Here is a 72,089-nt window from a genome sequence, read left to right as displayed (position 1 = left end):
CGATAATCATGTTTATGTTACTGTTATTTGTATAGGAGTAGTTGATTCTTTGAGATTTTGAAATACAATCTCTTGAATGCTTAGTTGAAACTGGTATAAGATGGCTTTTGTGGGTGTTAAAAGCCCCCATTTACCGAGTTTAACTGCAGGCATTGTAGCCCCCAAGTATGGGTGGCATTCGATTTTCGTGTTTTGCCCTATCGGCAGCCGTTATGCTGCCAAAATGGGTCTAGAATACGTATATTAATTTAGTTTAGGAAATAAAGTGAACTAATAAAGAAACTTTATCCATCATAGCATGGATTCGCCTCCATTTGTCGATGTTGAGGAGATTCTAGGTGGTCCTGACGAGGCGGTTCGCCCTCGGAAGAGGGTGACCCATCCTCGAGAGGAGGTTCGAGAGCAACGGGTACGCGTCGCAGCCGATCAACGTCGCCAGGAGGATGTGGTTTGGGAGGCTCCTCCCAACTGGGACCCTAGGGTTCTTAAGTGGGACCCATACCATCATGTCTCTATTAGAGGGTGGCGCGGCTTCGTGAGTTCTTTGCGCCTTCGTCTCTTTCTTTTTTCCTTTGTTTCTTCTCCTTTTTAAACCATAACCATTTTTTTTTTATTTTTTATTTTCCTTAGAGTGAGCCTAGCATGCATTTATACGGCTCTGGTGACCTGCGAGCCCGTTTTTAGAGTTTGCCCAAAGTGGCAAAGGAGATTGTGGCACTTTCTGGGATTGACTCCCAGCTGGCGGCTCTTCGGTATTCATTGAGTCAGCCTGCGTCGTCAGCTTTCCTCCGTGGATTGCTGGAGTTTTGGTGGGATTCCACCAACATTTTCAGCTTTCCATGGGGAGAGATGATAGTTAACCCTTTTGATTTCTCTATGATTACTGGTTTTCCTTTTGGAGGCGAGCCCGTAGCCATAGAGTTCATTAAGGGGTCAGACAAGAGACTGCGCGACCTTCTGGGGGACCGTCTTGCGTTGGCCCTTCACGTGTACGCGCAGTCTTGTCCGTACTCGATTCTTGCAGTATTGTTTGATCACTTTAAAACAAACTTTTAATTAATTAATTGTCATAGTATTCTTTTGTTAATCAAGAATAGAATTTGATAATTAATTGTTGTTTTAGAACTTAAGACAAGCTGAATTTTGTTTATTTTGTTCTTTTCACGAATATTAATTAAACAAATAATAACGACTTTTGCAATGTAATTCCTACGTGATTAATGCTTGTAAATAAATTGCTTGTAAATAAAATCAACTAACTTAGTCTTTAGGTATCACGTTGCATAAATTGTTTGGTAATGAAATTGTGAAAAAGGAAGAGCTAGTAGAGGCCGTACTAGCGCTAGAATAGTGATTCCTCCCTAAAAGGAACTTTATTTTAGTACCCTCGCTCCCGAACTCATTTCTGGTTTATGTATACCAATTGGGCATGGGTAAACTTAAGGTTCGTGCTAATTATCCCTTGAACTCTACTTGGGAGAAAGGCATGAACGAGGTTTATGAGTTTTCCTAAAACTCATTCGTGATTCCTACTTGTTTCTTACAAAAAAGCGTGATGAGAGTATCATTTCTAATTCAAGGTCTCCCAAATAGTCAGGAATTCCTAATACACCCTAACAAGTGTAAAGTCCTAGACTTTTAAATGGTCATGGGCATCTAAGGAAGGACCCCCTTACGATGGGATCACCCTCCTTACAGTGGCGACTCCACTAGGAACTTAGAGGTTACAAGATTAGTTCGTAGTTATGGTTCAAGGTTTCCAACACTAGGTTGCCTATGGATTGTAACGAGAACTAACTTGGATAATCTCTAGTTAGAGAGCGAGACTCGAACGCATACTATCTTCCTTTTTCACAAAAGTAAAAATCAAACAAGTAACATTGCATCATGCATAATCATAGCACAGTTTAACCATTGGGGATTGGCTCAATTGACTAGGGGTTTCCAACACTAGGCTTCTATCCCAAAATCAATAACAATCATCTCACCCATATCGCCAACAAAATGTTGGGAGAGCTATGTCGTGGGTCAACACGTTGAGTGATTGATTCGTATATCGTCCCTTAAGATATGATACCTTTGGACACCCAAGCCTTGACCTTAGAATGACATTGTATTCTTTGACGGTTACTTTTATGTGCTTATGTGACTACATGAATATGTGCTTCGTGTTTAATCTAACTAATTCCAACTTGTTACCTAGAGATATAATAAAAAAAAATTCGCAAAAAGTATGGTTTGATATATATATATATATATAAAATAAATTTTTTTTATCCTTCGTTTTGCGTTTTTGCAAAAAAAAAAAAAAAAAAAAAAAAATATAAAAAAAAAAATTTGTCGAACCTACCAGGTGGCACGCACAACTGTCAAAGTTGCGAGCGCCCTCCTAGCGCAAGTTCAGAAGTTGCACGCGGCACCTCCGCGCAACACTGTGTCTTGTGCGCGTCCACTGTTCAACGTTAACTTTGACTCGTTACGAGCGATATCATATGGAGAAAACGATAGTTCCGCTTCAAGGTTAATCGTTAATAGGTGCTAAAAATATCTCTTTAGCTAACAACGTTGTTGAACTTGTACTATGATTGTTTTTTTTTTTGTTTTTTTTTCGAAAAATCCAAAAACATGTTTTTTATCGTTCTTTTTGCGTTTCCAAAAAAAAAAAACGAAAAAAAACAAATATTTTTTATCGTTCTTAATGGTAGATGCTACTCTTGAAGATGCACTTTCCACCTTAGCGCAAGACGGAAAATTGCGTGCGATACTATTTGATTATGATGATTCGTTTACGTACTTCATGATCAAACTAATGACATTACTTCTTATGAGGTTCGTCATTAGAAGTTCGCATCCCTTAATTGGACGTCATCAATATATTTATTCTTAAACGTGCCTATTTTTGTGTTCATCATTTTTTTTAGTTGTAATTTGTCAACTTTGATTTAAGAGTATAATTTATTTACCTCTTCTATGGTTTAAAAAGAAAATCCCGGAAACTTTACTTGGGATGATTGCCTCACACAAAAAAAAGAGAGAAATAGAACGGAGAAAAAAGAACAAATGTCGTTCTTAAAAAAAAAAGAGTATGATACAAAAAAAAAAATTAATGAATGATAAAACCGAGAAAATGATTTAATTATTTCTTGGATTTTACATTCGGAGGCCATCATTCTTTTTAAGCAAATAGTAAAATATTATCCTTTAAAGATGAGCAATATGAGAATCATAATTGAAAAAAAAAAGTATATAGATCTCTATTGCAATCTAAGTGATCAACAAATACCATAGTGTATTTGATCATTTTAAGGAGTATGTTCGGGTTGGTTAATATTTCGAAAATTTGATGAGCATTTTCAATCCAACTTTTTTGTCTTTCTCTTCTACCTTTTTCGAAAACAACCCATTTAAAGTAAAATCCTTAGATGATTACCTTGTTGAAGTAAAAAAAAATCATGACATTCCATTGACATTCTTCATCAACAAACTTGCTTAAAGTGAATTCGTATTACAAGGAATAAAAAAAAAAGAAATAAAACAATCATTTTGACTTTGGTTCATTGTTTAAATGCTTGGAAGAAAGGTTTAAGTGAACGCGCTTAATTTCTCATGATACACATTACTAGATAATCTTCCATATTCGCATACTAGTCCAATCATGGGTGACAAAGCAGCATTGGAGAAACTTAGAGAGGAATTCCAAAAACTAAAGGCCCCGCGAGAAGAAGAAGCCCAAATGAAGGCTCATAAAAAAGCAGAAAAAGCAAAAATAAAAGCAGAAAAAGAAAAACAAAACATTTTACATGAAAAAGCAAGAGCCGAAAAGAGTAGAGGCCTTGGAGAAACTTGTCCTTCGAGCTAACTTAGGGAATAAGTACTTCAATTATGAGCTTGCACCACAACCTAGTGGAAAAACTCTCCCAGAAAAGTTCTTGACTACGGATTTGCCATCCTTTAAGGTTACAGACAATCCTAAAACTCACTTCATGAGCTTTATTGGAATTACGGCATTAAAAGGGGTTGAGCCAAGCCTATATGCATGTACTTTTCCTCTTTCATTGGACCCAACTGCTAGATCATGGTTTTCTAACCTCGATGCAAAACAAACTTCCACTTGGAGTGACGTTGTAAAAGCGTTTTTAACCCAATATGGACATAACATCGAGCTCACAACTACCTTGCGCGATCTCGAATTACTTAAGCAAGGGGAAGAAGAAGGCTTCATTGACTTCTTTTCCAGGTGGCGATCAAAGGTTGCTCTTATTCCACAAAGACCTCCGGATCATGAACTTGTCCCAAAGTTCATAGACAATATGTCTCCACCATACAAGTGCCATATACAATACCTTGGTTTAGATACATTTCAAAAGGTCTATACTGTGGGAACATTAATTGAAAGGGACTTCATAAATGAAACCATGAATCATATAGATGGACTTGATTTTAAGAGAGGATTTCACCTACGTCAGAAATGGACAAAGATCGAAGACGTAATCTCAAGAAGTTGTCAACAATTCAAGATGTAGCACCCTAGGTCTTGTTTTGTTTCTTTCCTTTGATAGACTAAGAGATTCATGCTGTCGAATCTACTTATTTTGTACTCTCATTAATTAATAAATAAAAAATATATTTTCAAGTACGTCTATCTTGTTCTCTTTTCAATCTATTTATTGTTATTGACTTGAATTAAATAAAACGTATACATACAAACAGGCAATATCAAAAGGCATACATACTCAACACCTTAAGAATCTTGATAAGCTTTGGCTTACTAGATTTATCGAACGAAAAGAGGCCCATCTTTGGCCTACAAAGAAAGGATATGATGATTTCACCAACACAGGAGACAACTTGAAACTCCATAAATATAATCCCATGTTCTTAACCTTAGAGAAAATCCATCTTTTTGGCATCCCTTTTGAGCCTCGTCAATTGAGCCTTAGTTATTCAACCTACATTATTCCATACCTTGGGATGACAATGGTGCAAAGATATAAATGGGAAATTGGGAGAACGAAACATAAGAGGGGGACACAAAGTTAGTCTAAACCCAAAAGGAAATATCAAATGCAAAATAAAAAAGAAAAATCGTTCTAAACCCAAAACAAAACTTGTCAAAAAAAAAAAAAGAAAGAAAGAAAGGAGAGATGACAAGGAAAAGGCACCTAATGTAGGAGTTGTCACACAAAGCAGAAAGGTTCTAATTTGATAAGCACCAAAAGTAAAGGATTTTGGGAGTATACTTTAGCCTGTCCATTCTTCATAACCCCAAGCCTAGCCACGTTACGATGTTGGAAAGGCCCTCCTTGAGGCAGACCATAACCATATACCAAAATCATCATTCCATGAAAATATGGCCAATCTTAGGCTTTTGCACATATGGACCTACTATTAAGTAGTCATGCCCATATATAAAATGCATGAAGTCACTAATAGAAAATACGTTATGGGAAGCGGTTCAAACCCCCTAATGGGAAGCGGTTCTGAACCGCATGGGTTTAGGGGGCTTGCCAATTGCCATGTAAATGGCAAGCTGTTCAGAACCGCTTTCCATTAGGGGGGAAAGGGAAGCGGTTTGGCGCCAAAACCGCTTGCCATTTTATATATATATATATATATATATATATATATATATATATATATATATATATATATATATATATATATATATATATATATTAATAATAATAATAATATTATTAGTGACCTATTTTGATATGCACATTAATCTGTAATTTTAAAAATTATTATTATTATTAATATTATTATTAATTAATATTAATAATTAATTTAAAATATTACAAATTTAAGAATAATAATTCAATAACAATAAAATCCATAATAATAATAACATATATAAAACTCATAAATAATATATAGTACTAATTACAAATAAGTAATATAATGTACATATATATTTAAAAAAAAAATAAAAAAAAAAATAGTAACTAAATATTAGTTGTTCATAATAAAAAAAACTTAATCTCATTCATTATTTAACTAATACATATATATTATATATTCTACCTAGATGCCATCAAATGTCACAAAAAAAAGCCCACATGTCGCGAATTTCATCAACTTCTTCCCTTGTCAAAGGGCCTTCCTTTTGAATCTTACAAACCTTTGGAAAGAAAAAAATAACAAACATTTAAACATCATTCATATATTACATAAAATTCAAACTAATAATTAAATAATAATGTATATGTTAAATATTTCAAACATCATTCATATTAGTGACCTGTTATCCAAAATCTCCCAAATAAGCCCTATTTGACTTCTACGTTGCCCGATTTCTACATTTCTTATATAATGAACTATTTCTTTATCATAACATGTCAATTATAACTAGTCTTAGGTGTCTAATGTTTGATATCATGGCAAATTAGCATTCTACTATGTTTTAGGACGACTTTTACTAAAAATCGCCTATTTGACTTCTAACTTGCCCGATTTCTACATTTATTATCTAATGAACTATTTCTTTATTATAACATGTCAATTATAACTATTATTAGGTGTCTAATGTTTGAAATCATAGCAAATTAGCATTCTACTAAGTTTTAGGACGGTTTTTACCAAAAATCGCCTATTTGACTTCTAACTTGCCCGATTTCTACATTATTATCTAATGAACTATTTCTTTATCATAACATGTAAATTATAACTAGTCTTAGGTTTCTAATGTTTGAAATCATATCAAATTAGCATTCTACTAAGTTTTAGGACGACTTTTACCCAAAATCGCCTATTTGACTTCTAACTTGCCCGATTTCTACATTTCTTATCCAAAGAACTATTTATTTATCATAAAATTTCAATTATAACTAGTCTTAGGTGTCTAATGTTTAATATCATAGCAAATTAGCATTCTTCTAATTTTTAGGACGACTTTTACCCAAAATCGCCTATTTGACTTCTACTTTGCCCGATTTCTACATTTCTTATCTAATGGACTATTTCTTTATCATAACATGTTAATTATAACTAGTCTTAGGTGTCTAATGTTTGAAAAAATAGCAAATTAGCATTCTTCTAAGTTTTAGGACGGCTTTTATCCAAACTCGCCTGTTTGACTTCTACTTTGCCCGATTTCTACATTTCTTATCTAATGAACTATTTCTTTATCATAACATGTCAATACTAACTAGTATTAGGTGTATAATGTTTGAAACCATAGCAAATTACCATTCTACTTAGTGTTAGGACGGCTTTTACCCAAAATTGCCTATTCCACTTCTACTTGCCCATTATTTACATTTCTTATCTAATGAACTATTTATTTATCATAACTTATCATTATTAAATAGTCTTAGGTGTCTATTTTTTGAAATCATAGCAAAAGATCATTTTACTCAATTTTAGGATGACTTTTACCCGAAATCGCCTATTCCACTTTTACTTGCCCATTTTTTACATTTTATTTCGTTTGAACTTTTTTTTCTCAAACCATGCCCATAATACCTATTCTTAGGCTTGTAATTTATGATATCACATCAAATGAGCACCCAACTAAGTTTTAGTACGATTTTTAACAAAAATCGGGTTAAGTGACTTATTTTTCTTATTCACTAACAAGTACGCAAAAATTACACAAAATTGCATGAGGTGCCATGAATAGGCAAAAAAATTAATCCCTGGGCTGCTTCCCATGGCTGATGCAGCGGCTCGGTTGCTTGCACGGCTGCAGCAGCTGCCTTGGCTGATGCCTGGGCAGCTGCAGCAGCGGCCTTGGCAACAGCCTGGTGGCTGGTGCAGCTGCCTGTGCATCTGCCTGGTGGCTGCTGCAGCTGCCTGTCCAGCTGTCTAGGGTGCTGCTGCAGCTGCCTAGGGTGCTGCTGCAGCGGCCTGTGCAGCTCCCTGGTGGCTGCTGCAGCTGCTTGTGCAGTTGCCTAGGAAGTTGCTGCAGCGGCCTGTGCAGCGGCTTGGTTGCTGTTGCGGCTGCCTGCGCAGCTGCCTAGGCTACTGCTGCGGCTGCCTGGGCTGTTGCCTGGCAGCTGCTGCAGTTGCCTTGGCAGTTTGCCTGGTGGCTGCTTGCAGCTGCCTGGCATAACCCGAGGCTGTTTCCTCGGGTGCTATAGTTGCCTCGGGTGCTCACTTTCCTATTTTCTGCATTTTGTTTCAAATGACCTAATTTTCCCTCACAGCAGACCCATATTAACTAGTCTTGTGTGTCTAAGGTCTGTAATCGCATCAGAAGAAGGTTTTACTAAGTATTTGGACGGCTTTTACCCAAAATCGCCTATTTCACTACCACTTTGCCCGATTTCTACATTTATTATCTAATGAGCTATTTCTTTATCATAACGTGTCAATTACAACTAGTCTTAGGTGTCTAATGTTTGAAATCATAGCAAATTAGCATTCTAATAAGTTTTAGGACAACTTTTACCCAAAATCGCCTGTTTGACTTTTACTTTGCCCGATTTATACATTTCTTACCTAATGACCTATTTCTTTATCATAACATGTAAATTATAACTAGTCTTAGGTGTCTAATGTTTGAAATCATTGCAAATTAGCATTCTACTAAGTTTTAGGACGGCTTTTACCCAAATTCGCCTATTTGACTTCTACTTTGCCCGATTTATACATTTCTTACCTAATGAACTATTTCTTTGTCATGACATGTCATTATTATCTAGTCTTAGGTGTCTAATGTTTGAAATCATATCAAAAGATCATTTTACCAAGTATTTGGACGACTTTTACCCAAAATCACCTATTTCACTACTACTTTGCCCGATTTCTACATTTCTTATCTAATGAGCTATTTCTTTATCATAACATGTCAATTACAACTAGTCTTAGGTGTCTAATGTTTGGAATCATAGAAAATTAGCATTCTACTTAGTTTTAGGACGGCCTTTATCCAAAATCGAACCGAAAAAAAGTAAAAACAAGTACCTCCTTAATGTGTTGGACTTCAGTGCACCTATTGACTATGTCATGCATAAACCTCATCACTTACAGGGCACAATCAACGTCGTTGTCTTGTTGCGCACACTAACATGACACAAATTTAAACTAGTCATGCATAGCCATAACTCAAGGCAATTTTATTAAATAAATCAATATATCAAGGCTTTACCTTCGAATATTTCCACGTGGGACTCGCAACCGAACGACAATTCAACTTCTTCATAACACTTCAAAAAAAAGCATAAATTTAGGAACATAACCACTCAATCACTTAGGTGATGATACAAAACTATATATAGGAAGCGGTATGTACCTATTCAATAGGTTATTCACTAGCAACTTCCTTGGTGGCCTTATACAAGCCGAGTCAAAGTAGTAGATTGTGTTATTGGAAACACAAATCACCATAAGGCTCCAATGTAGACTACATTTATATTAAAGCAAATATCAATCCATCAATTGTTATACGTCAACATCTATACTTAACAAACAAATTAAGAGTGGCATATTTAAACTTACTCCTCAAAGCAAGGGGCTAATATGAACTTGTTTCCCACACGCATTGATTCTCTAATACCCTGCTCAAGGTAATCTATCACATCACAAGGGTTATACAAGAATTTGGTTACGGAGGTCTGCTCGGGGCATAACCACCCAACTGATGCTTCACCATCGGGTTTACTACTTAGGAGCTCCTGTAGTGACCTTTAAGAAAGTAATGTGTGCAAGTAATTACTAAATGCATTGTTTTGGTACAAAAATATCAAAAATACAATATGTTTAGAAATAGTCTCATTAATTTACCTCATGAAAGTTTGAATGATGGAAATGTTAAGCATGGAACCGGTTAGAAATTCCGTCACATCCTCTCTAGAAATGTATGCGATCGCATCGTCATCATAGTGGAACAATGCCTTAAGCAAGTTCACTTGAATATCTGTACCCGTAGGCAACTGACTAACACGATTGTGAAGAAAAGTACATGCTTTCGAAAGCGACTTAAGGACATTGGCTTCTACCAGTGGAGTACATGAAGCTCTCGAACTCTTCTTCGACACTTTTCCTTGTTCCATGTTCGGAGGACCTTCTTCCTTGGATTTTGGCTTCTCCACCTTCTTCCTTTTAGCGGACTGATTTTCCATAGTAATCTAGTAACATAAAAGAACATGGTCATTGCACAAAGCACATGTTAATCTAGTTACATACAAGTAGTTTCATACAAGTAGTGTTTACTTACCTCTCCTACCAACCTCAACCGATCACGTGGCCATTGCACAAAGCTACCGGTCGTGTCACACAGCTTAAAAAAAATCATATTCCTCTCTAGGCACCGATAGTGGTAAGTCCTCAAACCCAGCAACTATAAAATCGATCTTGGCCGAGATGTAATGGGTGCTAGTATTAGACTTAAAATGGACCTTGTCAAAAGGTTGTGCACTACCATACCCCACCAACTGTAACTGTCCACCAGTGTTTTCCCCGGGGTGAAGAAGCTCACAAGGCGTCTCTTCCTACATATTTGATTAGGAGTTAGGACATATGTTATGAAATAACAAACGAAAGCCTAACATAAGAAAAGCTGATTACGTAGTGAAGTTTACCTTAACATCTAGGAAAGGTTCAGGCATCGGATTTGCTCTCTTCAATGACTCTGCATCCATAAGACTAGGATCCTGCAAAAGTAAAATAATTAAACATGCAAACGACCTCATTTGACGAACTTCATATGACGTAATTCGTCCTTGTACTAAAATTACCTCTCTCTCAACTACTGGATCGTCCTCGGGGCCTCCTTGGTGACTACATGAGTCTACTGGGGTACTCAAGGGAAATGGCAAAAGCGGCAAGTTCGTGTGCTTCAGAATGGCATTGAATTGACTTTGCATTTGTTCTTGCAGCTCTGCGCGTATCTCCGCCTTTATTGATTCCTTTTCCTTCTCATCAATACGATGTGGCGAATTAACACTTGATCTGATTTTTCCTGATTTGGTGTATTCTGAACCCATCACCTTCTCCCACCCTAGTTGTTTCCCGCCAAAACCAATTACTCGCCCAGGGTGGTATGGTTTTCCCAAAGCTAAGGTGAAAGGATCATTTTCGATGCTTGGAGTCAGCTTGCCTTCAATCACTTCCGAAGTATGCTCGAGCTGTAACAACACAAAAAGTTATCGGTTCTAAGTACAATGTACTTGACAATCAAATATAATTAATAAGTAGAAAAGTTTGCTTACAAATGCATCTGCTACTACTTTCTTATCCGGTTGCATGACATACTTGCCGGTTTTCTTGTCCATCCCATGCATAGCACACCACCAGTCAATTTCACGATTAACCAAAGTTGTGACCGTGGAATAAAGTGGATTATCAGATGATGACATTATGGATTTGGGGTATAGACCCACTTTGACCCACTTTGGTCTAGACTCCGCAAATGTCTTACAAACCATATGATGGCTATACAATTTCTTTCCGGCATTGATTCTAGCTTGTTCGCTTTTATCCTACACATTCAGAAATATATGTTAGCATCAGTCATTGTAAGAAACTAAATATCAGTAGCCGACTCTATTGATAAATAAAAACATACAAGTGCGGTCCTAGTGGAAGATTTTTCCACAAACTTCTCCCAGTCCTTGACCGTTATTTGTGGATATAAATCCCACGGTTTCTTATCAGGTTTCTCCTCTTCTCCATCAGCAGGTACATTTTTCTTTGGTCTTCTCCTTCTTTTCTTATGGATCCATCTCGTCCTCAAGTAACTCTTGAAGTTTTTGAATCTCTCTTGTACAAAAGCTTTAAAGGCTTTTCTCTTGGCTGGCTCATCAGGAATATGGAACATACTCTGTAATTGGCGCAAACATCCACGTTAGGCAAGAGAAAAAAAAAATAAAAAAAAAGGAAAAAAAAAATCGGGAATCGGGGCAGCACCCGAGGCAGCTGCAGCAGCAGCACCCAGGCTGTTGCCTAGGCAGCTGCAGCACCCAGGTAGCAGCCCAGGCAGCTACAGTAGCCTAGGCAGCAGCGTAGGCAGCTGAACAAGCCCAGGCTGCTGCCCGGGCAGCTGTCGGCTGCAGCCCTCGGGTTAGGCCCGGGGGTTGTTTTTGCAATTTTTTTTAATTTTTTTTCCCAACATATATATTAATTAAAAATAATAGTGTGATTGGTATTAATTAATAATATATTAATCATACTTACCATTGTATCGTCCCAAAATGTTTGAAGCAACCCGTGAGGTATATCGGCAAACTCAAGTGTGATTGGTATTTTACAAGTTAGAATGCCAACTTGACTAGAAAATTTGTCGCACCATTGGCCAGTAGGTTGACCTAACTCTTCAAAATCAAGCACCATAGGAACGCTGGGTTTCTTGAAAGCTTTTGTTGCACCCCTACTCCTTCTGTTCACCAGTGGCTTTACCCATCTTCCACCACCGGTCGTTTTCACTTGGATTTGCATTTGAGTTTTACAATGTGAATCACCTACAACATCGGAAACCACATTATCCTCAATAGGTGGGGCAGTTTCAGCTATACGCTCATATTCATCAAGCTTATGTTGGAACTCGTCATAAGCTTGGTCTTCCGGTTCCCCCATATCCGTCTCCTTATTAACATCATACAACTCGTCATCATCATCCATATCCTCATCAGAATGAAGGTTCTCATCAGGATCCATGATATGTGCACACCTACAGTAAACAAGCAAAGCATGTTGTTAGTCATCAGTAATGGCAATCAAATCTGAGGCACAAAGAAAGACAAACACTTACCCAACTTCTTTGGTTTCATAACAAATTCACATATAATCCTCTTAACAATTCATATATATAGTTTTTATTACATGATTATACGTTGAAAATGCAAAAAAATAAAACACTTCCTGAAATAAATCTGAGGCACGAAGAAAGACAAACACTTACCCAACTTCTTTGGTTTCATAACAAATTCACATATAATCCTCTTAACAATTCATATATTTAGTGCATATTACATGCTTATACGTTGAAAATGCAAAAAAATAAAACACTTCCTAAAATAAATCTGAGGCACGAAGAAAGACAAACACTTACCCAACTTCTTTTGTTTCATAACAAATTCACATATAATCCTCTTAACAATTCATATATTTAGTTCATATTACATGCTTATACGTTGAAAATGCAAAACAAATAAAACACTTCCTGAAATAAACAAGGTTGTTGGAGCATAAGATATTTAGTAAATAAAACATGCATCAATAAAAGTACCTCATTCGTGTATTCCCTCATTGTGGTCAAATCGAATATAAGTAGCATCATCATCTACATTAGTTGCTACATCAAGTGTAGGAGCAGTGAAAGGGGGAGAATCATCAAATGAATCATATTCTTCCTCGTCCTCAACCTTTCCAACCCTTAAAATTCTCCTTTTGCCAGCCAGGACGATGGACAATTTTGGATCGGACGGGTCAGTTACATAGAACACTTGCTTAGCTTGAGATGCAAGGATGAATGGTTCAATACTATCCCGCAAGTGGCCAAGATCTACAAGAGTGAAGTCATCATTTCTCACGTTGTGCCTATTATTATCAACCCATTTACACTTGAATAGACCAACCTTGAAGTCACGGTAATCTAATTCCCATATTTCCTGAATTCGTCCATAGTATGATAATAGTGCGTCAACTGGTGATGTATCCTTCGCACTTGCAATCTCTCTTGATGAAGCCACAAGAGTGACACCACTATTTTGAGTCGATGAGGATTTCTGATCCCAACTTTCAGTCCAAAATGTGTACCCATTTATGTCATATCCCTCAAATGAATGAATATCTTCCTTTGGACCATAATCTAGCCACTTTATTGTATCAGACACAGGGTCTCATCCAATTGACGCATCACACGATCATGGAACTACTTCACAAACATCTTATTATGCAACTGCATCAGTGCTCTTTCCTCTTTTGATGGATATTCAACACGCAAAGTATCCATGTGCTCTTCTAAATATGGGTGAACCTCCGCAATATGATGAAGCACAAATAGGTGAGCTTGCATGATTTGATCTCGAGCAGCCCAGATCCTTTTTGACCCGATTGTGCCATGACCATCAAGTCTCCCTTCATGTCGGGAAGTGGGAAGCCCAATAGGTTCGGCAACGGCAACGTACTCTACCACGAAATTCCCAATCTCCTTGGCACAATTCCTTGTATCATACTGCCTTCCGGATGGGCTGGATTTCTTACTTTATCTTGAAGTGTACCCATGTGTTGTTCAAAAGGTTAGTACCACCTCATAAATACTGGACCGTACAACTTAATCTCATGAACCAAATGCAGAATCAAATGCACCATTATGTCAAAATGTGAAGGTGGGAAAAACATCTCAAATTTGCACAAAGTTACCACAACATTTGCCTAGAGAGCATCAAGTGTAAAGGGATCAAGAACTTTGCTGCAAATAGTATTGAAAAACCCACAGAGGCTTGTTATAACTTCTCTCGTGCTTTGGTAAAATACCACGAATTGCAATCGGTAGGAATACTTTCATCATCATGTGAAAATCATGGGATTTCATACTTGTCAACTTCAATTCTCCATTTAAGGAAACAAACCTTTTCATGTTTAACGAGAACCCAGATGGAAGCTTAATGTCATACAAACAAGCACAAAACCTCCGTTTTTCTTCCTTTGATAATGTGTAGCAAGCTGGAGGTAAATACACCTTTTGGTTCTTTCCTTTTCCATCACCTTTCTTCTTTGCGATACCCGTGGCCTTTTCCTTGCGCTTCCCCTTACGGTTTTGACCACCATCTTCATTTCCCTTTTCCTTAACCTTCGCCATCCCTACCTTAGCTTGAACCCACAACTCCGGACGAACACCCCACGCTTGCAAATCTAACCGCGCACTCTTTCCATCCTTCGTTTTTCCAGGAATGTTCATAATTGTCCCCATAATTGCATCACAAACATTCTTCTCTATATGCATCACATCGAGACAATGTCTAACATCATGTTCTTTCCAGTACTCAAGCTTCCAAAAGATTGATTCCTTTTTAAAGAGAGCGTGTGGGTCAATTGGTTTCGTTGTTTTACCAAAAACACATGGAATACCCTTCACTCTTGCATAAACCTCCTTTCCACTCAATGGCCTAGGCGCAACCCCCTCCTCAACTTTCCCATCGAAGGCCTATTTCTGCTTACGATACGGGTGATCGCGCCGAAGAAATCTTCGGGTCCTCACGTACACATCTTTGCCATAGTGCTCAAGGTACACGTTCGGTGTGTCATCAATACAAATGGGACATGATTTATGCCCTTTGTTCTTGTACCCGGACAGATTGCCATATGCGGGAAAGTCATTGATGGTCCACATAAGGGCAGCACGCAAAAGAAACATCTCGTTCTTATGGGCATCATAAACGGTAACACCTTCGTCCCACATCTTTCTCAAATCATCAATAAGGGGCTCAAGGTAAACATCAATGTCATTTCCAGGTTGCCTTGGCCCCGTTATCAAAAGTGAAAGCATTATATATTTCCGTTTCATACACAACCACAGAGGCAAGTTGTAAATCACTAAAAGTACCGGCCATGTGCTATGTTTAGTATTAAGAGTGCCAAATGGATTCATATCGTCCGTGCACAACCCAAGCCTTAAATTTCTGACTTCACCACCAAATGCCCTAAACTTCATATCGATGTTCTTCCATTGTGGAGAGTCAGCAGGATGTTTCAAAAAACCATTTTTCTTTCTTCCCTCAGCATGCCATCTCAGGTTCTTGGCGTCTTTTGGTATTGAAAATAGACGCTTTAACCTTGGAATGATAGGAAGATACCACAACACCTTGGCAGGAGGTCCTTTAATACCATCATTGCAGCTTACTCGCTTATAACACAACTTACCGCAACGTGGACACTCCTCCAACTCTTCATATTCATTTCGATACAGGACACAATCATTCGGACATGCATGTATCTTCTTATACTCCAAACCAAATGAACACATTAGTTTCTTTGCATAATAATAGGAATTAGGAAGTTCATTCCCATCTGGCAACATATCACATAACGCAGTCAACAAAGAAGTGAAACTAGTGTCACTCCAGTTATGCTTAGACTTAATGTTAAATAGTGCAAGCACGGCTGAGAGTTTTGTGTATTTTTTGGACCCGGGATACAAAGACTTTTTGGCAGCCTCTGATAATGACTCAAATACATCAGGTCGGTCACCAAATTCACCTTCAACATCACGCATCATCTCATCCAAGTGATCATCACCACCACCATCCTCAGTGTCATCCCCTTCACCACCATCATCACTCCCATTTTCTTCTTCAACATGAATCTCGACACTTTCAACATGTGTCTCATTGCCAACAACATTCTCCCTACATGATCCCTTCTCACCATGCCAAACCCAAACATGATATTGAGGCCTAAACCCATGACATTGTACATGAGCCATGATGGTATCAACACTATTGACCCTAGTGACATTATTACAATTGACACAAGGACAATAAAGGTAATTGACACCCGTTCTAAGCTGATACTGTGAAGCACTCTTGCAAAACTCTTGAACCCCATTAAAAAATTCCAATGTATCACGTCTACCATACATCCAACCGCGATCCATTAACGCTTTAAATTGCCTTTAAACATACCAACACATTTCAAACAATGATAAATGTAACATATATTATGTCAATCAAAGTACATAGCATATATATCATCCATATATCGTAAAAATGAATGCTCCCAAAAGGTCCTTATCACTCCAACCCAACCCATCCTTGAACGTCTAATCTCACTAGTGAATGTATGTCAACTTTTCAATTTTAAGGAAAATCCGGCAGCATTTCCCCCCAGTTCTCCACGTACACGATGTAGGTAATAACTTACCCACATATGTACCCAGACTAGAGAACATGGTGAGAAAATGAGAAGCCCGGATATTCCTTAAAATCGAAAAAGAGACATACATTCACTACCTAAGTGAGATTAAACGTCCAAGAACAATCCCAACAAGGGTCTATTCAAGACTTTCTCCTATTGAGAAAGACTCGAACGGGTATCTAGGCAAATGATGATGCAAACATTCAATTATTTGCATTTATTTGACATTCAACAATAAACAAGTTCATTCATTTAAATAGTGCTAATAATTAAATTAACGTACATACAATCAATATAGCAATTCATTATATTCATACATTGCAATTTACTAACCACATTTAATTTAACAAACTAAAATGTTAACTAATATATATTCTATTAAAAATTTTCACTTTAAAACTACTCAAATTCAAACAATATATATATACATATATATAACATTTAAACAATTAAAGTAACAACAAACATTATCTAATATACAAAAAAATGATAAAACAATTAAAATAAAATGGAGTTAACTACTTGAAACCCTAACTTGAAATTTTGGAATAAACAAACAATTAATACAAATTAATACATATGAAACTTAAATTTAGCAAAACTTACCCTAATTTGAGAGTGAGAAAGAGAAAGATTGAGGGATGAGGAAGAGTAGTGGTGTGTATTGGGCTCGGTTCACCACCACCCACGAAGACCACCACCCAATGCAACCAATCCAAGAACACCATCAGCAACTAGGAGCAGCAACCACCACATGCAACTAACCCATCCAAGAGCAGCCTTGAGCAACACCCACAACCCGGTCGAGCAGCCTCGAGCAGCACCCACACTCGAGCAGCACCCCAAACACCCTCAAAACAGCCCCCACGCGCGAGCCTGTAGCAACCACAATCACCCTCAAAAGCAAGTGAATAGAGTGGTGGTGGTGGTGGCCGGAAAAGCTAGATGAAGTGAGAAGAGAGGGTAAGGAGAGACAGAGAGGAGGAGTGTACAGTGAGGGCGGGAGTTGAAAATTTTGGGAAAAATGATTAAGAGAAGAAGTCAGATGAAAGGGTAAGGAGAGATGAGAGCCCACTTTTTTTTTTTGAATTGGGAAGCGGTTTGGGGTTGAACCGCTTTCCAATTTAACTAATGGTAAGCGGTTCAACCCTAAACCGCTTGCCATTAGTTAAATAGCAAGTGGTTCGCGCCAAAACCGCTTGCCATTTCATTGGTGTTTTTTTTTTTTTTTTTTTTTTAATTTTTTTATTCAGTAATGGGAAGCGAATTATTAAAACCGCTTGCCAATTATAGCTTCCCATCACATTTATTCTACTAGTGAGTGTTGAGTTGTGATTACAAGATCATATGAAAAAAAATTTAAATGATTTGGATGATTTGATAGCCATTGGCTTGATTACATCATGTTAGTAAAGAAATCGAATCAAACTAAATTCGATGTTTTCCATATCCTTTGCCAAAGAAAAATGAGACGACTATCAGTTTTTTTTTAAAAAAAACACAATCATCTTATTTTCTTTTAATAATAGGGCTATTTATTACCAAGGTAATTTAGGCTCTATATACATTGCCTAAAAGAAAAAGAGTTAATACAATAAATTGATTTGATATATTGACGGCCTCGACGTCAACTTTAGATGTCTTTTACAACTTTTGAGAATTGGTATTTTCACTTGTCGTGAGCAACTAAAATGTCCGCCTACGTGGGATATCTCCATCTTCTCTAAGTGAGGAATATTGATTGAACATGATCGCTACATGAAAAAAAATTATCATTATCGTTATCACACGTATACCTCATTGCCAAGTCATCACGATGATTCAAATATTAAGACAATAATCCTTGCTTTTCGAAAACATGTCTAATTTTCTTTCTTTATTCTTCTATGAGAAAGTTGGATTCTCCTTCCTTTTTATACAAATCCGTCTTTTTTGTTCATTTCTTTTTTAAGGGGGTAAGTCAGGATGATCCCTCCCATTTGACATCTAAAATACTCGAATATAGTATAATTTTTTCGCTCTTTGCCTCAAATTGGGGGCTTAAAAAAGCCAGGACATCTCCACTTCACTCTATTTACTGATTTGAACACGCTATTTATGTTGCAAAATCCAATGTCATGCAAAGCTTATTACGAACCATCTTAATAACTTTAGATGACAAAGGGAAGAATACCACTTCCTATTATTTGACCAAGATGATTAATTATGTTACTTGGTCAAACAATTTGTGATAAACATATGCAATATTCCACAATTAAAAGCACAAGTCTTGGGGCTTTAAATAAACATGAGAAACATCCCCTAACATATGTATACATGAATTCCAAAAGCCACCTAAAATCTACGCTTGGGGGCTTCAAATTAGGTCTCACCTTAACTTTTAGTTTAAAATGAGACTATATTTTAGAAAGTGATTCGAATGATTTTATAAATTATTCTAACACTTCACCAAACCTAGGTTTGATAAACATTCATTTTCAAACTATTGTACTTATTTAATTGAAAGAACTTCACTTTTAATTAGAAAAATATGACAATGATGACAAGGAGAAAAACATAAAATCAGATATACGAAAGTTTGCTCACATTTTCATATCTTTGTTGAAATAAATTGCAAATTACAACTTATCTTCATCAATATTGGACAAAAAAGTCACACTCAATTACGAGCTAGACTTTTATTTCCATTTTGGGTCCAGTTTTGAAAATAATATAATTATTGGATCCCTTTTTAAATTTTGAATTCTAGTTCGAAAAAACAAAATAGTATTCAAAATTTTCTTTCTGAATTTTTGTTTTCTCAAATAAATAATGTTCAGATTCTCTATAACTGTTTGGATAATACATGTATTTTTCCAAAAGGAATGAATTAATATTCGACTTCTTCTTGACTCGAACTTGTACTCGCTTAGTTCTCTTGCGAATATTGGCTAAGGGATGGTAAATAAACCATCTACTAGACCAAAATCAAAGATTGATAAGAACAAACAAAATATTTGATGATCTAAATCAACTTTGAGAATAAAATCACTGCAACGATTTTTACAAACGTTTAGACATTAATTGGAATTATAATTTGATTTTAATGGTATGAATTTATGAAATTCGTTTTAAGAAAAAAAAAAAAAAAAAGAAAAGAAAAAACTAAACCAAGGAGTTCTATTCGAAAATTTGATCCAAAAATTCGACAAGTTTTGTCGAAATTGATTAAGGGCTTTAGTTTCTTTGGATTTCAATTGCAAAACCATGTATTTAATTCTTATTTTCGTTTAGAAATCAAAGAGTTTGATTCAAAACAATTAAAAAACCCTAATTTTTCCCCAATTTGATTTTATATGTTAAATCTTCGATTTTGGTTCAATTAGATTGAAATTTGATGCGAAAAGATGTTTTTGCTGAAATTTATATAAAATTATACACGAAAATACCAAGAGTTAGTTCGAAATTGTTCGGAATTTGCAAAGAAAATTCTTCGAAAACTGGTTTCGAAAACAGGTTCGTATTGGTGGCTGCAAGGGGATTGCGTGGCGGCTGATGGTGGCGCTGGCTGCAATTGTTGCGCCGGCTGCAAGTGTTGGTGCCATGTCTGGGTTTTGCGCGAACAGGCTGCACCTCTGCGTGAATGGATCTCCCCAGTTTAGAGCTGGCTGGTTTTGATTCGTGCGGTGGTGCTCTGGCTGCGCAAAGGTTGCGCGAGCAGGCACTGCGCGTGGTGGCAGGCACTGCTTTGCGGTTCCTCTGTTTTCGTTGCTGCTGTCGTGAGTTGGCAGCTGATGGTAGCTGCATCTCCACCCAACAGAGCAGCCTCTGCTACTCCCCTGTCTTCGTGGCTGCTGTTTCTGAAACAACCTGGGCCAAAAGCTTGGGCTGGGTTGGGTCTGCTGGCCCGCTCAGTCCAAGCTATGTCAACTAATAAAATATAGTATAATAATATAATAATTCTTATGAGGGAATAATATAATAGACACAAAACCCTTAAATCACATATTCACTCTCTCCCAGACTCCCTCTGTCTCTTCATCACCATCATTCATCTCGGCCTCTGGTTTCCGTCGTTAGACAGCTTTCTGCTGGTATTGTCAGTAATTTTTTTTGGGTTGTTGTTGTAATTAAGCTTAATTTCTGATTAAGGCTTATCTTGTGTTATTATAGAGGGTGACACTCTCAGGAGATCTTGTGATCAATTCTAATCTCGCTCTTGTGCCTTTGTTATTACCACAAAAAAACTTGTGTTATTATAATTACTATTTTTTTTTTCTGTAATTATACTCTGTCGAACAGTTTGCAACTAACATCAGAAATAATCCAATTCTATGTGGGATTGACAGACGTTTTTAGGATGTTATTGTTAGGTTGAAATACTAATATGTGCTTTGATACTTGTAAAGTTTGGACAAATTAGTATTGAGTGGGAATTAAAAGACTAAAATTAGTAGAACTTCAAATATCACTTATGTTCTTTGCCCTTTGACCTATTTCCCAGATTTTACACAAGGCGTTTGGTAGAGGGTGTGACCGCAGCTTGCTGTTTGAGATGTCAAATTCTCCAAGTGTACTTCACCTCGGGCAAATGGTGACTTTTCATGTTTTAATTTTAATTCTATTGTGATTGTGATTTGCTTCCCAACTTTATTGCTGGGAAAATTCAATGCCTGCACTATGATTTATCACTACTACTAAAATACACTCATATACTAAAATTTAAAGTTCTCATAAAATATTCCACTAATACATACACAATCATCACTTTAAAGTAAATCCAAGTAATTACAATCTAATTCAATGCCTGCACTGGCACATATGATGCTGTCATGCTCAAGCGCACCTAGGCGAGGCCCTGCAGACGGGTTTTCTTAACTAAGAGAGATGCACCGAGCATACCTCTTTTGCACTTAGCTGATGCCTCTGCAGCTGTATCTTTTGTACTAAATTATTTCTTGAGATCATCAGAATTTGCATGATCTTTTCATTCACTTGGCAATTTCTTATGCATCTGTCCATGGTAGGGAGAAAAGGAAGTAAAAAAAAATGTATGTTTTGCCATTTCTTTATGTGTCATTGTTAATTATAATGTCCTGTGATTTCTATTTCTTAAGAGAATAGTTATGTTCTTGCCTAGTAAAACTCCTTTTCTCTAGCTTACACTTGGTTTGGATAAGAAGAAGTGAAGGAAAAGGAGAGAAGAGTGGTTCCTTAGGCCTTGTTTGGATTTTGTTCTGAACCGGACAATCATGCTAAAACTAAGAAAGTACTCCGGTGAAAGGTGAAAACTTGTATCTAAAGTCGAATAAATCTATCAGAAACGGGGGTTAGGTTTTCATAATAAAACACCAAGAATGATCAAGAGCTTTTGAAAACTCTTTTAATTCTGATAATGTGATTACCCAAAGATAATGAGACATAAGATGACATGCATACTTGCTTGTTGATGACAGGTACAAAATGAAGATAAGGACCGGCTTAGCAGCTGACCAGATGATATACTAGTCTCCATCCTACAACTAATTGATATGAACGATGCAACAAGAACTAGCGTCCTTTCAAGACGTTGGAGATATTTGGCTCCGTATTCTTATTTTACTGTTGTGGACTTGGATGCTAGAAAGACATCACTGGTTGATTGCAAGACTGGCCGTATATCTTATAATGATGCAAGACCCAAATTTCTGAATTGGGTTCATCAGGTAGTAACTTCACACCGTGCACCATTCATAAATGACTTCAGAGTTTCTTTCCCATTAAATCAGGCAGATTCAAATTGTTTTTTTAACTGGATCAAACTTGCTTTTTCAAAAGGAGTGAAGAAGTTAGAGCTAAATTTTTCTAGCAAAGGCTTTTTTGGTTTTCATGGATATCCTTATTTTTCTCAATGCTCCTTTCCATCCACTTTTTTCAAGGGTTCCTGTTTCAAGAATGGGTCTAGCAATCTAACATCTCTATGTCTGAGGTTCGTTAACATAAGTGGAGAGTTACTAGAGTTGTTTTTGTCTCATTTCCCCCTCTTGGAACGTCTATACATTGAAAGCTCTGATGAGTTACAGAATCTTAAGATCATAAACTCGTCTGAAAAGTTGAAACACTTGGCTATACACTGGTGCAAGTTTGTAAAGGAAATTGAGATACATGCTGTCAATCTTTTGTTCGTTTGAATTCTCACACTCCCACAAATCCCACAATTTCTCTGAGTCTCCTACCGGTGGCGTGAATGTGATATATGCTAGTGTTCCATCACTTGTTGATGCACGGTTTTGTTGGGGGCGTTGCGCTAGTTGGCTTCCATATTTCTTGCAGATACATTGCTTTGCTGCACAGCTGACTAAACTTTCTCTTCAGGTAGACTTGCGTAGTTGGTGCCTAACCACTTGGTCTAACCTTTTAAATAGCTTCGTTATTCTGTTTGGTTCATAATTATCATAATTGGTTTATGCCATTTTTTGTTAATATATATAGATGATAGTTAGTACTGACGAAGACCTGCACCTACTACCTTCCTTCCCTAACGTGAAAGACTTGGAGTTACAAGTAACCGTTGGTCACCATCGGTTTGATGGGAGACATATGAACCTTCTTCGGCTGAGACGCTATGCAGAGGCTTGTCCGGTCTTGGATAATGTTAAGCTGCAGGTAAAATATATACATGTACATCTACTAACGACCTTCATCTTTTGCAACACTAATCCACTTATTTTAATAGTTTTTTTGATTTATTTATTGTGCCCCCCCAAATTAAACTAAGGGACCCCGGAGGGACTAGTTTTTTCTTCTTCTTGAGTACGTGCTATTTTTTTATTTTTTTTATTTATTTTTTTCAGAAACTTTGTTTCTGTTATATAATGTGACTTAATTTTATAGCAATTTTTGTTGTCTATAACTCTGTATATGATTCATATGTTGAATGATACATTAGCTTGATGTCTTTTGTGGGGTTTTACAGATAAATTGGAGTTGTGATTGTGGCGACGAGAAAGAGATACAACTATCTGATTCTGAATCGAGTGTTGATTTTGATTCAGATTACGGTTCTGATATCGATTTGGATTCTGATTCTGGTCCAGAAGAATACAGTTTAGAAGAGGTTAAACAGTGGTTGGAGGAAAAGGGGGGAGTTAATGCAACCTTACCTTTCTTGCGAAAACTTGAATGGACTGCAGCATTTAGTCATCACTTTGAAGCTGAATATGAACTCGCCTTATACTTTGTAAAAAATGCAGTCATGCTTGAGAAAATTCATTTGTAATCCACGATTTGAGGATGAGAATTGGATTCAGTACAGTATGGATGTTCGTAGACAACGTGCTCAGTACAATATGGATGTTCTCGAAGAAGATGTTCGTAGACAACGTGCTAGGAAATTAGCTGTGGCTATACCATCTTGTATTGACTTTACAATTTTGTGAACTCATCTACTTCTTCCGTAAGTTTGAATCTCAACACTATTCACAATTTTTACTTTAAGCGTAATTTGTGACTTGTGAATAAGAAAAAATATTGTTATTTCGGGTCCCGTTGGATCCAACTGAACTTGTAGCTTAATGATCTATTTTTCTATTTTTTATACTTCATCCGTTACATTTTACTCGCTACACTTTCCTTCTATGGCATGTTTCACATTACTTGCTACACTTCTTTTTTGGGTAAATCATTATCTCTATCTCTTTCCTCTTACATGGGTCTCCTTATTTTTTTTTTCTCTCTATCTCTTTCTTCCCAACATTTTGCATAGGAGTCCGTGCAAACCCCAAGTGTAGCGACGTATTTTTTACAAATACATAATTAAAGATATTAAAAGTTTTGTCTCGCCATGCGTAAAAAGTACAAATGTTGTGTTTATTTTGTTAGTGAGGAAGTATTAACTTTTGGAGTTGAATTTTATTTGCAAGCTAGATTTTATTATTAGAGGTGTTAAATGTGTCGTGTCGCTTACATAAACGGGTTGAGCCCCTACAACCCTAACCCGACCCGTTTAATAAACGTGTCATATCGTGTTAACTCGTATATTTAAACGTGTCAACAACCTCCACCCAAACCTGTTAATAAAGGGTCGATTCGTGTCAAGTTAGCGTGTCATATCTTTTTTTCATACAAATATTAAAAAGTATGTTGAATTGTGTCATATCATGTCAACTCGTTTATTTAAACGGGTTGAACTCTTCAACCCTAACACGACCCGTTTTAATAAACGTGTCGTGTTGTGTCAACCCGTGTAGTTAAACGGGTCAACAACTTCGACCCAAACCTGTTAATAACGGGTTGATTTTGTGTCGAGTTAGTGGGTCGTGTCAGTTTTTACCACCTTTAAATTTTTTTTATACATATAATTTTTTAAGAGGTTTTCTAGCTTGTACCTGTGCATTTTGCACGACATTGTTAAAATATTACAATTTGTAAAATTTGTAATATGTACTGCTTGACAATCTATTTAATTAAAGGAAAGTTTGTCAAAACAAACCTCTTAAAATATTTATATTGCGAAAACAAACCTTTTAAAACGTTTTTTTTTTTTGCTAAAACAAACCTTTTAGGAAGTGGCTTGCTTGGGTGTTTGAGACTTGCTCACGACAAGAGTAACATGAGTTTCTGATGTGTGTATGGATGGTTTGGCTAAGTCAAAATGCAGGCTTATTATTTGAGGCGAATGTGGTGTTTACTGAACTCGCTACCAAGCGAGCCTTGGACCTGCTGGATGAATACGGAAAGACCATGGAGTTTGAGGTGGGGATAGGTGGTAACGCGGCAAAGGAGGGTAGCAAGGTGGTCTGCTCCTTGTGAGGGTTGCATTAAGTTTAATTTTGATGCTGTTGTGCTGCCCGGTGGTGAGTTCGTGGGGCTTGGAGTGGTGACACGTGATTTGTATGGTGGTGTTCTGTTGGTTGGTTCGAACAATCTACAGCATTGATGGGACGTCAAGTTGGCTGAGGTTGCAGCGGCTACGTGGGGTGTGGAATTGGCTCGTGCTAATTGGTGGAAGAAGGTGATATTTTAGGGTGATGCGCAAGTTGTTTTACGTGCTATTAGAAGTGAGATTGCTCGATGTAGTGTTGTGCAATTGCTCGTTGAGGAAATTACTAGTTTATCTAGTTTCTTTGATTTAAATTCTTTTGTTTTTTGCTATCAGAATTGTAATGAGGTTGCTCCTCGTCTCGCTCAATGGACGTTGGCTTCCTCTTGCGACTAGGTTTGGCTTAATGAGTATCCTACATGAATCTCTGACCTTGTATGTCGTGACTTAATTACTTCTTAATAATAGCCTACATTTTACCCTAGTAAAAAAAGACAATTTTTCATTGAAAACTAGTTTATTGGCTCGGGTGTTGCCCCGGGTTAAACAATATCCATGTACGGAGTATTATATATGTATAATTTGCCTACTCATGGATTTCATGTGGTTTTATATATGATATGGAGGGAATCACAATTAAAAGACAATTTATATTTTTATTGCAATAGAAAAATATTTGAGCACTACCAACAAAGCTTACATTGAGATACATTATACTCCCTACGGTTTTTAATGTTATGTGCAATTTCCTCATTAGGCCAAATTTTAATATTTTGTGCATTGTGTTCTATTCCATTTTGGTACACAGGTTCTCCAACCCATTCTTACTTTTTAACCCCACATTCCTCTACTTTTACCACTTTCCCAATTTCCCTTACTTTTCCCTTTTCACACAGACTCTCTAATATATTTTATTTTTGACCCCACTCACATTATAATACATTATTCTTAGTTCCACGAAATAGTAAATGCAAACAACATTAATAATCGGGTGGAGTACTACGTATTCGTATTTTATAACTATTGTTTTTGTAATCGCACTTAACATTTAATTTAAACCATAGGGAAGTGCTAGTTTCAAATCTTACAATAACTATTTTTTTTTAAAATAGAAATGACACTCTAACAATAAATATTTAAGAGGATGGATATATAAAAGAACAAACAAAGTACATGTGGCACAATTTTAGTGGAAATTAATGATATGACATATGTACATGTGGCCTTCTAATATAACTTAAAATTGCTACGTGGTGCAAGCATGGTATGTATAACACCTTTTAACTATTGCTTAGGTGCGCTTAGCACCCTAAACTTCACTTAGCTGCTAAAACACCACAAACTAATGTGTTGGGTGCGACGCGTGCCATTATTTCACCAAAAAACGGAGAATTTATTCCCCTAAAAATTCTATTTAACCAAAAAGTCATATAACTTTTTATCAAAATTTTATTTTTTTAAAAAACATCATCGTTTTCCGGCGAAGTAATCGCCGGAAATTTGAGTAAAGGTACACACCGCACCCTATACATTAGTTTGTGGTGTTTTAGCAACTACATGATCGAAGTTTAGGGTGCTTGGCTCACTTAAGCGATAGTTTGGAGTGTTGAGGCCAATTTTGCCTATATTTTATAGATATTCCATAGTTCATAATCTTTAGGAAGATTTTTCCATAAATGCCACTAAAATTGGGTCATTTGCGAAAAACTGCCACTATTAGGAAATTTTTTGTTGATCCATGCCAAGGTTACTGTTCCGGCGTTGATCGGTGTTGGCAGGCAACTTTTTCGGCGTTTTCCAACGTTGAGCATGATAATCAATTAACTAGATCGAGTATTTGGGCGATGGCGATGCTCTGAGTAAATAACAATCAACAAACACGTTATACATACACTAGTCTACTCAGAAAAGTGCAATTCATTTTAATCTCAAATAATATTTCTGGTGCTATTTTAATTTCAAATAATATTATAGATATTTGTCAAAATAATTGACTAAAATAGAGAATAAAGGTAAAAATAATACCTTGCCAAAAGACTTAAATCCTAAGCCTCTACAGACAGAAATGTACTAAACGCAAATGTAATACAGGTAAAGGCTCTTAACCATATAAATCATCATGGTCGTCAACTACGCTAAGAGGTAGTACTAGCAACAACGCTAGTCTGGTTGGCAAAGTGGAATTCAGAACCAACCCCGTGAGACTGCTGGAAGGTTTGAGCAAATGATTAGTACTTGCGTATGTCTGCGTCACCAATAACACTTCTATGAGCAAACTTCATTGACTCCTCAAAGTGTGCTGGCTTGATCTCGGAAAACTCTTCATTTTCGTCTTCATCCATATTGTCTGGTTTCTCTACCCTCATCCTATCCTTCTCAAGATCTTGCCAATTTCGTAACCTAATGTGTTACTTAAATATGAATTCACTAAATGTATCCTACGATGCCAAATCATGTGTAAAAAGAGCTTCATATTTTTCCACAAAAGCATTCGATATGATCATAGCTCAGAACAAGCATATTTGAAAACTTGTTTTCTAAACTCCGCGGAATTGGATAACATATTAGCAACAAAAAAGGAGGATAACAAAGAATAAGGAAAAATCCTTGAAATTATCAAACAAGGTTTCACATAGTGGATGCAGGAAATAATGACTTAATGTTATGGTGCAAATATCACACCATAAAAATAGCAGAAGCAAGCTTAACAATAACAAAATAGGATAGAAATTAAGAGAGAAAGAAGAAGAATTTTAATGAAGAAGAGAGAATAAGAGAAGGGAAAAGTTTGATTACTAAATTGATGATTACAAAGCTATGATCAGCCATTATTTATAAAACTTGATCACATCTGACAGCTAGAGTACAGCTCAATGACTAACTACCAACTAACTACCAGCTTGGCTCTAACTAATTTTTAACAGAAATTTGGTTCCAACTAACTAACTTCTAAATGACTAGCTAATTACCATAACATACCCTCCCCCTTAGAAAAGACTTAACCCAATTCTTTATTCAACAATGTGTCCTGGATACTTGTCTTCAAAGTCATCGGCATTAATCTAGGTTGCCTCAGGGTCTGCATAATTTTGCCATTTGACTAGATATTGAGTCACAGCCTTGTTATGCTATTTGAAAAACCTTCTCTCCAAGATCTTTTCTGGAATTAATGTTTGAACATCCTTCTGCTGAAACCTGGTTTAGGAAAGTCATCCATGGCATCGAAAAAGATCTCCTCCTCTTCTTCGATAGCATGAGTTTCTTCAATAGGCTAGATGAGAGATGAGGAATCAACCTCGTTTTCCTCATCAGAGATGGACAAGGAATGAGCAAGAGGTGCATTGTTGATGCTTGGCTTCTTACTGGCAGGGGGCAATGGTAGTTTGTTATTATCAATTAAATCTTGGATAACTTCCTTAAGCTTCCAACAATTTTCAGTGAGATGGACCCTACCTTGGTGATATTTGCAGTGTGCATTGGGGTTCCAATTAGCTGTCCTCTTTTCAACTGGTGGGTCCCCAAATGGTCCAATAGGAGTTATAAGACCTTTTGCATTTAGTCGGTCAAATGCGGTGTCATAACTCATACCTATAGGAGTAAAGTTCCTCCTAAATGGTTTCTTTTGTCCTTGGTTGTTCATAGCAAGGACTTCACTCAAATTAAAGGTGCTAACATTGTTTGAGTGGGTGGTTTTGGAAGAAAAAGGATTTTCGTTCTTCTTGCCTTTCCAGCCACTGTTGGAGTTACTATTAGCAGCTTTTAGCTTAGCCAGGTCATCTTCAATATTAATTCCAATGTCATAGACGACCTTGAAGGTATGTAGATTATTATAATACTTCAGATGCTTGGAGTACTTCTCTTGAAGGTTCACGATGAACAACCTCACAGCTCCTTTCTCGCTTGGTACTTCAATCATCCTAGAAGAGGTCTCTCCATTTGTTGAAGAAAGAACTGAAACATTCATTCTCTTTCAGCTTGATTATATTAATTTCCCTATAATCAGTTTCAACTTGAATGTTGCATTTGTACCTATCAATGAATGTGTTTACTATTGATTCCCAAGTGGAGGTTCTCTCTTTGTCAAGGGAGAAGAACCATTGTTGGCAAACAGTTTCAAGAGATAGAGAAAATAAAGAGGGAAATACTTTCTTATCAATACCCTTAATACTCATTAATGTTTCAAAAGCTCTTAGATGAAAATAAGGGTTGTCAGTTGCCTTGAATTTCGGGATGTCGTTGGCATTGAACTTCTGCAGAAGAAGCTCCTTGTCCACCGAGACCCCTTGTGAACTAATGCCTTGAAATTTGTAGTCACTAGATAGCTTGCTCAAGCTTTCTTGCATGAGGTCTATCTGCTGTTGCTTCATAGGGTCATTGATTTTGAGGGTTAAAGCCTTCAACACCTCAGTCACATCAGTAAATTGATTCCTAAGTTCATTGACTTCCTCCTGAGATGCCATTATCTTCTTAGCTTTCCTTTTTCGAGCGTTTGGTTTGTCAAAAAGTTGAACTTGAATGAAAAGGTTGTCTTTGATCAAACGCCCTTCCTTTCTTGACCACGCGCTGTAAATTAGACTATTTATTTTAATGACTTGACTCAAATTGACGTTGACTTTACGAGGTTATAAAGAAAAAGAAAAAAAAAAGGCAAAAAAAAAGGTGTATATTTTTTGGAATCAAGTATAGGGTTCAAACAAGTGGTTTAATTGGAGGATTAATATCTGACTTACCCCCCTAAAAAAATGACGGAAAACACGCGCATACAAGACGCTCTTAGACATGGTCAAAGTGTACATACATATTAGTGTGTGCTTTATATGGTGAGTGCAAGTGACATGCTTTGACTCTTGTGTAAGACCATGGGATTTAGTGCCTAGACTCGAATAAGGAATTAACAACGTATTATTATTTATAAAAGTAATCGAATTGATTGGCAAGCTGTTTAATTAGACACAAAGTGATGACTCGAGCAACATACCGAACTATCGCCAAAACAACAGGACTGGCGTTGCACTCTGCAGTGTAGCGCCAGACGATAGAGCTATCGCCAGGCGCTGCACTCCACAGTGTGGCGCTGCAGTCCAAATCGCGGCGCCATTGCTGGAACGTTGAACTAGGACTCCTTTCGGTATTATTACTTTACAGGGTATGCCGAAAGTCGTACTAAGTCAATTCTGATTATATTATTAGACTTTAATTACTCAAATTAATTAATTAATTAGGAAAATTTATTTTAGTCATTAATAAGTTTATTTAGTCTTAACACAAGTCAAACAAACGAATAGGAAAAACATATAGCGTATTGTAGACACCCATTTGTGTCTCCCCAAAACCAAACCCAGTGATGAGTACCTTTCACGTCGAATCATAATCAAATGAAACGAAAGTGTGGAAAGGTCTAGTGTTGCAGAAAGTTTTTATTTCTTTTCTCTTCTCCCTGTTTTTGAAAACTTTATTTTAAGAAAACAGCCAATCCAGTTTGGTTGGTCCATGATATGGGTCCAATAGTAGTGTAGTTGGATGGGGCTTGTAAGACCTTTCCAACGATATATTATAAGCCCAATTCCGATGAATATTGAGGAAGTTATGACCAATTTAATAAACTGGGCCCGGTTTGAGCTTTATGTACGACCCAATGATCTAGGGGAGGGCCTAATATGATTTATCATTCCTAATGCAATTAGGAATGGTTTTAGTCTTCTAGAATCTTCAAGAAAGTTCTTTTCATTCCTAATTCAATTAGCATTGATAAGTTGACTTTGATGACTTTTCAGAGTTTTAATCAAAATCAAATAGCATTTTCGAAGAAATTATATTATTTTATCTTCCTGTACGGGAAATTTATCAGATTTTAGAAAACGCGTTGAAATCCAGTTTAGCGTCCAACCCTAGGCCTTGGCGCCTGGAACCAGGCTTGGCGCCAGACGCTAGCCATTGGCGCCTGGCGCTAGCCACCGGTGCCTGGCGCCAGCTAGCCAGGGTTGGCGCCAATCCTGTTTTGCGAGCGTCAAACTCTGTTTTGTTAAATTATCTTTTTTGGCTGATTTTCTCTATAAATATCGTATCGAAAACTCCGTTTTCATTCATCTACAATTCATCCATCTACAATTCATTCATTCTTCAATCATCATTCATCTATAATCATTCATCTACGATCATCATCTACATCTCTCCTTCACCGATTCTCAACAAACATTAATTCTTTAGCATTCTTTAATTCCTTCAATTCTTTCTTACTTTTATTATGCTTTAACATGAATATTGTTATAATTATGATTATTATGATTATTATTATTATTCATGATTATTATTGATTATGTTGCTTGATACATATTATATTTATTCTATATTGCTTGATCACGCCTTTATGCATGTTTAAAGGGAATTTGTACTTGCAACCACGCTTAATAAGATAATTAATAATCTTGTTAGGGTTAATTGTGATTATAATTCAAGTGATCGCCAATAATAGTTTATTTGTGCATTAACATTCAACCAACATAGATTAAACAGGTTTAGGGTTAATCCTATTGATTGCATGTTGATCAGAAAACGCATATGAATACGAGCAGAATAAAGTAGAGGCCTATTATTAGGGCAGGTTCAATCTCTTTTAGGTTGGATTTGTACCATCATCCCCGAACCCTTATTTGGTTCATGACCTTATGGAGTTGACGATCTCTTGGATCGTTAAGGGGTGTAACCTTCATCCTATGAACGGTTTACAAGTTCCCTACAAGTATGCACAACAAATAATGCACAATTAGTCAAGTAGGCACAATATGATGCAATGAGTTTGCAACCTAACCATGGCTCTAGTGCTCTAAAGTTTGGGATATGGGTTAGTCAAAGAGGGTCCATGGTTAATTGTCCGGATGCACCGCGGGGAAGCCTTACTTTTTGAATGATTGGCGCGAGTGGATGGGACACCGCGAGTTAAAAAACTCGCTTCCATGGTTTGGTGAATTCAACATTCTCAGATGTGCCCTTTGTTGCACCGAGCGTTCAATAAGGTAGATGGAGCATGAATTCCTAGAGGGTTATGTCCATATGTAGAACACATATGGGTTTCATAAAAGTGAGAAAAACTCAATCAAGAAGTAGAATTGAGAAAACATTTCTAAAAACTAGTCAAAATTAGAACGCATATTTCTGGCTCGGTATTGGAAGAACTTGGCACCAGCGAACAGAGGCCGGCGCTGCGATTTGGCTTTGGCGTCTGGCGACAGGAGTGTCGCCTGGAGCCAGAGTCAAATTTACAGCGACAGACTCTGTTTTTTGACGCTAGTTCCTACATGCCTCAGCAGTTTTCTGTGCTCGATAAAATTTTCCAGTTTCGCGTAGCATTATTTTGATCCTAGTTGTGAAAGATATTCCTCAAATTTCCTACGTGTAAAAATCCTACGTTTTAACTTATTACGGATGGTCTTTCCATTGAGATCTTTTTTATGCATATGACAATAATGTTAATCAAAATTACGCACATGAAATACTTAGAACTTTTCGAGTCTCATCCACTCATTCTAAATCATTGCCAAAATAAATTTTAGTAATTAAAATAGAAATCCTCCCTAGTGGAGTCGCAAAAAACTATAGGGAATATTTCAAGCATTACCCCAAACTTGAACCCCACTGTGATCATACACTTAAGTACAGTGGCGTCCAAAGGGAATGAAGATAATGCAAAAGAGTCGCCAACAAGTTTTAGGAACTTGTAAACCGTTCACAGGGTGAAGGTTACACCCCTTAACGATCCAGGAGATTGTTAATTCCAATAGGTCTGGAACCATGACTGGTAGTTCGGGGATGAAGGTACAAATCCAACCTAAAAGAGATTGAACCTGCCCTAATAATAGGCCTCTACTTTATTCTGATCATATTCATGTGCGCTTTCTGACTAACATGCAATCAATAGGATTAACCCTAAACCTGTTTATCTATGTTGGTTGAATATTAATGCACAAACAAAACTATTATTGGCGATCACTTGAATTATAATCGAATTAAACCTAAACAAGATTATTAATTATCTTATTAAGCGTGATTACAAGTACAGATTCCCTTTAAACATGCAAAAAAGGTGTGATCAAGCAATAACAATAAATAAAAGCAGCAAGCAACATAATAATAATAATAATAATAATAATAATAATAATAATAATAATAATAATAATAATAATAATAATATAATAATAATAATAATAATAATAATAATAATAATAATAATAATAATAATAATAATTAAATTAATTATAATTAAAATAATCATGTCAGAGCATAATAATAGCAAGATCCTAGGCCTGATACTAAAAAGAAATAACAAACCCTAGCATGTCACTAAACATCAAAGATCAAATATATCGCCCTAACATGATACTAACATGATATTATGAAAGAAAATAGGAAGCATCATAGAAATCATAATTGATTTAAGAAACTTATTGTGATCACATTGGGGTTCAAGCTAGTGGGATTTTAAGGCTTGACATTATTCCCTACAGTTTTTGGCGACTCCACTAGGGAAGATTTCTATTTTAATTCCTGAATTTGTTTCGGCAATGATTTAGAATGAGTGGATGAGACTCGAAAAGTTCTAAGTATTTCATGTGCGTAATTTTGATTAACATTATTGTCATATGCATAAAAAGGTTCTCACTGGAAAGACCATCCGTAATGAGTAAAAAATATAGGATTTTACACGTAGGAAATTTGAGAAATGTCTTTCACAACTAGGACTGAAATAACACCACGCGAAACTGGAAGATTTGATCGAGCACAGAAAGCTGCTGAGGCATGTGGGAAGTAGCGTCAGGGGCCAGAGCTTGGCGCCACACTTTTAGCCGTAGCGCCAGACGCCAGTATTGGCGCCAGGCGCTACATTTAAAAGTTGGCGCCAGTCTCTGTTTGCTGGCGCCAATTTCCCCCAATACCGAGCCATAATTATGCGTTCTAATTTCGACCGGTTTTTCGTATTGTTTGCTCGATCCTACTTCCTGATTGAATTTTTTCTCACTTTTCTGAAACCCATATGTGTTCTACATATGGACATAACCCTCTGGGAATTCATGCTCCATCTACCCGATTGAACGCTCCGTGCAACAAAGGGTATATCCGAGATGCTGGATTCACCAAACCATAGAAGCGAGTTTTTTCTAAAACTCGCGATGTCCCATCCACTCGCGCCAACCCTTCACGGTTAGGCTTCCGTGCGGTGCATCCGGACAATTAACCATGGACCCTATTTGACTAAACCATATCCCGAACTTTAGAGAACTAGAGCCATGGTTAGGTTGCGAACTCATTGCATCATATTGTGCCTACTTGACTAATTGTGCATTATTTGTTGTGCATATATATTCTATGTTTCTCTTAACCGTTTGTTGACTTGTGTTGAGATTACATAAATTAATGACTTAAAGAACTTTGCCTAATTAATTAATTTGAGTCAATAAAGTCTATTTTTTCAATCGGAATTGACCTAGTACGACTTTAGGCATACCCCAGTTGACTAATAATACCGAAAACAGTCCCAGACCGAAGCTCCACTATTAGCGCCAAAGTCTTAGCTGTAGCGCCACACTATGGTGTGTAGCGCCAGACATTAACTAAATTGTCCGGCGCCAACCACCATAGTGTGACGCCAGTCCTGTCGCTTGACCGACAGTTCGGATTATTTGTCGAGTCATCACCTAATGCCTAATTAACCAGTCTTCTATTTAATTTGGTTAATTTTGCTGACAATAATGCTTAATTGAATCAATGTTCGAGTTTAGGCACTAAGTCCCATGGTCTTACACAAGAGTCCAGGCATGTCACTTAAACTCAACGCACACACCAATACACATGTTTTGACCATGATTAAGAGAGTCTTGTGTGCGCGTTTTTTTTTTCTCGTCATTTTTTTAAGGGGGTAAGTCGGATATTAATCCTCCAATATAAATAATAATACTTAGTTCCCTAAAAATATGTACATTATTGTTGCTAAAAATATGCCTTAATTTACAGCGCGTGGTCAAGAAAGTAAGGACGATTAATCAAAGATAACCTCTTCATACAAGTCCAACTTTTAGACAAACCTATAGCCCGCAAGAGGAAAGCAAGAGTTATAATGGCAACTCAAGAAGAAGTCAATGATCTTAAGAACCAACTGGCTACTGTAACTGAGACACTGAAGCTTCTCGCACTTAGGATCGATTATCCCGTGAAACAACAACAAATGGACCTCATGCAAGAGAGCCTAAGCAATTTGTCCAGCGACTACAAGTTTCAAGAACTCACATCCCAAGGGGTCTCGCTGGATAAAGATCTTCTTCCGCAGAAGTTCAGCGCCAACGACATCCCAAAATTCAGGGCAATTGACAACCCTTACTTCCATTTAAGAGCATTTGAAACAATAATGAGTATCAAGGGTATCGATAAGAAGGTCTTCCCTTCTCTGTTCTCACTATCTCTCGAGACCGTTTGCCAACAATGGTTCTTTTCTCTCGAAAAAGAAAAGACCTCTACCTGGGAATTTATAGCAAACGCTTTCGTTGATAGGTACAAATGCAACATTCAAGTCGAAACTGAACATAGAGAACTTGAAATCCTCAAACAGAAAGAGAATGAAGGCTTCACTTCTTTCTTTAACAAGTGGAGAGAAACCTCAGCTAAAATGATCGAGGTACCAAGTGAAAAAGAGTCCGTGAGACTGTTCATTAAAAATCTCCAAGAAAAATATTCCAAACATCTTAAATATCAAAATAACCTTCATACCTTTAAGGCTGTTTATGATATTGGGATCAATATTGAAGATGACTTGGTTAAATCTAAAGCTGCCAACAATAACTCCAACAGTGGCTGGAAAGGAAAGAAGAACGAAAATCCTTCTTCTTCCAAAACCTCCCACTTAAATAACGTTAGCACCTTTAATCTAGGAGAAGTCCTCGCCATGAACAACCAAGGACAAAGGAAACCATTTAGGAGGAACTTCACTCCTATTGGCATGAGTTATGACACCATATTTGATCGATTAAATGCAAAAGGCCTTATAACTCCCATCGGACCATTTGGGGATCCACCAGTTGAGAAGAGGTCGGCTAACTGGAACCCCAACGCACATTGCAAATATCACCAAGGTAGGGGCCATTCTACTGAAAGCTGTTAGAAGCTTAAGGAATCTATCCAAGACCTAATTGACAATAACATACTGCCGTTGCCCCCTGCCAGTAAGAAGCCAAGCATTGACATTGAACCTCTAGCTCATACTCTGGCTATCTCCGATGAAGAAAACGAAGTTGACCCCTCATCTCTCATTAAGCCTGTCAAAGAAATCAATGTCGAAGAGGAAGGAGAAGAGATCTTTTTCGATGTCAGAGATAACCTTCCAGAACCAGCAAACAAGGAAGACATACAATTGCTCACACTGTCTATGAAGGAGGCATCGCAACTATTACGTGAAGCTCTCAAAGTTATGAACGAACTTCACAAGAAATATGATGAACTTCCATGTCCAAAGGAAGAACCTAAAAGAGAATTCACACCAGTGAAAACGACTTATGAGGCAAAGTATTTTCCCTTACAAGTTACCGAATAACCCAAGAAGAGCAATAGAGTTTACACTCCAATTGGGATCCCATATGCACAAATGTTCGAAATGCTCTCCGAGAGTGGCAAGGTCAAACCTCTCGAACCGAGACCATTTGAATCATTAAAAAGGACAGATAGATATTACTGTCAGTACCATCAGTTAGGGGGGCACATCATAGAAAACTGTTTCAAATTCAAGGATTTGGTGCAGAAAATGATTGATGAAAAGGAATTAATCCAAGTTCAACAAGAAGAGGACATAACCGTTAATGGAGTATGGGACAGTGATGAAGAAGATGTCTACCTAAAGGTGTATGATACAGAAGGTGACACCACTCCTGAGGGACTAGCTAACTTCCTCACGAGTGACCTCCCTAGTCCAACACAACCTATGCCTACTGTACAACAAGTTCCCATACCTATCATCGAAGACAACGACATCGTTAAACAGTTCAAGAAGACAAAAGTTGAGATGAATGTGTGGAAGCTCCTGGCAACATCTCGAGAACATAGGTTGGCTGTAATGAATGCCTTGGATAAAATCGGGATAGATTCTGACACCACTCCTGAGGGACTAGCTAACTTCCTCACAAGTGACCTTCCTAGTCCGATTAATCTAATCACCTTCTCTGATAAAGATTTACCCCCATAAGGTGACAAACACTACAAGGCGTTAAACCTCACGGTAGTCTGCAAAAGGATGACTGTTCCCATGACTCTTGTAGACAATGGATCAGCTATCAATGTCTGTCCACTTAGAACTGCGAGGATGCTCGGCATAAGGGATGAGGATTTAACTCCGTCCACACAAGGAATAAGAGCTTACGATAATACTCGCCGTCAAGCTCTTGGTAAAATAACCCTAAATGTGACGGCAGGAGCAATAGAACATGCTACTACTTTTTAAGTAGTAGACATCAAAGCCTCATTCAATCTGTTGTTAGGACGCTCTTGGCTCCATGATCTAAAGGACGTCCCTTCATCTCTCCACCAACAAGTGAAAGCCATAGTTGGAGGAATTCCAATCACTATTGACGCTTCGCCGATGAGAATCAAATCCATAGAAAATCCAATCATCAACGTGGAGCACGACGAAGATGACGAAGACCTATGGGGCTTTAACGAAGAAGTCTCCTTAATCCAAGAGGATGAAAGGACATCTCTTTGCCACGACCCCCATTCCAACATGATTGTCAACACCATGCTGAAGAAACAAGGACACTTCCCTGGGATGACCCTAGGAAAGAAGAAGGGGATAGAAAAATCGGTGGAGTCACCTGGCCTCCCTAAGCTAGATACTTTCGGACTTGGTTTTGAACCGACTCGGAAAGAACTCAAGCGAGCCCAGGACAAGTTGAAAGCACGTAGGGACGCTCGCCTTCAAAATAAAGCAATTCCAATGGATCAGTACCCTCTTACGCTTAATGGTCAGTTTGTAAAAGAAGGAGAGGACTATCCATGCCATGAATTTCCCGAGCCATTTGTTGTAAATGGCATACGACAACCAGGATTCGAGATTTTCTTGGATTGCTACTTCACTGAAGAAATCCCAACTCCCGTCCATAAGGAGAAAGCACCCCCATGCTTTGACTTTAACGTTATGGGATTACTGTTTGGGCGAGAAAAGAATGAGCCAGCTTATGAAGAAGATAACTCCTCACTCATTCAAACAGTCCTACAAAGCGAAAACTTTGACCCCTCGAAGCTAATTACTCCAGCCGAAGGATCATTACAAGGGTGGCGCAAGACTATCAAGGTGACTACTCCGAGTGGAAGGAAGATATCAATCATGACAGGGCAAGGGCCGATGTTCGAAGAGTCGTCGGAGTCAGAGTCCGAGTCAGAGTCTTTCCCTTTAGAGTCTTCTAAGTCTTTAGCAATAACGCCTCCCCTTCTTATTTCTTCTCCTAGGATAGTTAGTGATCCAGTCCCTGAGGACATATCACTCTTTGATGTAATGATCTCAGAGTATAATAATATTTCTCGTTCTCCTTACTTCTCGTGTTCCTCCCTAACTCAAGATGACAAGCATTGCTTAGCTAACGATGAAAAAGATAAAGAAATTATTAAAGCAATGGAAACACTCGAAAAGAAAACACCAGTAATTGAAGAGACTGAAACAGTTGACATCTCGAATGATTCAACTCGTAAAAGAGAAGTTAAAATCAGACTAACGTTGAATAAACGAGAAAGAACCGATTTAATTAACTTACTTAAAAAATTTATTAATGTATTTGCTTGGTCATATGAAGATATGCCAGGCATTAATAGAGAAATAGCTCAACACACTATACCACTAATCCCAAGAATGAAACCTGTAAAACAAAAGTTGCGTCGAATGAAACCCGACGTAGCACTTAAAATAAAAGAAGAAGTTCAAAAAAAAATAACTGCAGGTTTCATCAAGGTATCCAAATACCCCGAATGGGTCGCCAACGTCGTCCCAGTTCCAAAGAAAGACGGAAGGGTAAGGATGTGTGTCGACTATCGAGATCTAAATAAGGCAAGTCCAAAGGACGACTTCCCTTTGCCACACATCGATATTCTGGTAGACAACACGACAAATCATGCGCTTCTCTCATTCATGGACGGATATGCAGGGTACAATCAGATTCTCATGGCAGAAGAAGACATGGAGAAAACGACCTTTGTCACACCATGGGGCACTTACTGCTACACGGTAATGCCATTTGGGTTGAAAAACGCAGGTGCTACTTACCAACGTGCAGCAACTACCTTACTCCATGACATGATGAATAAAGAAGTTGAAGTATATGTCGGCGACATGATTGTGAAATCAAAGGACCGTCCAGGCCATCAAGTAACCTTAAGGAAATTTTTTGAAAGGCTAAGAAAATATAATATGAGGTTGAATCCATCAAAATGTGCTTTTGGAGTCACCTCGGGCAATCTCTTGGGATACGTCATAAGCTCTAGAGGAATAGAGATAGATCCAACCAAGATTAAAGAAATCATGTCGATGCCACTGCCCAAGACCGAGAAACAGATTCGAGGATTTATTGGCCGGTTGCAATACATAAGTAGGTTTATATCAAAACTGACAACGATATGTGAACCAATCTTCGAAAAGCTCAAGAAGAATGTACCAGTAATATGGGATGATGAGTGTCAAAAAGCCTTTGACAAGATCAAAGCCTATCTCGCAAATCCTCCCGTATTAGCGCCAGCACTTCCCGGAATACCTCTTTGGTTATACTTGACGGTTACCAAAGAGACAATGGGAGCCATGCTAGAACAAGAGGTAGAGAGCAAAGAGAATGCAATCTATTACCTAAGTAAGAAGATGCTCGAATATGAAACACGCTATACACCGCTCGAGAAATTGTGCCTCGCTTTGGTGTGGGCCACAACTAAGTTGAGACATTACATGTTGGTACATACCGTTTTCGTAGTATCCCAATTGGATCCACTCAAATATTTGTTCGAGAAATCAACACTCAATGGACGTATTTCAAGATGGATAGTCAACTTAGCCCAGTTTGATGTGCGGTTTATACCACAAAAAGCTATTAAAGGATCTGTGGTGTCAGACTTTCTGGCAGACTTTCCAATAGAAGACTCGACACCAATACAGGACAATGAATTTCCAGATGAAGATTTGATGGTCACCGAAGATGATACTTGGACCTTGTATTTCGACGGAGCCTCAAACCAAAAGGGATGTGGCGTCGGGGTGCTACTAGTATCACCTAAAGAAGAACACGTTCCAATCTCAATAAAGCTTGATTTCGACGTCACCAACAACGCTGCTGAATATGAAGCATGCGTGGTAGGCCTTGAAACAGCCCTGGCATTGGGAGTAAAGAAGTTAAGGATATTCGGAGACTCTTCTTTGATTATCAATCAGATATCTAAAAGGTTGAAAGTAAGGAGCGAAAGCCTAGGCCCTTACCAAACTTATCTGGAAACTCTTACCGATCAGTTAGAGAAGGTAGAATACACATATCTACCTAGAGAAGAAAACCAATTTGCTGATGCCTTGGCAAGATTAGCCTCAATGGTTAGGATTCCCACGGAAATCGAGCAAATACCCCTAACTATCGAAAAAAAGCATAAACCGGCATATATAAAGGCTATAGAAGACGACGACCCAGTCCAAGACGAAGAAGAAGAACAAGAAGAAGAACCATGGTACACAGACATACTCAACTATGTCACCAATGGAGAATACCCTCCTCATGCTGACAAAAGAGCAAAGCGAGCATTGAGACTTTTGGCTTCTCAATATGTACTCATAGACAACGAGCTACATAAAAGGGTACCTAAAGGTCGAGCTCTTCTATGTGTAGGAAAGGTGGATGCACAGAGAATAATGAGAATAGTTCACGAAGGAATCTGTGGAACTCATGTAAATGGCAAAATGTTAGTCCAGAAAATAATGCGAGAAGGGTATTATTGGACTACAATGAATAGGGACTTCCATCAATACGTGAAAAGATGCCCTAAGTGTCAAATTTATGCCAATTTACAACATGTTCCTCCATCTTTGCTCTACACCTACACATCGCCATGGCCATTTCCTACATGGGGAATTGACATAATTGGCATAATCACTCCCCCCAGGGACAGGAGGCCACGAATTTATTCTAGTAGCAATTGATTACTTTACAAAGTGGGTCGAAGTGCAATCATACGCTAAACTCACTGCAAAACATGTAGCACTCTTTATCGAGAGAAATATTATTTGTCGATATGGAGTCCCACATGAAATGATAAGTGACAATGGAACTCACTTTCAAGCCGAATGTGAAGAATTGCTACGTAAATATGGTATCCAACATCATCATTCGTCCCCTTATAGACCTCAAGCAAACGGAGCAGTCGAGGCAGCTAATAAAAATCTAAAGACTATCATCGAGAAAATGACAGAAAATTATAAGGATTGGCCTGACAAGCTCCACTTCGCACTGTGGGGTTATCACACGTCAATCCGTACATCAACGGGAAATACACCATTTTCTTTGGTATATGGAATGGATGCCGTACAACCTATCGAACTAGAAATACCATCTCTACGCATTGCGCTAGAGAGTAAACTTGATGAAGTTGAATGGACTAGGGCAAGATATGAAGAATTGATCCTACTCGACGAAAAACGACTCGAAGCTCTACATCACACTCAGTGTTATCAAACTCGTATGGCTAGACATTTTAATAAGAAGGTCAAGACAAGAAATATCAAAGTAGGAGATTTGGTATTAAAAGCACTAAGGAAAAATGTTTTAGACCCAAGGGGAAAATTTAGACCTAATTGGTCTGGTCCCTACATTGTCAAAACAATCCTGTCAGGTGATGCAGCAAAACTAACTGATATGGATGGCAATGAATTTTCAAACATGACCAATCTTGACCAACTTAAAAAATACTACCCATAATTACTTGAGTAGGATACTAGCTACGTTCGGCCTGATTCCTTAGAAAAGGATACGTAGGCAACTCTTTACGGGTGCGGCCACTTTATTTTTCGACATCTCCGCGTTCCAGAATCAACTAAAAGTCAACACAAAGTCGGCAAATTATTGGCGTCGCAGAACAGAGCCTGGCGCCTGCCAGAAGCCATTAGCGCCAGCCGATGGTATTGGCGCCTGGCGCCAAACCTCAATAGCTGGCGCCAATTCAGGAATAAAATCTGGGCGAATTTCGGTGTTTTTCGGAAAATTTTCGACTTCCGTACTCGAAGAATTTCTGGAAAAATTAATTTTTTTCGATTTTCATTGCTTTAATAAAATAAATTTAAAGTAACAATTTAATTGAAAGCTGAAATTTCATTAATAAAATAAAATTACATTGTTAATGGAATTTAAATAAGGGTGAAATAAATTAACTTTAATTAACAATCTAATAAATCTAAAGCTAAGCAATGTTTTTAATCTTTCTTTTCCTTTTTAGCTCTTTTCCAGTTCTTTTATGCTTCCTCCTCTTCATCCATTACTTTAGCTAGTAGGCATCCTTTAGAGGACCTACATTCAATTTTGGAATAGATTGTCTCCCCTTCAGCTAGCACCCCATACTTCTTTTCCACCCAAGCCTTTTTGTCCGTGGTGTTAGCTTTCCTCTTCCCTTTGTCTCTAGTAATGTTCTTCTTCCTAGGCATTGTAGATGTTTTGAATTCAATGCTTGCACCTAAGCATTCTTTGGCAGATGTCACCCTGTCACCTAGACGATTCTTCACATCGGTTCTACCCTGATCAATTGAAGATTTCTTCAGCAACCACTTCTTTACATCATTAGGTAAAGAAGGGGGAACCTTTTGGGTAATCACTTCCCATTAAGGTCTAGCGCTCCAGTAAGCATCGAATCTATCTAATTCTTGAGATACAGGGTACTCATATGGAGGACGAAGATCCCCGGAAGGAATATTTTGAAGTAAGTCGTATTGTCTCTTTACCCTGCAAGGATAATAATATGTTACACGAGATAAGCTTGGAAGACGGCAAAAAGGTTGCTTGTTAACACCAACCATCCTTTCTATTTCCCACCATGGGATGACCCACTTGATAGCAAAATCACGTGATTCAAATACTTTCCTCCACCCATGACGCCCAATCTTAAGGATGCGCTTCTTTCTTCTCACAAAACAATTGGGTGTATATTTTTCGATGTCATCCGGAGGGCTAATTAACCCTAGCCTCTCCATTAGCCACATCTGTAAAAAAAAATTGCAATGCAAACAAAATTATTATCACAATACAAAAATATATTTTTTGATTTCAATAATTAAAAATGTTATTTTTCTACCTGTAATAAAATTGGAGAACCGCGAAAAGGTGCTTTTGGGTCCCTTTTCAATTCATCGAGACTAATCATGGTCTCTCCAACTATTAATGGCATCGGATTCCTCCCTGATTCAATTTGTTCTAGTACAGTGGTGATAATTGATTGACCCTCATTATTTTTACCACTACTAGAAAATATTGATTGAGCATGCAAAATAAAAACGCCCTTCTTCTATATATATGAAAGGATTCAGAAAGAGGTTTATCAAAATAATAGCGTGCGAATTCTTTCAAATTAACTATATTGCCATCTACTATTTTTGATAAATCCCTATCCTTTAAATTAAAGAAGCGTTCGAAATCCTTATAGTAATATGCATCTACTCTAGGGATTACTACCAGGTCTATTGCAGGGAAGCCTAAGATAGCATCAAATTCCTCTAGCAAAGGGCTAATTTCATCATACCCTACTCTGAAACAATGCGTATCGATATTCCAAAATTCTAAAGCGGTATGTATGAAGTCTAGGTCTAAATCTACCCCTTTGATGCCATAAATTCCCCCCAAGTGAAATAAATCTAATTCTTTTCTTTCCCTAGCATTAAGAGATCGACACCATTCATGAGTGTATTGGGTGAAAGTTGTAGTGGCTAAAGACATGATTATTATTTTTTTTCTAAAGAAGAGAATAATTTTTTTCGCTGGAATTATGAGAGGAATCGGCTGAGCAGGTGGCTATTTTTGCACAAATTGCGAATAATTTTAATCTGAATGAAATACGGAGTCAGCGTCAATTGGCGTCAAAGCCCCGACATTGGCGCCACCCTCTAGAGCTTGGCGCCACACGCTAAGTGTAGCGCCTGGCGCTACGCGCCATAGTGTGGCGCCAGCTAGCGCCAAGTCACCATGGCAGCCGCGCGTGCTCAGTTTGCGTTTTTGATATTAAACTTGAGTCGGTTAATGACTTTATGGACCCGTTTAATTTTCCTAAATATCTTTTTAATCTTTTTTCTTAATTAATTAAATATCGCAATTATTTTTAATTTTATTTCCTTTTTTTTTTGGATTTTATTTTAATTTTCAAAAACCGGCATTTTTTCCGTTTTCTTTTCCTTTTTATTTTTTCTTTTTGGGGGAGAGATTCGGATAATACCCTCCATCAATAATAAAAATGACGGAATTTTTTGCGCAAAATTGTTATCACACTTCTTTTGCACACACTAACATACACTAACATAATAATAAACAATCAAATGAATTTACAATTGCGTCTAAATAATGAGTCAAAGGCAAAGTTCTATAAAAAGTCAAAATAAAATACATATACAGAAACAGACTACGGCGCCGGAGGACGTAGGCCCATCATGCCATAAAACTGCGCCGTACGGGGAGTCACCTCTCCACCAGCTCCAGTCTCCGTAGGAGGAGGAAGACTCAAGACAGGACCGCTCCAGCCAAGATCAACCTGAGGCTGAGACCGCGCAGGCTGCTGCGATGACGAGCCAACCTCGTACGTCCCACCACCTCTGAAAGCCGAGGTAGCCTCTCTTACCGGCGCAGCAGGAGCACCCTCAGAAGAAGATCCCGTGCCCTCAGCAACGTCAGCTCGAGCAGCCTCGGAGCGACCGTCTCTACCCCCTGACGAAGTACGACGACGTCTCGAGTTAGACCTCGCCGGATCTCTCCGCCCCTCAGGTCTCGTACGGGTGTGAGAAGCGATAGGCTAGCCCTGCAAAAAGAATTAAATCAGAAACAAGGTAAAACTGAAGCCATAATGCAGAAATAATAAGTGAAGAAAGGTTACCTCTCGGACGGCGTCGTCCCGACGACAGGTGGCCGCGTTCCTCATCCGGACGAGCTGGCTCCGGAAGGCATCTATGCATCGTGCCATAGCCGAAACCACCTCGCGTGAGAACTGTCAGAAAAATAAGTCAGTGAAAATACATAATAAATGAACACAAAATTCTGAATTAAAACTAGGCTTACGCTAGTCTGGTGGCGAGGAATCGACCGCTCCACGAAGCGCTCGCCCTCGGGAGTCGGAGAAATCATCTCCTCGATCGGCCCGTATATCCCCTGGTAGTGAATGGACATACGGGGCGGCACAAACTCAGCAAGACCATCCTGATAAAACAGAAGAAATCAGTAAGGTATTACTTGGGGGCTACTTAGCGAAAAATAAAAAGCTAAGAATCTTACCTCACATCCTAAGCCGGTACAGGGGCTGGAGCTAATAAAGGTAGTAGCTCCTCAGCGTAACACCGCCCAAGGATCACATAGGACCGCCAGAGGGAACCAGATCCCTCGGCCATGCTCGACAACTGTCCCTCGTCAAACATGTGGCGTGGCGGAGGAGCAGGAACGACGAAGACATCATAAGAGTGTTGTCTAGCGACCTCTCTCTCCTAAATACACAACCGCTCCGTAGGTCCCCAGAAAATAGCGACGCTCAGCAGAGTACTGTGCGGCTAATCCAGGGACTATCCAACCGCCCCATGGTCGGTATACCACCTCAGGTCCATATAAAAAACACCAATCAGGCAAGAATATGTCTAAAACACCGCGGAAGAGCAAGATAAACACTAAAAGTCGTACCGAGATGATCCAGCTCCGGACACGTGCAGTAGACATGTCCACATGGTGGCCGCCCCAAGAGGCGCTCACCGGATATCCTCTCGGCGATGGTCTTGCCGACGCAACGGAAGGAAAGTACTCGTAGAACCAGATCTACAAAAAGTTAAAAGCGTGAGTAAATGCTAACTAACATGTAGGGCTAAACTTTATAGGGAATAATGTTTACCTTTACGACCTTCCAGAAAGCAGACAAAGCGACGTTCGTCCTAAAAGACCGGTGACAACACGAGTCCCTCAGCGCACGAACGAAATCAGCATAGGCCAAGCTGGCCCAGTCATAAGTCCCGATCCGCTGGAGATCACGGACAGCAGGGAGGTAGTAAAGCAATGCCCTACTACCCTTGTCAGGGGAGAATGTCCCTGACAATAACATCAGCACAAAGATGCGCACCCGCTGCTCCCGGGTGGTCGCATCATCATCAAGAGCCGCTGCCACCGTCGAGCGGCGAATCCCTCTAGCACTGAACTGAGTCGTCTCGACCTCAGCTCGGGCCCGAATAACAATCGGCCCCAACAACTCCTCGACCTCTGAAGAAAAGACGTCCTGTGATGAGACTGAAGTCTGTAGGGGTGACCATCATCTCGCCCCAGGGAAAATGGAAGGTGTTGGTGGTGTCCCAAAAGAACTCCACCAAAGCGCGCACTACGTGATGACCCCCGCTGGAGGCGACCACAGCCTCGGAGGTCTCGAACAGAGTAACTAGCCCGTAGGACTCCCATAGGAGTCTCGTCTCAAGGTCCCTGGCGATGTGCATCCTATACAAATCGCCTAGACCATCACAGCAAGAGTCGTGATGCCGTGTCCTCCCAGGCTCGGTTCCCCGTCTCACCCTCTCAGAAATGTGGTGGACAGAGGCAAAGAACAAAGTCTTCTCATCCCACTCCGGGAGCCGACCAAGCGAAGTGGACGGCGTGGCGTCGTCCTCCACGGGCTCATGCTCCCGTCTAGTGTTTCGGGACCGTGAACTTAAGCCTCGTTGTCTATCCATGCTACATTGTGCAGAATCATCATAAATTAAGGTTCTAAAGTATCTAAGGTTTCTCCTAGCCGCATGATACTATGTTCACAGAAAACAGAGTACGTAGTACTAAAACAGAGCATAAATTCAAATTGAGCATGACAATATTTTTTCAAGCAATCAAACAATTTCTTGCAACACTATAGTGATTATTGTGACAAATTGAACAAGAATTGCTAGCAAAAACATCAAGAACAAACCACATTGTTCTTCACGACCTTAAGAGGTCCAACAATGGCAGATTGCTCATTTCTTCACCAAATTGAGTCAAACAAGTCTCAAATTACTCCCAAGGCGATATATAAACATAAACAAGCAATTTCATGGCATAAAACTTAATAAACAAAGTAAATTGAGCATCATAGAATTCGAATTTTCATAAAACTCGTGAATAAACATGCCAAGAATTCATCAAAACCGGTGTGAGTTTGAGAAAAACTTACATAGATCGGGAAAAAAGATGAGAAGAGCTTTGATTTGCAACAAATTTGAGCGAATTCGGTTGAGAAACGAGCAAGCAATGAGCAATTGAAGCTTTCGGTTTCCTCGAGCAGCTTTCGCGACGAACAGAGCCGAGAAATGAACAGAAAACGGGAATTTAAAGAGAATCCTGTGCTGGCGCCAGTCCCTAGGTATTGGCGTCACCATCTGGCATCAGCGCCTGGCGCCAACATTAGCGCCTGGCGCCAACATCAGCGCCTGGCGCTAATGCTAATAGGCTGGCGCTGATGGTTTTTCAGCGACGCCAAAGCACCCAGCCACTTGTTGGGGTTGTGCTAGCCTTCTGCAACATATTTTTGGGTTCCTTGGTACGCTAGTTAGCCCCTCTAAGAAATTTGACATGATTAAGTAATCGGCTTGATTACGTAAAGTGATCGACCTGATAAGAGATCGTCTCACTTAGCTTAAAGCGCCTAAGCATTGGCTCATTAGCAAAAGGTACCGACATATAGGTTCAAGAGCAAAAGGCACCGACATATAGGTTCAAGAGCAAAGGGCACCGACATACAGGTTCAAAGCAAAAGAGCGCCGACGTAAAGGCATAGCGGAGGCAAAGTTCAGCCGAACTTTTTAAAGATCGACAGGCGTTGATCTTCGGTAATTTCCTTTGGAAAGTTATTGCATCAAATGAGGATGACTTCAAGAGAAGATATCTTTGACATCATTCCCTAGCTTGCGGAAAGTTGTCACAAACAACTAAAGGTAATTTCGGGCGAAGTTGTCTTCGATCATATTCCCTTAGGCATGGAAGATGATCATAATGCGGATGAGGATTGTTTCAAGAGAAATAATCTTCGATGATATTCCCTTGGACGCGGAATATTATTAATGCGGATGAGGATTGTTTCAAGAGAAATAATCTTCGATGATATTCCCTTGGACGCGGAATATTATCAATGCGGATGAGGATTGTTTCGAGAGAAATAATCTTCGATGATATTCCCTTGGACGTGGAATATTATCAATGCGGATGAGGATTGTTTCTAGAGAAATAATCTTCGATGATATTCCCTTGGACGCGGAATATTATCATTGCGGAGGAGGATAGTTTCAGGCGAAGCAATCTTCTAATTTGAAAGCAGTTACAGGCGTAGCGGTTTTCAAGTGGGATGGCATTCTCTAGCTTGCAGAAGGTCATCAAAACAGCAAAACAACAGTAAAGCGGCAACAATCGGTTACCTTTAGAGACGTGTGCTTGACGGTGCAAGATACGTGTTTCTTAACTCTTCTATCTGTTTAACTAACGCTAGTTTTGTAGGTATCGGCGTTACAAGAGTGGTTGACAGGGTAAAGTCGTATCCCCTAATAAAAAATAATTACCTAAATCACTAACTAAAGTAGATAGGGAAGTAGGGTCGATCTCCACAGGGAAACAAGTCTTTTTACTCCTAATTAAATATTATAATCTAAATTATTTAAGTAACCAATATTAAAGTTGAATAGGAAACTAAACTAAAAAGAGTAGAAAAAGGGAGAAAATAATATATAAAGGATCTAGGGCATAGGTTCACCAATAAATAATACTCCGGGGTAAAATAGGGTAATCAATCATTGACATTGCATAGATAACAAGATTAACAGGCTCTTGCAATTTACTAATCAACATAGATCTAACAGGCTCTCGCAATTTACTAGATCTAAGTTCTTATTGAAAGTTTCCTTTAATATCAAATTAACATCTGCTCGATTCATCAATTTAATATTGCTATACTTTTACAAGCCGCAATTGTAAAACATTAAAACAATCCAATAAGAAATTATCATGCAATACCAACAATAAATAATAGTCAATCATCAATGCATCAATTAACCAGATTGTAAAGGGCTCTCGCTACTTATTACAATCACACAATTAATTTATCGGTATTAAATCTCATCTCTCGATTCTTGACTTAACCATTTATAAATTAACTTGCCTATTGAAACTAGACCTAAACATTAATTCTCATTTCTCGATTCTTGAATCAATATTGTCAAACTCATGCATAAAAGATAGGCCTAATCTAGTCACATATCATTAAATCAATCAATAGGAAATTAATCTAGCATTGATAATCAACAACAATAATTTACCCCTTCATATTATTTATTAGATCCCCATAAACCCTAGAAATTAAACTACTCACACATATTAAAAACTAAACTAATCAAAATAATAGAATAAATCATGATCAAAGGAATAAAATAATTAACTAAGATTAAGGGAAGAGAAATCGTTACCAAAATAAATCTGGAATTAATGAAAGAATTAAGAACAAAAGTTTAGAGAGAGATTAAGAGAGAGAAAACTAAGTAGAGAGAGAAAGTCTAAGAGAAAGGATTAAGAGAAGAAGAAGAGATGATCCTAAAATCGTATTACGGAGGAGTATTTATACTCCGTACAAAAATCCTAAACTAAAACAAATTAAAACGACGCTAAACGTCTCCTAAATATACACGCGCCCGATCGGGCGAGGCACCGCCCGATCGGGCGCGCCTTTTTGACTCTAACACTAATCTCGCGCCCGACCGGGCGTGTCACCGGGCGCGCCTCCGAGCGCCAGCCTTTTTGGCCGGGCGGATCATTTGGGCCAATATCTAGACTTCGATTGAGCTCCAAATCTTCGGGCCAATCTGGGTTTCCTCTTTGGGTCTTGAATACTCGGTCCAAATGCCCCGGTATCACCTATACCGAGCCCTTAATCACCGGTTCGATGGCTCCAACCGGCCTTGGGCTATGAAATCTGGTCGTGCTTCTCTAACGCTCGTGATTGTTCCAAAATATCTCGGGAAAATACTCCATAAGCATAAATCCCTGCAAAAGTCAACCAAATCTACGAACACACTGGAGAACACCAATTAGTAATAAAAGTGACTCTAAAGAGCCAAAAACACTACTAATTATGACCAAGGGACGGGGGTAAAATACTATATAAAATGGACACATCAGTGGTTTAGGATCGCAGAACGTTCTGAATCATTCTCCGTCCCTATCGATACTTTGGCTTTCGTTTTCGAAACTTGCGTTACTCCAAACTCAGTCAAAGTGGGGGCTTCTGTAGACACCCATTTGTGTCTCCCCAAAACCAAACCCAGTGATGAGTACCTTTTACGTCGAATCATAATCGAATGAAACGAAAGTGTGGAAAGGTCTAGTGTTGCGGAAAGTTTTTATTTCTTTTCTCTTCTCCCTGTTTTTGAAAACTTTATTTTAATAAAACAGCCAATATAGTTTGGTTGGTCAATGATATGGGTCCAATAGTAGTGTAGTTGGAAGGGGCTTGCAAAGACCTTTCCAACGATATATTATAAGCCCAATTCCGATGAATATTGAGGAAGTTATGGCCAATTTACTAAACTGGGCCCGATTTGAGCTTTATGTATGGCCCAATGATCTAGGGGAGGGCCTAATATGATTTATCATTCCTAATGCAATTAGGAATGATTTTAGTCTTCTAGAATCTTCTAGAAAGTTCTTTTCATTCCTAATTCAATTATCATTGATAAGTTGACTTTGTTGACTTTTCAGAGTTTTAATCAAAATCAAATAGCATTTTCGAAGAAATTATATTATTTTATCTTCCAGTACGGGAAATTTATCAGATTTTCGAAAACCTGTTGAAATCCAGTTTGGCGTCCAACCCCAGGCCTTGGCGCCTGGAACCAGGCTTGGCGCCAGACGCTAGCCATTGGCCCCTGGCGCTAGCCACTGGTGCCTGGCGCCAGCTAGCCAGGGTTGGCGCCAATCCTGTTTTGCGAGCGTCAGACTCTGTTTTGTTAAATTATCTTTTTTGGCTGATTTTCTCTATAAATATCGTACCGAAAACTCCGTTTTCATTCATCTACAATTCATTCTTCAATCATCATTCATCTACGATCATCATCTACATCTCTCCTTCACCGATTCTCAACAAACATTAATTCTTTAGCATTCTTTAATTCCTTCAAATGTTTCTTACTTTTATTATGCTTTAACATAAATATTGTTATAATTATGATTATTATGATTATTATTATTATTCATGATTATTATTGATTATGTTGCTTGATACATATTATATTTATTCTATATTGCTTGATCACGCCTTTATGCATGTTTAAAGGGAATTTGTACTTGCAACCACGCTTAATAAGATAATTAATAATCTTGTTAGGGTTAATTGTGATTATAATTCAAGTGATCGCCAATAATAGTTTATTTGTGCATTAACATTCAACCAACATAGATTAAACAGGTTTAGGGTTAATCATATTGATTGCATGTTGATCAGAAAGCGCACATGAATACGAGCAGATTAAAGTAGAGGCCTATTATTAGGGCAGGTTCAATCTCTTTTAGGTTGGATTTGTACCATCATCCCCGAACCCTTATTTGGTTCATGACCTTATGGAGTCGACGATCTCTTGGATCGTTAAGGGGTGTAACCTTCATCCTATGAACGGTTTACAAGTTCCTTAAAAAACTTGTTGGCGACTCTTTTGCTCTATCTTCTTCCCTTTTGGACGCCACCGTACTTTAGTGTATGATCACAGTGGGGTTCAAGCTAGTGGGATTTTAAGGCTTGACATTATTCCCTACAAGTATGCACAACAAATAATGCACAATTAGTCAAGTAGGCACAATATGATGCAATGAGTTTGCAACATAACCATGGCTCTAGTTCTCTAAAGTTTGGGATATGGGTTAGTCAAAGAGGGTCCATGGTTAATTGTCCGGATGCACCGCGGGGAAGCCTTACTTTTTGAATGATTGGCGCGAGTGGATGGGACACTGCGAGTTAAAAAACTCGCTTCCATGGTTTGGTGAATTCAACATTCTCAGATGTGCCCTTTGTTGCACTGAGCGTTCAATAAGGTAGATGGAGCATGAATTCCTAGAGGCTTATGTCCATATGTAGAACACATATGGGTTTCATAAAAGTGAGAAAAACTCAATCAGGAAGTAGAATTGAGAAAACATTTCTAAAAACTAGTCAAAATTAGAACGCATATTTCTGGCTCGGAATTGGAAGAACTTGTCGCCAGCGAACAGAGGCCGGCGCTGCGATTTGGCTTTGGCGCCTGGCGACAGGAGTGTCGCCTGGCGCCAGAGTCAAATTTACAGCGACAGACTCTGTTTTTTGACGCTAGTTCCTACATGCCTCAGCAGTTTTCTGTGCTCGATAAAATTTTCCAGTTTCGCGTAGCATTATTTTGATCCTAGTTGTGAAAGATATTCCTCAAATTTCCTACGTGTAAAAATCCTACGTTTTAACTTATTACGGATGGTCTTTCCATTGAGATATTTTTTATGCATATGACAATAATGTTAATCAAAATTACGCACATGAAATACTTAGAACTTTTTGAGTCTCATCCACTCATTCTAAATCATTGCCAAAATAAATTTTAGTAATTAAAATAGAAATCCTCCCTAGTGGAGTCGCAAAAAACTATAGGGAATATTTCAAGCATTACCCCAAACTTGAACCCCACTGTGATCATACACTTAAGTACGGTGGCGTCCAAAGGGAATGAAGATAGTGCAAAAGAGTCGCCAACAAGTTTTAGGAACTTGTAAACCGTTCACTGGGTGAAGGTTACACCCCTTAACGATCCAGGAGATTGTTAATTCCAATAGGTCTGGAACCATGACTGGTAGTTCGGGGATGAAGGTACAAATCCAACCTAAAAGAGATTGAACCTGCCCTAATAATAGGCCTTTACTTTATTCTGATCATATTAATTTGCGCTTTCTGACTAACATGCAATCAATAGGATTAACCCTAAACCTGTTTATCTATGTTGGTTGAATATTAATGCACAAACAAAACTATTATTGGCGATCACTTGAATTATAATCAAATTAAACCTAAACAAGATTATTAATTATCTTATTAAGCGTGATTACAAGTACAGATTCCCTTTAAACATGCAAAAAAGGTGTGATCAAGCAATAACAATAAATAAAAGCAGCAAGCAACATAATAATAATAATAATAATAATAATAATAATAATAATAATAATAATAATAATAATAATAATAATAATAATAATAATAATAATAATAATAATAATAATAATAATAATAATAATAATAATAATAATAATAATAATAATCATAATAATAATAATTTAAATAATCATAATTAAAATAATCATGTCAGAGCATAATAATAACAAGATCATAGGCCTGATACTAAAAAGAAATAACAAACCCTAGCATGTCACTAAACATCATAGATCAAATATATCGCCCTAACATGATACTAACATGATATTATGAAAGAAAATAGGAAGCATCATAGAAATCATAATTGATTTAAGAAACTTATTGTTTACCCTAGGCATGATACTAGGAAGCATTCTTTTAATCATACTTGATATTAGAAATTACCCTAAACATGATACTAGGAAGCAATAAAACATCCAAACATGACACTAGGAATCATAAGAACAACCTAGACATGATTTCTATATCATAATATTAATAAAGCAATTAAAGCACTTACTTGGATGTCTCGTATCTCTTTCTAATAACAAAATACACACGTTAGTAACTTCAAGGAAAATAATAAAATCAAACAATTAAATTAAATAATTGAAAGAGAGATTAGGGACCAAACCCTCAGAAATTAAAACCTTTCACGTCTAGGGCGAAGGCAAATTTGAACTTGGCTAGGTGTTTCTTGGTCTTGTGAATGCGAAATTTTGAATGCAAAAGCTAATTTAGAAAAGAGAGAGAGAGAAAGTAATCAAGAGATTCTTGATGAGAGTTGGTGATTTTTTATGATTGAAAACGGAGGTTTAAGAAGGCTATTTATAGAGAAAATCAGCTAGATGTGATAAAAAAACGAATCAGAGTTTTGAAAAGAACAAAACAACGTGGCGCCAAACGCTGGACACTAGCTCCAGACGCCTGGTCTAGCGCCAGACACCAGGCATGGCGCCAGGCGTTGGAAACAAATTTCCACGCGTTTTCTTAATTTGATAAAATTTAGCTGTACGAGAGGGCAAAATCGTATTTTCCTAAAAACACTTCTTTTATTCTGATTAAAACTCAAAAAGTCAACTAAAGTCAATTTATCAATGCTAATTAAATTAGGAATGAAAAGAACCTTAGAAGAATCTAGAAGACTATAATCAATTCTAATTGCATTAGGAATGATAAATCAATATTAGGCCCTCCTCTAGATCATTGGGCCGCATATAAATATCAAACCGGGCCTAGTTTAGTAATTTGGCCATAACTTCCTCATTATTCATCGGAATTGGGCTTATAATATATCGTTGGAAAGCTCTTTTTGAACCTGACCCAACTACATTATTATTGGATCCTTGCCATGGACCAAACCAAACAAGATTGCTTGTTTTCTTAAAAATAGGTTTTCAAAAACAGAGAGAAAGAAAAGAAATAAAAACTAATCGGAACACTAGACTTTCTACACTTTCACCTCATATGATTATGATTCGATGCGAAATGTACTCATCACTGGATTTTGTTTTGGGGAGACACAAATGGGTGTCTACAATAGGTTAACCCTAAACCTGTTTAATCTATGTTGGTTGAATATTAATGCACAAATAAATCTATTATTGGCGATCACTTGAATTATAATCAAATTAACACTAACCAAGATTATTAAGCGTGATTACAAGCACAAATTCCCTTTAAACATGCATAAAAGGCATGATCAAGCAATAACAATAAATATCTAGCAACATGATAAATCATCATAATAACAATAATCATAATAACAATTATAACAATCATAATAATCATAACAATAATCATCATAATCATGTTAATGCATAACAACAGCAAGATCCTAGGCATGATACTAACAAGATTAATAACAAACCCTAGCATGTCACTAAGCATCAAAGATCAAATATATAGCCCTAACATGATACTAACATGAATATTAGGAAAGAGAATTCGAAGCATCACAACAAGCATATTTGATATTATAACCTTTATCCTAAACATGATACTAGGAAATTATTGTTGTCATTCTAAACATCAAATTATGGAAAGCATCCTAACATGATGCTAAGAATCAAAATAAAAACCTAGATATGAATCCTATATTATAATATCAATAAAACAATTAAAGCACTTACTTGGATGCCTCGTACCTCTTTCTAATAACAAAATACACATGTTAGTAACTTCAAGGAAAATAATAAACAAACAATTAAATCAAATAATTGAAACAGAGATTTGGGACCAAACCCTCAGAAATTAAACCTTTCACGTCTAGGGCGAAGACAACTTCGAATTTGGCTAAGTGTGTCTAGATCTTGTTAATGCGGAATTTTGCTTATGAAAAGGCTAGTTTAGAAAAGAGTGAGAGAGTATATCAAGAGTTTCTTGATGAGACTTGGTGATTGAAAACGGAGGTTTTAAGAGGCTGTTTATAAAGAAAATCAGCCGGATATGATAAAAAATGAATCAGAGTTTCGACAAGAAAAAAACACGACACTGTCGCCAGACGCTAGGTCTGTCGCCAGGCGACAGGCGTGTCGTACGACGCTGCAATAAGTTTTTCCATGCATTTTCTTATTTTGATAAAATTTAAGTGTACGAGAGGGTAGAACTGTAATTTCCTTAAAAACACTTCTTTTATTCTAATTAAAACTCTTAAAAGTCAATTTTTCAATGTTAATCAAATTAGGATTCAAAAGAACCTTCTATAAGATTTTAAAAGACTATAATAAATCCTAATCGCATTAGGATGATAAATCAATAATAGGCCCTCCTCTAGATCATTGGGCCGCACATAACAATCAAACTGGGTCCAGTTCAGTATTTTGGCCATAACTTCCTCATTATTCATCGGAATTGGGCTTATAATATATCGTTGGAAAGCTCTTTTCGAACCCGACCCAACTACACCATTATTGGATCTTTTCCATGTACTGGATTGGCTATTTTCATAAATAAGTTTTCAAAAACAGAGAGAAAGAAAAGAATTAAAAACTAACCGCAACATTGGAGTTTCCACACTTTCACTTCATTCGATTATGATTTGACGTAAAAGGTACACATCACTGGGTTTGGTTTTGGGGAGACACATTTGGGTGTCTACAGAAGCCTCCACTTTGACTGAGTTTGGAGAAACGTGAATTTCAAAAACAAAAGTCAAAGTATCGATAGGGACGGAGAATGATTCAGAACCTTCTGCAATCCTAAATCATTCTTGTAACGCCAATACCTGCAAAACTAGCGTTAGTTAAAACAGATAAAAGAGTTAAGAAACGCGTATCTTGCACCGTCAAGCACACGTCTCTTAAGGTAACCGATTTGTGTTGCATTTGTCGTTGGGACAACCTTCCACAAGCTAGGGAACGCTATCTTGCTGTTTTGATGATCTTCCGCAAGCTAGAGAATACTGCCTGAAGACTGCTACGCTTGTAACTGCCTCCAATTCCGCCGTGATAGTCTTCTGCAAGCTAGAGAATCCCATCAAAGATTTCTTTGCCTGAAACGACCTTCTTGCGTTTTGTGACCATCTTCCGCAAGCTAGGGAACACGATCAAAGATTACTTCGCCTGAAGCCATCCTCATTTGTTGCGACAATACCCGGAAAAGTATCACCGAAGACCAACGTCTGTCGATCCTTTTTTCTTTTGCTATGCCAGTGCGTCGGCTTTTTGCTGCTTTTGAACCAGTATGTCGGTGCTTCTGTTGTTTATGAACCATTATGTCGGTGCCTTTGTATTATGAACCATTATGTCAGTGCCTTTGCAATGAGCCAATGTTTAGGCACTTTAAGCTAAGTGATATGATCATTTATCAGGTCGATCACTTAATGTGATTGTAACCGAGCCGATTAATAAATCATGTCAAATTGCTTATAGGGGCTAACTGGCGTACCAAGGAACCCAAAATTGCTATACAAGGTCAAAACAACCGTTTTGAGAGGCTTCGAGCTCTATCGTCGCTGCAACGCCGCTGGCGCCGCATTTTTTCTCTTTCGCCAGACTCTGCACTCTATCGCCAGGAGACAGAGCTGTTGTTCGACGCCAGAATCAAGAATTCCGTATAAATCCCTTTTCTTCCTCATTTCGCTGCTACTGCTCTTCTTTCTTCGAGTTTCGCCGTGAAAGTTCGAATTGCTTGTTCTTGCTCGTTTCTCAATCAAATTTGCTCAAATTTGTTGCAAATAAAAGCTTTGATCATCTAGTTTCCTTATCTGTGTAAGTTTTTTCCAAACTCACTCGAATTTCGACGAATTTTGCACATGTTTGTTCACGAATTTCTTGAAAATTCGAAACTCATATTGCTAAATTTGCTTTGTTTGTCAAATTTTATGCCATGAAATTGCTAGATTATGTCTGTATATTGCCTTGGGAGAATTTTGAGGCTTATTTGACTCAATTTGGTTAAGAAACGAACAATTCACCATTGTTGACCTTCTTAAGGTCGGGAAAATAATGTGGCACGTTCTTGATGTTTTTGCTAGCAATTCTTGTCCAATTTGTCACAATAATTATCATAATATTGCAAGAAATTGTTTGGGTGAAAAATGCCATATATGCTTGAATAGAAATTGTGCTCTATTTTAGTACTACGTACTCCGTTTTTTGCAAACATAGTATCACGCGGCTAGGCGAACCTTAGATAATATAGAAACTTAATTCTTATCAATTTTGCACAATGTAGTATGGCCAGACAGTGAGGTTTGAGTTCACGGTTCCGAGACACGCGACGGGAGCATGAGCCTGTTTAGGAGGACGCCGACCCGTCCACTTCTCTTGGTCCCTTCCCCGAGTGGGATAAGCGGACACTGTACTTTGCCCTTGACCACCACATTTCTGAGAGGGTGCGTCGCGGGATTACTATTAGTAAAACGAGCTGCCATGGCTCGGGTAATGACACCCTGGGCAAGCTGTATAGCACGTACTTCAGCGTCGACGAGGGATTGCGGCTTCTCTAGGAGTCTTATGGGTTGACTGCCCTGTTTTGGGCCACGCAGGCCATGTATTCTTTTGACGGGGGCCACCGTGTGGTTCGTGCTCTGGTGATGTTCTTTTGGGACACCACCAACTCTTTTCACTTCCCTTAGGGTGAGATGATGGTCACCCTAGCCGATTTTAGTCTCATCTCGGGACTGGAGTTCAGTTCTACTACACTACCATTCGACAGCTCCATTAGCGTCTACTCTCTTGAGGTTGATGAGCTGCTAGGTCCGATTGCTGTTCGGGCTCGTGCTGAGGTGGAACCATCACGATTCAGCTCCAAGTACATTCGTCGGTCTACTCTGGCGATAGCTTTTGAGGACGATGCGACCACCCGAGAGCAGCGGGTGCGCATCTTTGAACTTATTTTGCTGTCATGGCACGTTTTCCCCTGACAAGGGTAGTAGGGTTCTATTCTACTACTTTCCTGCCGTCCGCGATCTTAAGCTGATCAGGACTTAAGACTGGGCCAACTTGGCCAATGCTGACTTTCTGCGCGCATTGCGAGACTCCTATCGACACTGGTCTTATATGGGAGACATCACTCTTTCCAGCTTCTGGAGAGTCGTAGAGGTATACTTTATCTCTTACAAAGTTAGCTCTAAGCTTTTGTTAGCAGTTGCTGATATCTTTTATCTTTTGTAGATTTGGTTCTACGAGTACTTTCCTTCACTTGCGCAGGCGAGGCCATCTCCACGTGAGTTTCCTGTTGGCGCCTGTTGGGGAGGCCGCTACAACAAGCAGGCGACTATTGCCCGTGTTCGATATTTGATCCTCTCGGTATGATCTTTTGCATAATTATCATCATTGTATTGCTTTTGGTAGAGCTTTATCTTTTGGGGAGTACACTGCTGAGCGTCGCTACTTCCTAGGGACATATGGGGCGGCGATGTACGTAGGAGAGAGAGTTGCTATTCAGCACTCCTCAGAGATTCTTGTCGTCCCTGCTCTTCCGCCACGTCACATGTTCAATGACGTGAGGCTGCTCAGCATGTCGGAGAGGTCACCTGCTGGTACCCCTTGGCGATCTCATGCTATCCCAGGGCGGTGCTGAGAGGAGGAGTTGCTGCCGTTGTTAGCTCCGGCCCCTGTTCTGTCTGCGGAGGCAGCGATATGATTTTTATCTTTTACCTTTCGCTAAGTAGCCCCCAAGTAATATTTTATTCACCTTAATTTGCATTTTGCCAAACCGAGCCTACTAAGTTTGTGCCCCCTCGTATGTCCATCCACTATCAACGGAGATAAAGCCTATCGAGGAGATAATTCCTTCGGCTCCCGAGGATCAACGCTTTGTTGAGCGATCTATCCCTCGCCACCAGACTCGAGTGAGTTATTTATTTGCTATTTGTTCATATCTGTCTTGTATTGTTCCTGATTTTTATTTCTTTAACAGTTCTCGCACGAGGTGGTAACGGCGATGGCGAGGTGCATAGACGCCTGTAGACACCCATTTGTGTCTCCCCAAAACCAAACCCGGTGATAAGTGCCTTTCACGTCGAATCATAATCGAATGAAACGAAGTGTGGAAAGGTCTAGTGTTGCGAAAAGTTTTATTTCTTTTTCTCTTCTCCCTGTTTTTGAAAACTTTATTTTAAAGAAAACAGCCAATCCAGTTTGTTTGGTCCATGATATGGGTCCAATAGAGGTGTAGTTGGATGGGGCTTGCAAAGACCTTTCAAACGATATATTATAAGCCCAATTCCGATGAATATTGAGAAAGTTATGGCCAATTTAATAAACTGGGCCCGGTTTGAGCTTTAAGTACGGCCTAATGATCTAGGGGAGGGCCTAATATGATTTATCATTCCTAATGCAATTAGGAATGGTTTTAGTCTTCTAGAACATTCTAGAAGGTCTTTATCATTCCTGATTCAATTAGGACTCTTCAGAGTTTTAATCAAGATCAAATAGCATTTTCGGTTGAAATTATATTATTTTATCTTCCAGTACGGGAAATTTATCGGATTTTCGAAAAAGCGTTAAAAATCAGTTTGGCGTCCAACCCCAGGCCTTGGCGCCTGGAACCAGGATTGGCGCCAGGCGCTAGCCACTGGACTCGGCGCCAACTAGCCAGGGCTGGCGCCAATGTGTTTTTGCGATCTTTAGACTCTGTTTTGTTAAATTATCTTTTTTGGATGATTTTCTCTATAAATATCGTATCGAAAACTCCGTTTTCATTCATCAAGAATCATCAAGAAGCATCATCTATCATCAACTCTCCTCATTCACAAAGCATTCATCAATTAGCATTCATCTACAGTCAAATAATCCCTTTCATTCATCAATTTTCAATAATATTAATTCTTTAGAATAAATATTCTTTCTTGCTTTTTTAATACAAAATTCCGCAATCAAAAGATCTTGATACACCTAGCCATATTCGAAGTTGTCTTCGCCCTAGACGTTAAAGAAAGAGGTACGAGGCATCCAAGTAAGTACTTTAATGGTTTAATTGATATTATGATATAGAAATCATGTTTACATCGTTATTTTAATTCCTAATATCATGTCTAGGGTAACTTTACTATCGAGTATGATTAAAAGTACGATGCTTCCTATGCTCTTCCTAATATTAATTCATGTTAGTATCATGTTAGGGATAAAGATTTGATTTTTATTGCTTAGTGACATGTTAGGGTTTGTTATTAATCTTGTTAGTATCATGCCTAGGATCTTGCTATGCTTTAACATGATGATTATTATTGATTCATGATTGATATTATTATTATTAATGATGTTGATTATTTATTATGTTGCTTGATATGTATTATTTTATATTATTTATTGCTTGATCACCTTTTTATGCATGTTTAAAGGGAATTGGTACTTGCAATCACGCTTAATAAGATAATTAATAATCTTGTTAGGGTTATTGTGATTATAAATTCAAGTGATTATTTGTACATTAATATTCAACCAACATAGATTAAACAGGTTTAGGGTTAATCCTATTGATTGTATGTTAGTCAGAAAGCGCACATGAATACGATCAGAATAAAGTAAAGGCCTTATTAGGGCAGGTTCAATCTCTTTTAGGTTGGATTTGTACCATCATCCCCGAACCCTTATTTAATTCATGACCTTATGGAGTTGACGATCTCTTGGATCGTTAAGGGGTGTAACCTTCACCTCGTGAACGGTTTACAAGTTCCTAAAAAACTTGTTGGCGACTCTTTTGCTCTATCTTCTTCCCTTTTGGACGCCACCGTACTTTAGTGTATGATCACAGTGGGGTTCAAGCTAGTGGGATTTTTATAGGCTTGAAACTATTCCCTACAGTTTTTGGCAACTCCACTGGGGAGGATTTCTATTTTAATTCCTGAATTTGTTTCGGCAATGATTTAGAATGAGTGGATGAGACTCGAAAAGTTCTAAGTATTTCATGTGCGTAATTTTGATTAACATTGTGTCATATGCATAAAAATGTTCTCATTGGAAAGACCATCCGTAATGAGTAAAAAACATAAGGATTTTACACGTAGGAAATTTGAGAAATGTCTTTCACAACTAGGACTGAAATAACACCGCGCGAAATTGGATGATTTTATTGAGCACAGAAAGCTGCTGAGGCATGTGGGAAGTAGTGTCAGGGGCTAGAGCTTGGCGCCAAACTTTTTGCTGTAGCGCCAGACGCCAGTATTGGCGCCAGGCGTTACAGTTAAAATTTGGCGCCAGTCTCTGTTTGCTGGCGCCAATTTCCCCCAATACCGAGCCAGAAATATGCGTTTGAATTTCGACCGGTTTTTCGTATTGTTTGCTCGATCCTGCTTCCTGATTGAATTTTTTCTCACTTTTCTGAAACCCATATGTGTTCTACATATGGACATCACCCTCTGGGAATTCATGCTCTATCTACCCGATTGAACGCTCCTGGCAACAAAGGGTACATCTGAGAGGTTGAATTCACCAAACCATGGAAGAGAGTTTTTTCTAAAAACTCGCGGTGTCCTATCCACATGCGCTAACCCTTCACGGTTAGGCTTCTGCGCGGTGCATCTGGACAATTAACCATGGACCCTATTTGACTAAACCATATCCCGAACTTTAGAGAACTAGAGCCATGGTTAGGTTGCGAACTCATTGCATCATATTGTGCCTACTTGACTAATTGTGCATTATTTGTTGTGCATATATATCCTATGCTCCTCTTAACTGTTTGTTGATTTGTGTTGAGATTAAAATTAATGACTTAAAGAACTTTGCCTAATTAATTAATTAATTAATTAATTTGAGTCAATAAAGTTTTCTTTTTAATCGGAATTGACCTAGTACGACTTTAGGCATACCCAGTTGACTAATAATACCGAAAACAGTCCCAGACCAAAGCTCCAATGTTGGCGCCGAAGTTTGAGCTGTAGCGCCACTATATGGTGTGTAGCGCCAGACATTTACTAAAAAGTCTGGCGCCAATCACCATATTGTGACGCCAGTCCTGTCGCTTGGCCGACAGTTCGGATTATTTGTCGAGTCATCACCTAATGTCTAATTAGTCAGTTTTCTGTTTAATTCGGTTAATTTTGCCGACAATGATGCTTAATTAAATTAATGTTCAAGTCTAGGCACTAAGTCTCATGGTCTTACACAAGAGTCCAAACATGTCACTTACACTCACTACACACACCAATACACATGTCTTGACCATGATTAAGAGAGTCTTGTGTGCGCGCGTTTTTTCGTCTTTTTTTTAGGGGGGTAAGTCGGATATTAATCCTCCAATAAATAATAATACTTAGTTCCCTAAACACATGTACATTATTGCTCCCTAAAAATATGCATACCTTTTTTTTTTAAAAAATAAAAACCATAAAGTCAAATTGATTCGAGTCAAGTAATTAAAACGCAAATTGGCTTAATTTACAGCGCGTGGTCAAGAAAGGAAGGACGATTAATCAAAGATAACCTCTTCGTACAAGTCCAACTTTTCGACAAGCCTATAGCCCGCAAGAGGAAAGCAAGAGTCATAATGGCAACTGAAGACGAAGTCAACGATCTCAAGAACCAACTGGCTACTGTAACTGAGACACTGAAGCTTCTCGCACTTAAGATCGAGGATCCCGTGAAACAACAACAAATGGACCTCGTGCAAGAGAGCCTAAGCAAGTTGTCCAGTGACTACAAGTTTCAAGAACTCACATCCCAAGGGGTCTTGGTGGATAAAGATCTTCTTCCGCAGAAGTTCAGTGCCAACGACATCCCAAAATTTAGGGCAATCGACAACCCCTACTTTCATCTAAGAGCATTCGAAACAATAATGAGTATCAAGGGTATCGATAAGAAAGTCTTCCCTTCTCTGTTCTCACTATATCTCGAGACCGTTTGCCTACAATGGTTCTTTTCTCTTCAAAAAGAAAAGACCTCTACCTGGGAATCCATAGCAAACGCTTTCATTGATAGGTACAAGTGCAACATTCAAGTCGAAACTGACCATAGAGAACTTAAAATCCTCAAACAGAAAGAGAATGAAGGCTTCACTGCTTTCTTTAACAAGTGGAGAGAAACCTCAGCTAAAATGATCGAGGTACCAAGTGAAAAAGAGTCCGTGAGACTGTTCATTAAAAACCTCCAAGAAAAATATTCAAAACATCTTAAATATCAAAATAACCTTCATACCTTTAAGGCTGTTTATGATATTGGGATTAATATTGAAGATGACTTGGCTAAATCTAAAGCTGCCAACAATAGCTCCAACAGTGGCTGGAAAGGAATGAAGAGCGACAATCCTTCTTCTTCCAAAACCGCCCACTCAAATAATGTTAGCACCTTTAATCTGGGAGAATTCCTCGCCATGAACAACCAATGACAAAAGAAACCATTTAGGAGAAACTTCACTCCTATTGGCATGAGTTATGACACCGCATTTAACCGATTAAATGTAAAAGGTCTTATAACTCCCATTGGACCATTTGGAGATCCACCAGTCGAGAAGAGGTCGCCTAACTGGAACCCCAACGCACATTGCAAATATCACCAAGCTAGGGGCCATTCTACTGAAAGTTGTTGGAAGCTTAAGGAAGCTATCCAAGACCTAATTGACAGTAACAAGCTGCCGTTGCCCCCTGCCAGTAAGAAGCCAAGTATCGATAATGCACCTCTAGCTCACACTTTGGCTATCTCCGATGAAGAAAGCGAAGTTGACCCCTCATCTCTCATTAAGCCTGTCAAAGCAACCAATGTCGAAGAAGAAGAAGAAGAGATATTTTTCGATGTCAAAGATAACCTTCCAGAACCACTAAATGAGGTAGACATACGGTTGCTCACACTGTTTATGTTGGAGACATCGCAACTGTTACGTGAAACTCTTAAGATTATGAACGAACTTCACAAGAGATATGATGAACTTCCATGTCCAAAGGAAGAACCTAAAAGAGAATTCACACCAGTAAAAACGACTTATGAGGCAAAGTATTTTCCCTTACAAGTCACCAAAAGACCCAAGAAGAGCAATAAAGTTCATACTCTAATTGGGATACCGTATGCACAAATGTTCGAAATGCTCTCCGAGAGTGGCAAGGTCAAACCTCTCGAACCGAGACCATTTGAATCAATAAAAAGGACAGATAGATATTACTGTCAGTACCATCAGTCAGGAGGGCATACCCTAGAAAACTGCTTCAAATTCAAGGATTTGGTGCAGAAAATGATTGATAAAAAGGAATTAGTCCAAGTTCAACAAGAAGAGGACATAACTGTTAATGGAGTATGGGACAGTGATGAAGAAGATGTCTACTTAAAGGACATAATAGGACCATCACCTTCTGTATCATACACCACAGACGACATTTGGGCTGAAGAAGATTCATCAATAGACGTCCTCACAAGATCCGGGAGAATGCAACCTCCCGTTTCAACACAACCTATGCCTACTATACAACAAGTTCCCATACCTATCATCGAAGACAATGACATCGTTAAACAATTCAAGAAGACAAAAGTTGAGATGAATGTATGGAAGCTTCTGGCAACATCTCGAGAACATAGGTTGGCTGTGATGAATGCCTTGGATAAAATCGGGATAGATTCTGACACCACTCCTGAGGGACTGGCTAACTTCCTCACGAGTGACCTCCCTAGTCCGATTATGTTGAGTCACTTAAGGTTTTGAGTGATGACAAACAGCTGACTAGCTGGTTCTTGTTGGTTTTATATTATATCAACTGACATTTTTAACAGGAACAGCTATCCCAAGTACTTGAGGCAATATGAAGTTCTTTTGAATCAAAGCATTCAAGAAATCTGTATCAGAATGTTCTATCAAGGAAGGCCGTCAAGACTTGAAGATTATGAAGTCTCTCAGATTAGGATAGTTGATCTTTGTAGTCTTTATAATGTTAAGTGTGCATGGATGTTTGTACGTGAGCTATCTGTATCCCTTACTTAGAATATTTAGTGTTGTAGAGATCAGGAAAAGTTGACCTGATCTCTAGGACACTAACAGGTTGGGAAACAGCTGCTTCGTAGCTTGTTTCATGAACCTGGACATTAGTTCAGTAAATATTTTCTGGAATATATATTTCCTATCCTTAGAGAATATTTACTAAACTAATTGATTCAGTTTATGCAGAGTTGGAGATGAATTATTTCGCATATAACTTAGAATATATTATTCTACCCATTTATGGAAAGTAGAATAATATCTTAGAATATCTCTTATTTACAAAATAAAAGATATTCTATTTACCTAAGTTATGATCTGAAAAGATCACGAAAGAATTCATCTCCCAACCTTATAAAAGCATAAACTCGATCAGAATTTCGAGTGAGCTTTTCTGAAAAACTTCTCTATCTTTGAAAGCTCGAAATACACTCTAAGGGAAATAGTTAGTTCATCTCTTACAAACTATTTATGCACACAGTAAGAATTGTTTTGTAATTATCTCTTGTAAGCTTTGAGTGGAAGCATTTAGAGGGAAACAAAGGGTTTGTATTGAATCACTAAGAGGTTAGTGATTGGGTAGCATTTACGAGTGTGAGTGCAAGTGCTTGTGAGTTCAAGTGCGAAGTGACACCTAGAGTTAGGTGTGGGGATCACGAGTGTGATCATTTGTAATTGCTTTTGTTTTTCAGAGTTGATTAATAAAAGTAATTAGGGTAGTGGAGGACGTAGGCTCAGAGTTGAGCTGAACCTCGTTAAATCTTTGTGTTGATTATTTATTGAATTTTCTGTTTCCGCTGCAGGACCAGTTCATCACCTGGTCCCCCTACATAAATAGAGAAGAAAATCCAATAATTCTTAACACTGCCCTGTACTCAATTCAACCCCCCCTTCTTGAGTACCAGCTGCACTTTCAATTGGTATCAGAGCCTCGGCTTCTTGTAAGGGTAACACCTAAAGAAGTAGATCATGAGTACTCAGGAAATGAATGCTATGGGATATGACAACAAGACACCAAAGTTCAATGGGAAGAACTATGCATGGTGGAAGAACAGAATCAAGAACATCATCATTGGCATTGATTATGAATGCTGGTTGGTTGTTAAGAATGGTCCCTTGACCATTGAGAAGTCTGATCCAGAAGGGAAGCTAGTCCCAAAGACTGAAGATGAATACATCTCCACTGATTACAAAAAGCTGGAGAAAAATGCTAAGGCTATGTCGATACTGCAACAGGCCATTGCTGAGAATGAGACAAACAGGATCTCAGCATGCACCACTGCCAAGGAGATCTGGGATACCCTTGAACTTGCCTTTGAGGGTACCAGTGAGGTAAAGAGGTCTAAAATTGATTTACTTATGTCAAAATATGAATCTTTTAATATGTTTAAGGATGAAGATATTAATACTTGTTTTGGTAGATTCATGACTATTGTAAATGATTTAAAATCTCTTGGTAAAAGCTTTACTGATGAAGATCTTGTTAGAAAGATTTTGAGAAGTTTGACAGGTGAATGGACTCCCAAGGTTACAGCCATTTATGAAGCAAAGGATCTTTCAATTCTTTCGGTTGAACAGTTGATAGGTTCCCTCATGACCCATGAAATGCTGGTTGGATCTAAGTCAGAGAAGGTTCCAGCAAAAGGAATTGCTCTAAAGGGAACAGTCGAAGATGAGGATGATGAGATAGGAATGATGGCTAGAAGGTTTGAAAGAAGTTTCAGAAACCAGAAGGGAAAATTCATCAAGGGTAAGTTTAATAATGCATCAAATAAAAAATCTAACAACTTCTCTGCAACAGGATGCTTTAAGTGTGGTGAGAAGGGACACCTTGTGAAGAATTGTCCTCAATGGAAGGACAACCAGTCCAAGGAAGCAGACAAGATGGCCTACAAAAAGGCCATGGTTGCTGCTGTCTGGGGAGATACAGACAGTGATGAAGAGGGAGATGATTCAAGTCAGTCAGATGTATGTATGACAGCAATACTGAATCAAAGTTCAGAAGAAGGTACCAGGAACAGCAGAGAAACCAGCTCAGATGTCCACTGCCTCATGGCAAAGAAGCACCCCTTGGATCAACATCAGGTAAACATTGATCAGATCAAAAAGGATATGCTCTTTTATGATAGAGAAAACTTGATGGAATGTGCTAGTAGTGCTTTAGATCAATGTTTAGAACTTGGAATTGCTTATCATGATTTTAAGAGAAAGTTTAAAGAAAAGTCTAAAGAATATGATATTGCTAATTCAAGTTGTGATTTGTTGGAAAGTGTCTGTGCTAACTTGAAGCAGGAAGTGGCTGAACTAGAGATTGCTTTAGATCAAAGCAAACTTGAAATTCAGAGAATAAAATCTGATATGGGTTTGTGTGATGACAGTGATGATGAATGTGAGAAACAGTTTACAAGTTGTGTCATTAACGTGCTTGATTATAGTGATGATGACTTGTACGACTTTGATAGTATAAAATCTAGGGCAAGTGCTCTAAATAGGTCTAAACTGTTAGAAGGATTCAACTTGTTAGTTGATGATGTAGAGAAACTATATAAAGCATATGTCCTAGTTAAGGACAGCAAAAGTACTGGTTCTGAAACTGTTTCTAGTAATATGCATGATGAATGTGAAGCTAAAATTTGTAGCTTGCAGGTTGAGTTAGCCCAGCTTAGAAAGACTAATTCATGTGATTCTGTAGTTTTGCATGATTCAAGTATTTCAAAATTGCAAGCTGAGCTTGAAAGAGCTAAGCTTGACTTTGAGATAGTTGTTGACCAGAATTTATCCCTGCATGAGAAAATGAACTTAAAGGACAGAGAGTTCATAGAATTTAAGAAGAGAATGGATAAAGTCCTTCAATCCCAGAACTCATTGAACCAGTTAACCTTAACTGCTGGAAACAGTGGTAGAAGGGGACTTGGTTATACTGGGAAGGGGAACAGGAGGAACTGGTCTCCCAGAGATACTACATGGTTACAGGAGTATAAGAAAGGTAAGTATGTCTTAGCAAAAGACATGCATGTGTGCTATCATTGTGGCAAGAATGGCCATAAGAAATATGAGTGTAAAGACAGGAAAAGTAGATTGGATAAAAATGAGAAAAATGTTAAACAGATTTGGGTTAGAAAAGACTTGCTTGAATCTGTTGTTGGAAAGGGACCCAAAAAGATTTGGGTTCCTAAAGCTAACGTTTGAATTTTTCCTGTGCAGGCTGAAGTGAGAGACAATACCTACTGGTATTTGGACAGTGGCTGCTCAAGACACATGTCAGGGGATAGGAAACAGTTTCTCTCACTTACAGCTCATGAAGGGGGAAAGGTGACTTTTGGTGATAACAGCAAAGGTACCATTCTTGGAATTGGTAAGGTTGGTAAGTCACTTTCCCATGCTATTAGTGATGTATATTATGTTGATGGTTTACAACATAATCTCTTGAGTATTTCACAATTATGTGATAAAGGTAATAAAGTTGAGTTCAAAGACAACCTTTGTCACATAGTGAATTTGCAAACAAATGAACTTGTCTGCCAGGGATTCAGACATGAAAACGTTTATATTACTTATTTAAACCAAATCCCTGAGAACAAGTCCATCTGTTTGAGTGCTGTTTCTGATAGGGACCAGTGGCTTTGGCATAAAAGGATGGGACATGTCAGCTTTAGACTTCTTAACAAACTCAGGTCTCAAGAATTGGTGATAGGCCTGCCTAACATCAAGTTTGAAGCAGATAGAGTTTGTGAAGAATGTGCTAAAGGGAAACAGGTCAAATCCTTTTTTAAGCCAAAGAAAACTATCAGTACCAGCAGACCTCTAGAACTTATTCATATTGATTTATGTGGACCCATGAGAGTCCAAAGTAGAAATTGTTCTAGATATGTGTGTGTCATTGTTGATGATTATTCCAGATACACATGGACTCTATTTCTGTCTTCTAAAGATGAAACTTTTGATGAGTTTATTGTATTAGTAAAGCAGGTTCAGAACAAGATCAATCATCAACTGGCTGCCATAAGATCTGATCATGGATCAGAGTTTGATAACTCTAGCTTCATAGAGTTCTGCAGGGAACATGGAGTTTCTCACAATTTCTCTGCCCCAAGAACTCCTCAACAAAATGGAGTAGTTGAGAGGAAGAACAGGACTTTGGAAGAAATGGCAAGAACAATGCTCATTGAGAGTTGTCTCCCCAAGTCTTTTTGGGCAGAAGCTGTAAATACAGCTTGTCACATGTTAAATAGGTTGATGTTAAGGCCTCAAATGAAGAAGACTCCATACGAACTTCTTAGAGGAAGGAAACCAAACATAGCATACTTCAGAACCTTTGGTTGTAAGTGTTATGTGCATAATAATGGTAAGAACAGCTTGGATAAATTTGATCCAAGAAGTGATGAAGTTGTTTTCCTTGGTTATTCTTCTCACAGTAAGGCATATAAAGTATTCAATAAGAAAACTTTGTGTGTTGAAGAAAGTGTTCATGTAGTCTTTGATGAATTTAATATGTGTTGTGAGAATGTGCAGGTTGATGACTTAGATGAGATAGGACTTTTGTATTTTACAGGAGAATCAACTGATGTTTCCTTAGAAAAACCAGGTTCACATACTGGTTCACCAGATGCTGCTGGTGAAGGACTTGGTCACAATGAAGGAGATCCTCAACAAGTGGATACTCATGAGGATGGAGATGAAGGCCCCCAAGTAAATGGAGAAAGCAACACCTCAGGGGGAACAGAAAACTTTCAGGACAAGTTTTCCACCCAGGTAAGGGAGGTAGGGGGAACATCTCAGCATACTGGTCCATCTGTGCAAAACCAATTCGATGGCACAAATGAACCAGGGATGCATGATGGTTCTGATGGATTAAATGAGAATGCACCTAGATCTAGCATTTTTAAATATAAATCTTCTCATCCTACTGAACAAATTCTGAGTGATATCAGTAAAGGCATTCAGACTAGGAGAGCAGTTTATGAAAACTTTTGTGCATTTTTCTCATTTTTATCTAATATAGAACCAACTGACTACAAGATGGCTTTAAAAGATCCTGATTGGGTTTTGGCTATGCAAGATGAATTAAATCAATTTGAAAGAAATAAAGTGTGGCATCTTGAGCCAAGACCTGAGAACAGGTCAGTCATAGGTACCAGGTGGGTCTTCAGAAACAAATTGGATGATCTGGGTACTATAGTCAGAAACAAAGCTAGACTGGTCGTGCAAGGTTATAATCAGCAAGAAGGCATTGATTATGATGAAACCTTTGCCCCAGTAGCTAGACTTGAGGCAATAAGGATCTTGATTGCCTTTGCTGCTCATAAGAACATTAAGCTCTTTCAAATGGATGTTAAGACAGCATTTCTTAATGGTTATTTGAAAGAAGAAGTATATGTTGAGCAGCCCCCTGGCTTTGCTGATAGTCAATTCCCAAATCATGTATATAAGCTGGACAAGGCGCTCTATGGTCTTAAACAAGCTCCTAGAGCTTGGTATGAAAGGCTGTCCAACTTTCTGATGGAACATGACTATAGAAGAGGAACGGTTGATAAGACCCTCTTTATCAAAACCAGGAATTTTGATTTGATTGTAGTACAGATATATGTAGATGATATAATATTTGGTGCTACTAATCAAATTTTGTGTAGTGAGTTTGCAGATCTGATGCAAAGTGAATTTGAGATGAGCATGATGGGAGAACTAGGATTCTTCCTAGGATTGCAGATCAAGCAAACAGTTGATGGGATCATGATACATCAACAGAAGTATCTAAAGG

The 72,089-nt window shown here is 38.3% G+C and overlaps 1 pseudogene across 1 annotated transcript; it reads left to right on the top strand.

The window, feature by feature from the left end:
- Positions 1-19,670: 19,670 nt before the first annotated feature.
- On the top strand, positions 19,671-24,222 carry LOC145634931 (putative F-box/FBD/LRR-repeat protein At4g03220; annotated as a pseudogene). The gene is made up of 5 exons (XR_014113692.1): positions 19,671-20,870; positions 21,281-21,370; positions 22,233-23,130; positions 23,248-23,421; positions 23,732-24,222. The product of XR_014113692.1 is annotated as a putative F-box/FBD/LRR-repeat protein At4g03220 (transcript).
- Positions 24,223-72,089: the final 47,867 nt, after the last annotated feature.

This window comes from Chenopodium album, chromosome 6 (genome assembly GCF_948465745.1).
Source record: "Chenopodium album chromosome 6, dcCheAlbu1.1, whole genome shotgun sequence".
NCBI classification, from domain to species: domain Eukaryota; kingdom Viridiplantae; phylum Streptophyta; class Magnoliopsida; order Caryophyllales; family Amaranthaceae; genus Chenopodium; species Chenopodium album.
The sequence above is the reverse complement of the archived record's forward strand: the minus strand, read 5'-3'. Positions and strand labels throughout refer to the sequence as shown.